This window comes from Aethina tumida, chromosome 1 (genome assembly GCF_024364675.1).
Source record: "Aethina tumida isolate Nest 87 chromosome 1, icAetTumi1.1, whole genome shotgun sequence".
NCBI classification, from domain to species: Eukaryota; Metazoa; Arthropoda; class Insecta; order Coleoptera; family Nitidulidae; genus Aethina; species Aethina tumida.
The window spans coordinates 26013609-26078446 of record NC_065435.1 but is presented as its reverse complement, the minus strand read 5'-3'; the positions used below and the strand labels follow the sequence as shown (position 1 = coordinate 26078446).

General features: G+C 33.0%; 1 long non-coding RNA gene across 1 annotated transcript; it reads right to left on the bottom strand.

Annotated features, from left to right (window-relative positions):
• Positions 1 to 4325: 4325 nt before the first annotated feature.
• On the bottom strand, positions 4326 to 38773 carry LOC126264228 (uncharacterized). The gene is made up of 3 exons (XR_007546992.1): positions 38586 to 38773; positions 5438 to 5502; positions 4326 to 4353 (listed from the first exon to the last, which is right to left on the bottom strand). It is a non-coding gene; the product is annotated as an uncharacterized LOC126264228 (long non-coding RNA).
• Between the last annotated feature and the right edge of the window lie 26065 nt (positions 38774 to 64838).

Sequence of the window (64838 nt, the reverse complement as noted above, 5' to 3'; positions counted from 1 at the left end):
GGTAGAACTGTTCCGAATCAAATTCATCCTTATATTTCAACCTATACTAAATGACTATAAATGTGATTCCCAAATATTTATATATAATATAACTTTTCAAATAAAACTACTGTTAAAGCATTTGTCAACATTGGCAACGTCTAATGCGCAACCCCCTCCTTTTTACTTACTTTTAAGTTAGCTCGAGAGCAACACACAACGTTCAGATGCTCCGAGCAAAATAAACAGAAAAATCACAAACTTGGCAGTTTTATTAGTCCAGCGCATACAAAACATTGGTCCGGTCGAGCCGGATTTACGTGTACAAGATCAACAGGAAGCAAGGGCGAACGGAAAACACCTGTTCAACACACAGAAGAATACGTGGCGATAAGTTCCGTCGTACCGAAAACAGCAATTAGTGTTCAATTGGCAACGGTTCCAGTTGAAATAACCAGTGCAGGCAAGTCAAGTTTGGATTTGGCATCGATTCCAGGAGAATTCCAGCAAAGGGAAGTCTAATCAACAATCATAGCAACATCAAGGTCATTTCAAAAACATACCAGGGTTTCAAGTCAAAAGAGCCTGCATTGCACGTATCGACAACCATTGGTTTCAAGTCGAAAGGCCTGCGTAACACGTGTCTACAACCACTTGAGTCGGTAAGTTTGTTTCCCATCTACTACCTGCATGAACATTTGCCAATTTAAAAAATCCTTTACATTTGAAAAACAAAACGATCACAATGTCTACTGGAAGCATTAAGAAATTACAATGTAAACGTCGTACAATCAAAGGCAAGCTGACCAGGTTGCAAAATTACGTAAACTCTATAGACAGCGCAAACATTAATGACGAATTAATAGCACAATTAAGAATTCGTTTGGAAAAACATTCATGTACATTAGATGAATTTTCTTCCATTTGCACAGAAATAGACTACCTCGAAGATAATGAGGATAGTTCTGAATTGGCGGAGTTTGAAGATTCATTCTATGACGTTACAACAAAAATTACTAGATTAATCAACGATTATCCCATAAATAATCAAACACAATCGAATACGTCATCATCAGATACAGTCGCGAGCAATCCAATTACAGGTATAAAATTGCCTTCAATAAGTCTACCTTGTTTTAAAGGTCAATATGACGGCTGGCTAGAATTTCGCGATGCATTTAAATCACTAATACATGCAAATCAATCATTGTCCGACATTCAAAAACATTATTATTTGCGTTCGTGTCTTCAAGGGGATGCTGCTCGTATAATCAACTCTATTGAGATTACCGCAAATAATTATGATATTACTTGGCAATTGTTGGAAGATAGGTTTGAAAACAAATCCCTAATAATTCACAATCATATTAAAGCCATTTTCGGTCATCCAAATGTTACAAAAGAATCTCATATTCAATTGCGAGATCTTTACGATTCTGTGACAAAAAACTTGCGTGCTTTAAAATCTTTGGGCGAATCTACAGATACGTGGGATACGCTTATAATCTATATAATCGCAACCAAAATGGACGATATTACCCGACGCGAATGGGAGACCGTTAACAAGGCACAAGTTCCAAACATGGCGGATATGTATAAATTTCTAAGAGGGCATTGTGAGCTTTTAGAAAAACTTGATCGCGAAAGGTCTACAAAGCCAAAGAACGAACCATTCAAATCACACGCTTATATAACCACTGTGTCTGCCAAGGTCAGTTGTTATTATTGTAAAAAGGATCATGCAATTTACAACTGTACCAATTTTAAGGGGCTTTCAATAAATGACCGTATTGCAGAAACTAAAAGGCTCAAGCTGTGTCTAAACTGCTTAAGACAGGGACACAACACAAAAACATGCCATTCACGTAGTTGTCGAAAATGTGGCAAAAGGCACAATACCTTGTTACATATTGAGACACATGTTACCAGTGAAACTGTCACTAATACTGAAGTGCCAGTTACCATTTCTAATCATTCGGTGGCAAATGAACACAAACAAGTCTACTTATCCACGGTTTTAATTCATGTAACTGATGCACAAGGCAACAACCAAGTTCTACGTGCACTACTTGACAACGGGTCCCAAAGTTCATTTGTGACTGAAAGGGCTGTTAAAATGTTAGACTTAGATAAACATAAAACCAATATTAAAATTTCTGGTATTGGTCAAACTGTACCGGAGATTCAATATCAAACGATAGTCAACATTTCTTCTACTCACGGTTCATTCAAAAAACGCGTTTCATGTTTCATTATGAATCAAATCACAGAACCCGTACCTTCAACTACAATGGAAAGGTATAACTTCACAATTCCAAATCATATTACGTTGGCAGATCCTACATTCAATATATGCAATGATATCGACATCCTATTGGGTGCCGACATATTTTGGAAAGTTCTACGGCCTGAGCATATTTCACTGGGAAAACATAATCCTATGCTGCAAAACACGTCCTTTGGGTGGATCGTTATAGGAGGTTATAGTAATGAAAACCAAAGGCATTCAGTTAATTGTTTAGTCGTAAACAAAACTGATGAAATCGTGAAGCGTTTCGGGGAAATAGATGAAGTAGGAGATTCGTATCAAACAGTTCTGCGAAAATCAATCAACCAATCTGCGCGATCGCCTAAATTTGGAGGTATATGGGAAGCTGGTGTTAAAAGCTTTAAACATCACTTGAGGCGAATATTAGGCAATGATAAGTTTATGTTTGAAGAGTTTTATACGGTAATGTCACAGATTGAAGCAGTTTTAAACTCGCGTCCAATAAGTCCATTATCAACAAATCCAGATGATTTATCTCCGCTAACGCCGGGTCATTTTCTAATTGGCAAATGTTTAACTTCAATTCCCGAACCTGTCCTTTCCCACATTCCTGTCAACCGACTCAATAATTACCAGCGACTGGATCAACTGAAACACCACTTTTGGCAACGTTGGCAAAAAGAGTACGTGTCCGAACTCCAAGCCAGGTTGAAATGGAAACAAGCGGGTCAACACATCCTCAAACCATGACATCTAGTCATCATTAAGGACGATCAACTGCCCCCTCTACAGTGGCGTATGGGACGCATTCTTGAGTTACATCCTGGTGAAGATGGAGAAGTGCGTGTAGTGAGTGTAAAAAGCAGAACCGGTGTGCTAGAACGAGCAATTTCGAAAGTGTGTGCGCTACCTTGTGATTGACTTTTCTATTATGACTCCTATTCTGATCTCCAATGTATTAATTATATTATTTGTCTATTGAAAATTGTATTTTCAAGGCGGGCGGCATGTTAGAGCATTTGTCAACATTGGCAACGTCTAATGCGCAACCCCCTCCTTTTTACTTACTTTTAAGTTAGCTCGAGAGCAACACACAACGTTCAGATGCTCCGAGCAAAATAAACAGAAAAATCACAAACTTGGCAGTTTTATTAGTCCAGCACATACAAAACAACTACTTTGTTGACCTTTAAGTTATGTGGTTAATTTAATATAAGTTTGGTTGTTAATAAATGGTTTCGACCCATTGTCGATTTTTTTAACCTTCAACTATTCAGTGGAGGAACTTAAAAGTTATATGCAACATATTTTTTTAGGAAACACATTTAGTGATTACAGTACAGATTAAAATTTAAGGAAGAATTACTTCGGCACTAATCTAAAATTATAATTGCTATAAACAAGCTTCATTCTCAGATGATAGATGAGTTGAAACCTAGATCCACACTATGGAAACATTTCCATAAAATGAAAGTACCTGCTATATACAGAGATAGATATGTGAAACTTCAACGGGAACATTCCAGTCCTCAGCCTTTTTGGTAGAACTTTTGAAGACGGTTTCTTGGTAATGCTGTTTTCTTCTTTATTGTGATTTTTTCTTGTACTTTTTTCGGATTTCTTGGATTTCTATTCATATTTCATAGCCTCAGAGAAAATATTTCCCGATGTCGTCAGGTTTTGTCGTGACTCATTTCATCTTCATTTATATGACGGTAATCAGCCTTTCCATGTGAATGTAACTCCTCGTGCCCAACGAATCGTCGAAATACTTTAAAAAAGATATATAAAATTAATATTAAAGATTAATTTTATTACATATACCAATTTTATTTGTTTTTCGTTTAAATTAAATAATTTAATTGTGTGTGTTTTTACATGAAATATGTCATTAATTATAAAAATCTTGAATACAGATGAAAATTATACTTACATTTAAATCCAATTCTTGGGCCACTAGAATCTTTACACCATTTGCCTTTTGCATCGTACTTTAAGATTTCAATCTTAATTTATTCTGAAAACAAATTAATTAGGTATTAATGTGTTGTTTTAAGGAGCGTCATATACATGAAAGTACTTATTCTTTGTTTAGTTGGGAATTCCTGTAAGTAAATTAATGAATTTAGACAAAAATATTCACAAAAAATAACAGTTTGATACGATCTGTTTCATTTCTAGCATTACTATGAACAAGTATTTCTTCTGATTATCATTTCCAATGAGGCAGGGACTCATTAATAAAAGCGAGAATTTTTAACTAATAATTTTGAATTGAAGCGTAGGAGCAACTTCAGAGAGATGTGGTTCGTATGAAATAAAAGTTTGAAATGATTAAAATTTGGTGGTAAACAAGTAAAGAAAACTTTTTGGTCTACCTGATTTTATGCACAAAATTGAAATTAGTTTATGACAACGAAATTCAAATGTCTACAAATAAATAACGAATTAATAAATAAAATATTGAAATTTGTTTATGGGAACGGAATTCAAATGTCTACAAATGAATAACGAATAGTTAATGTTATAAGCTCTTTAGAGAACAACTTAGGAAACTTAGTTTTTAATTTTTTTACATGTAGATAAAGTAGGAACATATTGTATAAAATTTCATAAGACACAATCAACCAATGATAATTGATAGTTTAAAGTGTAAACCTCAGTACTCATGCAAACACTATACTTACTCATGATTGGTCCAATTCACTCGAGGCAGGTTATGTTAGAATATCTAGACATCGTGTATAACGGTTGTGATGACAACGGAGAATAAAAACAACAGAAGAGCGTAGTTATAGAAACAGAGTTAAGTTGTAAAAGCAGAGTTAGTTGTATACAGCCCACCAATGTTGTAAGATAGTCAATAAGCGTTTTACTGAGTACCTTGCATTATCATTCCACGTCGCCTTGTAAGCAGGCATGTTCTAACTATTAACTTTTGTATTTTGACCTTAATGGAAACAAATACTTCCAGTGCTTCCGTGTCCTTTCGGAGAGCACAGGGGTGCGTTGTCAGGATTTCGAGACCACCTCCATAGGAGTATCCCACTTTGTGGAAGACTTCTGCGCTTTGGAGGTGTGGGGTGGCTGGTCGGGAGGAAGGATTGGTGTTAGGGTTAGAAGTAGGAGTACTTCCAGGATTTACCGATGGTATCTGTAGTTTAGCAGACAGCTTACTGCATTACTTACTTTCATTCGTTGTAATTCACCCTCTAGTTCCGAGATTTTAATCTTAACGTCTAGTTTTCGGGTACCTCTTGGCACTACGCCGTTTTGCTTCCGATATTGTGGACGGATCGTCACCAACAAATCGTTCTGCTGATAACACTAGTGATTCACCTTCGATAGATGATATTGCCATATGCGCATCACATTCAGGTGCATAATTACCGTAACGTTGCGGTGCCTTTCCTACTCTCCCGCTCTTATCCAAATAAACGCCGTTACCAACACAAGCCAAATTAGTACTGTGGATTTCTCCAGTTTTATCAGTACGCGACTGTTCATCATCATTTGGTTGAACTGCTTTACCGTCACACGTACTCCCACTATCTGTAACCGCCTCTGAACCGATTATCCCTACTAACTTTGATCGATTTAATACCGATGATTAATTGAATGTTACATTTCGACTAAAAATCAGCTTCTGTTGTTCAATATCCCAAAGTTGATACGTACCAAACGTCGCACCATAACCAAGCATAATACATTTTGTTGCTTTTACTTGTAATTTCAACCGCTTTTCATGTGGAATATGATTGTAACATTCAGAACCAAATATTCGAAGGTTTGACAGCTCCGGTTTCTTTCCAAACAAAATTTCTGCTGGTGTTTTGTCTTTAAACTGCTTTCCAACCGCGTTCGTTGGCGATCGATTTTTGATATAATTTGCCGACATAATTGCTTCATTCCAAAACTTATTTTCCATCCCACTGGCCAAAAGCATTGTCGTAGCCTTGTTTTGCAGCGTTTCATTTAAACGTTCAGATACTGAACCAACGGTGACTAACATCTGAATACCCTTTTGTTTGCAGTATTCTTTAAATTCGTTTGACGTATATTCACCACCGCCATCATGTCTCAATTTTGACACCTTTGAGCCATGAAGTGCCTCAGCCATTGCAACAAATTCCTTGAATGTACCAAACGTTTCACTTTTCTTTCTTTTTCTCTTGATGCAATAGACCATGGATGCTCTCGAATAATCATCCATGAATGTCACAAAATAACGTGACCCATCGTATGCATTCGTTGGATACGGTCCACAAACATCACTGTGAATCAATTCCAAAACTCGCAATGAACGTGTATTTGAATTTCTTGGAAACGGTGAACGAACATGTTTTCCAAGTACGCACGATTCGCACAACTGTGTATCCTTTTTTTTTACGTTACTCATACCAATAGCCATACAATTGACTAACTTTTTCATGTCATTTCGATTGAGATGACCAAGTCTAAAATGCCATAAATTCTGTGATATTGTATTCAATTTATTCACTCCTGTAAATCCCGCAAACACATTGTTGTCAACGTACAAAGTCACTTCATACATTCTTCCATTTACGCGTCCGACAAACTTTTCGATACCATTCAGCGATACATAGGCATAATCACCCTCAAACACAATTCGATATCCCTTTTGTGTTAGTCTTCGAATTGACATCAAGTTGCATTTCAAATCATTCACGAATAGAACGTCCTCCATTGTTTTTACCGATGTGTCACCATGGTGAAATGTTTTAACGAGAATGTCACCACGTTGCTTTGCAACAATGCTTTGATTTTTCTTGGCAACCGAAATGCTTATTTCGTCAATTGGTTCCAAATTTATCGAAGAACATCTTCCGATTCACCATATGCTGAGTCGCTCCAGAATCTAAAACAAATTTTATTTCCGCGTAATTACCGCTATTCTGCTGCAATTGAGCGTTAAATGCCTTCGATTCTGCCAAATTCTCTTTGGTACCATCTTCAGCAATTGCATACATCGATGAACCGCTTGCTCTGTTTGCGCTTTCTCTATTTGACCTCTCTTTTTTGTTTTTATTGCGAAAACATTGAGCCTATTTGTGTCCAGGTTTTTTACACAAATGACATATAATTGTCTTATTCCCAGCAAACATTGCTCCAGGCTCAATTGATTTACTTGAACCATTTCCACCAGTCCGCTTATTGTACTCATCCATTAACCGAGTTTAAACAAATTCTACAGTTAACTTTGATTGATCCATCGTTTCCGATGGTGTCACTAGGTTATCATACACATCAAGCTCTTCCATTTTAGCTCCCGTTGAATTTAACTCTCGAATTCTCTTACCAAATTGCAAAAGGTACCTTATCATATCATCCGATTCATTGTATTTCATTGTCAGCAATTGTTTTCGTAATAAAACTTGCGACGCCACACTTTTCCTTTCGAAAATCGTGCATAATGTGTCGAACATGTCCTTTGCCCGAGCTTTTTCGCGAACATACTCAAGTTGGCTATCATGAACTGACTGTACTAATATCGAAACACATTTCCTTTCATTCAACTTAATCGTAGGATGTTTTGTCACATCTTTTTCCGCTGTAAGAATGACCTCTAACGATTCCTCGATGAATCTTCTCAACTCCATTTCATCAAGAAAAATTCCCACACATTATTTCCAATTGCTAAAATTCGTGCCATCGAATTGTTGAATTTTTAGAATGTTATTTACAGTAACGTTCACCATCTTTGTCTGTTGCCTTCACCACAATTGACTTTCAACCTCAATTGTATAACTTTATCCTGCACGCACTGGGCCCATAACCTCAGAGAATATGCAAGAAATTGCAGTAATTTATTCAATCAAATAATTGAAATACAAAGGATGAATCAACAAAAAAGACGGCTGAGCTCTTGAGCTGTTTCTCTCAAACTGACTCTCACTGTTTCTTGATCACCTAGGTTACCTCGGTCGCCTTCATTTGTCAATTGTTATTGTTTTTTAACATACTTTATTCTATTTTATTGTTTATATTAACGTTATGTCTAGTAACTCCATTTGGGGGTCTGATGTCGGTGAGGCGCTTTGCCGAATTTTGCTGTTGTTACTTACTTTAGATAGTTAACTCTTTCGGAACTTGGAACGGAGTCGTGCTCAGGGTTTACCGGGCGGTTGACCTTTCTTTCTGCCAATAGAACCTGGATTTGAACCGCCTTTTACTTTCCTTCTTTCACGGTTTTTGTCTCTTAGTAGGAACTTCTTGTGGAACGGAACTGGCGATGTGCCGTCCGGTTCCAATAGGATTCGGAACCACTCGACCTTTTGCAGGCACACTTGCTGTTTTCCCATTTCATTATCGCTAATTCGGTTATTAAACTCTTTATAGTACGAAAACAAAAATTTAATTCAGTTGTTTCTTGGATTGGTAACCAAGGTTACCAGACAAGTAAACAAATTTTTTCATTTGTCTGAATTTGGTAACTAACTAAATTCAGAAAAAAAGATGGACACTAAATAAACACAAAAATATCACTACAAACACTTTTGAAAACTGAGGTGTGAGTGTGATGAGAATAATAGTCGATGTTACAAGAACACTGATCGTTTATTATATTATTACAAAGTGTGCTAGAAACGTCAAAGACTAAAAACTAAGAACTAAAAACCCTGCGTAGCATGACGCTTGCGTTAGGGCATCTATACAGAGGGTTCCAAGTATCAATGTGCAATTTCATTCCTTAACAAACACTTTTCCGTAGTTGCTACTCAAATTTGGATAAATGACGATTGTTACCGCTGCCATTGGTAACGACAGAAAGGTCTCTTATTGTTAGCGACTTTTGTCAATTGTTCAAAGTGCAACCAGGGAATATTGTTGATAGTAACAATTTTTGTTTGAGTTGTTCGTCCTTCTTCTGTCTGAATTTAGTTATAATAGTTACCATAATCGAAAGAGAAGAGTTGTTAACGCTAATCCCAAATCTTTATCCCAACGAGCCACCCACACTCCTGCAAAGTCTTCCAGATCCAAAACTCAGGAACTCGGTCACCCCCAAGGAGGTGATGTCGAAATTGTCTAACTACGATTCACCCCACCAGTAATGATTCATTGTTCAAATTTATGTATATCGAATTGTATTAAAGTATTTTAAACCAAGTACACTAAGAATTAGAAGAGACTTCTCATAGAGAAGAAACTTTTAAATTGGTTTGGGAAAAACCAGCGCTAATGATTAGCCGTCTCAGATCTTAGTTTCGGTTAATATATTTTGACAGCTCATTGACAATATTGGCAACTGATCTTTGTGTAATTTCGTTTTGTTTGGTGTTCAATCCTATAATGCTCTTTGGCGAATTACTGAGAGAGGTTATTTCAATTTGCCAAAATATGTGGAAAGTGGGAAGGTCCTAATTATGTGATGTGAATTTATAAGTTTAACAGAATTGAAAAAAAGCAGCTAAAAAAGATGTTTAAGTGTTATTATTATCTTATCAAAGAAAATATATAAAATTTTGATATTTGTTAGGAATAGCAATGTCTAATTAACAATTCACACACTTTTGTCGATGCATATTCTTCAGACAACAAAAGTTTGTTTTACTTTTGATTAATAAACATATCGCCTTCATTGCTGTTGAAACCTGAATATGTACAAAATATCATTTGATTTCAAAACTGATCTTGAACAATTATTTGATAACTTCTTACAATTTCGTCATTGGAAAGACAAAAACAACAAAAGAAATAAGTATTTACACTTCGTTAGCTGTTCACTTTTTAGCCTTCAATGCAGACACAAATCTAATATTTTTGTTTATATTCAAAAAGTTAATTATAATTTTGTCCAGATTGATGTTTTCAATGAACTCAGAAGTCTTGATTTATCTAGTAATAGAGGTCCTTATGATATTCCTTCTACAGTATTGAATGAATTGTGGATTCTCATTAACAAAGCCTCTAACAATGAAATTTAAAATGTTTTTAAAATCTACTTTATTTCCTAACGTACGTAAAAAATCGTTTGTTATACCTACCTTAAAGGATGGAGGTAGTTTACTTGTTGTTTTCCAAAATTGTCCAAAAAAATCATTTCCAAAATAATTATGCCATAGTTCCAAAATATTATAAATGAGAGTCAACATGAATTTTGCAAATGTAAATCTTCTGCGACCAACCTTCTTATTTATAACCTCTCGACAGTTGGTGCTCTTGAAAATCATTTACAGGTTGATGCTGTTTATACAGACATTTAAAAGGCATTTGATAGAATCTGCCATGATTTATTGTTTGCTAAACTAAATGGGCTGGATTTGACAAGTAATTTTTCCACTGTAAATAATCATAACGATTGTAATGTAAAGTGATTAGTTTTTATAAAAAAATTAATCAACACCATATTCGCAAGTTATACTTTAGATAAAAGATATTAATGAAATGTGTTTGAAATTTAAAAATGAGTAATAGATTGGGCGGTAGTTTTTCTAGAAAAGTTGGTTCGGTTCAAACTACAATGGATTTGGGTAAATGTAAAAGAAAAGCTGGAGCATATCTTGGTGCTTTTGCCCACACATTAAAGTAGCTTTTTACACAAATACTGCTGTAGGATCCCAGGTTCTGCGATGTTTTGTCGTATAAAATAACCTCTTTCCATAATCGGTATCGCGATTATAAGTACAGCAATTAAGAAGAACGAAATACTCTCACATTAGCTGTCAAAATTCCCAGAGTTGTCAAAACGTGCGGACTTCATAGGAACTCGTTAGGAATATTTAAACAATTACAATAATGGCAACTTGATGCCATTATTGTGGAGATGTCGATTACTTGTCCTGAAAGTCACGGAAATCAAATTAGTTGCAGATCCATCGTCGACATACAAAAACTGTCTGTGATTCTGACAGATAATTAACATGTGAAAAGAAATTGTTTTTGTTAACTTTGTTAACTTTATATTTCCATTAGAATAGATTGCTGCTAAGAGAAGTTCCAACTATTATAATTTAGTTTGAATATGTGATACCGACGACGTGAGGGATGAAATTGAAAACAGGATAACTAGATGTATATACACATAAATAAAATTTTAATTAATTAGTAATTACAACATTTGGGAGTGGGTGTGGGATTGAGTGACATTTTGCGAACTTTCAAGTTTCAATAGCAACGAAGGAATTTTGTTTATCAAATAAAAGAAAATAACATTTATGTTGTTAAGATTACGTTTCTTTGTGACATATGCCAGACGTTAAAATATAAACGAAACATCCAATGTCCAATTGAACCTTATTCGAAATATGTAATTTAGAAAAGAGTTGTCTTCTTTCAAGTAAATTTGATTTGTTTCTTTCATAGTATTAATATTACATCAAATTGTGGTTCAGTTATATTTTTAATATATTTCTATTTGTTTTAATCGAAAGTGTCAACAAATTGACAGAGAAAAGAAATATCGAGATGATTTTTCGATTTGTTATAATAACTTTAATGACAGTGATTCATTTATTTAATGACCACGTTACAAATCACATCTGTGTGTGAAATGATATGGTCAAATGTCACGTGTTGATTACCAGGAAACTTTTGCACAAACAGTCAGGTGAGATTCAATACGATTGTTACCATCTGTGGCTGTACAAAATAATCACAAAATCAAGTAACTAGACGTAAAGACAGCATTTTTATATGGAGAACACACCTATTTATGACTTAACAAGAAGGGTTGGATCATGACGAAAACATGGTATGTAAATTGAACAAGTCACTATATGGGTTAAAACAATTCCCTCGCTGCTGGAATGCAAAATTCGACTCTACACCGAAAAGAGTTTTAGTAGTAGTTTTAGTATTTATACGGAACAAATTTTAAACAGATTTGAAATGACTAATGCTAATCCTAATACTGTTCCAGTCGACCCTCACATAAAGCCACAGTGGGAGGATACTACCTCACTTCTGCTGTTCATAATAACACAGCTTGTTCCGTCAAATTTTATTTGGCTACCATCGCAAATAATCTGACTTAGAGACAATAGATTTGTTGCCAGTTTAGGAACACATAATACTTTTGTAAAAAGCACCTTTTTGTTTTGACCTTCATCGTCATAATGGTCCAACCTCACTTGTACTGAACATTGCACAGATTATACTTTGTTGTCTGCGACTCTGATTTTATGTATGACAGGAGCCGTCATATTTTCAAGCATGTTCTTAAGTCTTGTCATGTGTGACGATGCACCGGAAGCCACTTGCCATGGGTCATTTTGGCTGGATGTTGCCTCAAACACAACAGCATATGATGAACTACTTGCTTTTTGTTGAACATTCTTGGTCCTGGATTTGCATTTGAGGACTTTTATGACCTTACTTATTACAAGTGTAGCTCCCTTACTTACTTTGTTTCTTGTGGTTGTTCTTGTTGACTGAGAATACTGTTGAGTCACTTTCAGATTGTTTAACATCTTGTGATAGTTTTGATTTCACAGAAATTGAAGTTATCTTCATGCCGGAGCTTTCAATAGCAATAATCATTGGTTGATAGGACTCTGGTAGACCGGAGAGTAGCAATGTAACTAGCCATTCATCGTCAACTGCGAAACCAATGTTTCTGAGCTTGTGAGCAGTACACATAATTTTGCTCACATATTTCTCTACGTTTTGACATAGAGTAAGTGAAGTATTATAGAGATCACGCAGCAGCCCATCACAGCGTGTCAACAAAGAGTCATCAAATACTTCTTTTGCAGTACTACTCTCTTGCATGTGCACGTAATTTATTTAGTCAACTAGTAAATTTATCTTAGTTTTTGCCTTTGTGTCTCGTTTTGTGTCCACAATGACACATGTGGTGGGGTCTATGCAGTTCCACAACTCCTCTTGCTGTAGGTATGTTTTTATAGCAAATCGCCATGTTACGTAATTATCTCGGCCGGTTAACTTTTCAATTAATGCCAATTGATTGTTTGCTGACAATTTAAGAACCCTTATTCCAGATGTTACGAGAAAACACTTTTCAATTGTCGTATTGACGTTTTAGGTTAACTTCATTACTTTTCTCAATAAGTAAGCCATTCTGGGCTTCCCTGGGCTTTTCTGGCTCCATAACCTGTTAATTTTTCTTAAAAGAATTTATTATTTCAGAAGAAAAACTTATATTTAAGAATTTAGTGTTAAAATTACAACTTAACTGTCTACAGGCGCACAATTCAAATTACAATTTTAACAGTTTATGTGTAGTTTCAGTACACTCCTACAGGTCATCACAACAGTTACAATTGGATTCCCAAGAGGAAATGAAACATTATTTGTTTTAAGATGTGTTATAATTTTTCATTCTTTATAATAGCCTAAGCTACATTGCGCTGTAAATTGAGAAGAATGCTTCAGGTAAACTACTTTTGGTTAACAAGACAGCATTAAATTAACTGAGGAATGCATATTATCGGATTTTGTAAGCTGAGTCAGCTCGTTGAGTAATATTTATGTGATCCTATTTTCCGCACATTTTGGCAGACTGAAATATCCTCTTTCTGTAATTCGCCAAAGAGCATTATAGGATCGGACACCAATCAAAACAAAATTACACAAAGATCAGTTGTCACGATTGTCAGTGAGTTGTCAAAATATAAGAGCCGAAACTGAGACTGAGACGTCTAGCCATTAGCGCTACCAAATAATTCCATTCAATTAGAAACGTTAAATAATTACTTTAATAACAAGGAGTTTATTTTCTATGAGAAGGCTCTTCTAATTCTTAGGGCACTTGGTCTAAAATACTTTAATACAATTCAATATACATAAATTTCAACACTGAACCATAAATGGTGGGGTGCATCGTAGTTACTCAATTTCGACATCACCTCCTTGGGGGTGACCGAGTTCCAAGAAGTTTTCTGAGTTTTGGAGCTGGGAGACTTTGCAGGAGTAGGGGTGGCTAGTTGGGACAAAGATTTGGGATTAGCGTTAGGAGTAGGGGTACCATCAGAGTTTACCGATAGTATCCCTAGTTTAGACGACAAAGCTGTGTAAGCACTCTTTCACTCTCTGTATCTCACCTTCTAGTTCCAAAATTTTATTCCTAAGGAAATCGGGTACCTCTGGAAACGTCAGCAGACTTTTGGGGTTTATTGAGTTTTTCACTTAGCTTTTCTTTTTTCCGGACCCTACACATAGTTTATTGGTTTAGTAACCGAGGTTACAAGCCAAATTAACAACTCTTCTCTTTCGATTATGGTAACTATTATAACAAAATTCAGACAAAAGAAGGACGAACAACTCAAAAAAAAATTGTAATTTTCAACAATATTCCCTGGTTGCTACCCACACTTTGAACAATTGACAAAAGTCGCTAACAATAAGAAACTTTTCTGTTGTTATCAATGGCAGAGGTAACGATCGTCATTTAACCAAGTTTCGGTAGCAACTACGGAAAAGTGTTGGTAGTGATATTTTCGTTTTTATTTAGTGACCCTATTAAAGTTCCTATTAAAAGACAAGAGCCGAGAAATAAGAAAAGGAAAAGGAGGCCCAAATCCAGGTTCTATTGGCAGAAAGGAAAGCGGTACCACATCCAACGACACAGCTAGTTATTGTAAAGCCTCAGTTTTGATCGGTTACCTTAGAGTACATTAGAGTACCAATTAATTCTCTGTATCGTGTGGGGTCTTTGAATGGTTTTAAATCTCTTTTAAATTTTGAGTGGCAGTCATAGTGTTTTAATTGGATTGCAATCTACCATTCTGAATTTCTCTGAAATATATTTTTTTTGTTTAAGTGTTACTCCTTTCTTACTTTGGTTAATTTCTATTCTAAAGAAAAACCTAGCAATCTTTGATCTTCAATTTCTCAGCTAATTCTCTCTTAATTTCATTACCAGTTTGATTTTCGACAGTTCTTTTGTACTCCTTAAATTTTTCAAAAACTTCTCTCTTTGACTTAAGGAAAAAACCTAGCACCACCTATTATATTCGTCTATTAATGTAAGAAGATATCTTGATCCACCGCTGAATCTGACTCGCATTGGTCCGCAGATATCTGAATGAACAATATTCAGTAACTGCTTACTTCTTCCTTCTCTATCAGTAAAGGGTTTCCTTGCGTGCTTACCTCGTTGACATTGTCACACCACATGGGTAATTTATCATTATCCAATTTATTACCGTGTACCAGTCGCTTTCTGTACAAATCCTGTACGCCTTTATAATGTAGGTACTCTAGTTGTCTATGCCACAGGACCATTTTGTTTGAAATTCTATGCATTATTCACTTGTAGACATTTGAATTTCGTTGTATATAAACATATTACAATATTTTTCATAAAATCAAGTAGCCCAAAAAGTTTTCTTTATTTGTTTACAACAAAACTCTAATCAGTTCAGATTTTTATTTCATAAGAAACACATCTTTCTGAAGTTGCTCCTACGCTTCAATTCAAAATTAATAGTTAAATATTCTCTCTTTATTAATGAGGTTCTTCCTCATTGAGAATTGTAATTAGCAGAAATACTTATGTACAGTAGTGCTAGAAATGAAACCGATCGTACCAAACTGTTATTTTTAGGGAATAGTTTTGGCTAAATTCATTATTTATATTTACAGGAGTTCCCAACTAAACACAAAATAAGGCTTCATAAAATAACACATTGATTTGTTTTCAGAATAAATTATGATTTTTTTTATATTGGAGCAAAGAGGGGGAAATCTACAAGACGTAGTGCCGGACTTTACCGACTAAAAACCCCTCTCCGGGCAATGATTCGAAGATCATGACCTAAGAGTAGTTAACCATAAAGGTTTAGGAAAATAGAAGAGAAAACTAAAGAGGTACGTAACAATCGCTACATGGTAAAGAAAAGATGTTCAAAAGAGACGCAGAGGTCTAGACAGCCAAGAGACAAGGTCTCTTGTATCTGTCGGATTCACAGGGTTGGATATCATGCAAGCATGCAATCTCCGGATTAGAGTGTTGAAAGATAGATCTCCGGAGATTGAGGGCATGCTATTTTCTCTGAGGCTATGAAATATGAAAAAATATGCAAGAAATCCGAAAAAAGGTCAAGAAAAAGTCACAATAAAAGAGAAAACAGCAATACCAAGAAACCGTCTTCAAAAGTTCTATCAGAAAGGCTGAGGACAGGAATGTTCCCGTTGGAGTTCCACATATCTGTCTGTGTATAAAGAAGGTACTTTCATTTTATGGAAAGTTTTCCATGGTATGGGCATACGTTTCAACTCATCTAACATCTGAGAATTAAGCATGTTTATAGTAATTATAATATTAGAATTGTGCCGTAGTAGTTTTTGCTTATATTTTAATCTGTAATTTATGACGGAAAATGTGATTCATAAATAATTATATTGTGTATATCTGTATATTTTTCCACTGAATAATTGGATGTTGAAAAAATCGGCAATGTGTCGAAACCATTTTATAACACCAAACTAATATTAAAATATCGACATAAGTTAAACAAAGTAGTTTTATTTGTAAAGTTATGTTATATTTAAATATTTGGGAATCTCATTTATGGTCATCCACTGTAGGTTGAAATACAAGGATGAGATTGATTCGAAACAGTTTTACCATCAAAAATATTATAACAAATTGAAAAATCATCACGATATTCCTTTGCTCTGTCAATTTGCTGAGACATTGGATTAAAACGAATTATAAGAAAAGATATACTATATAACAATTGGGTGTTATATTAATACAATGTAAGAATCAAATCAAATATGCTTGAGAGAAGACAACTTTTTTATAAATTACATACTTCTGACATATGCCATAAAGAAACGTAATATGACATGTTATTTTATTTTTTGACAAACAATTCGTTGCTATTGATACTTGTTTGCAAAATGTCACTCAATCACACACTCACTCGCTTTATTTTTTAATTACAAATTAATTAAAATTTTATTTATGTGTATATACATCAGGCTAGTTATCTTGTTTTCAATTCTATCCCTCACATATCACATATTAATTACCTGTCGAAAATAAATGTCGACGAGAGATCTGCAACTGATTTGATTTCAGTGACTTGCAGGGCTCGTAATCTAAACCTTCAGACGGTAAGTTGCTATTTTTGTAACTGTTTAAATATTTCACCTTTTTAAATCAACAGTAAATTCACGTAGTTGATTCTTTCAGCTTGAATAAGTGAGCGACATATTTCAACTATGCACTGAATTTTTCTCCTTCACCTTTAATTATCACCCTCAAACAACACTAATATACCAATCTTTCCATATTTGATAATTTTATGTCGTAAATTATTTAGATTCTTCATGTCTGGATGACAAGTTCAAATAATGTTAACACAATTTATAAACCAAATCATGAAATAGTGATTTCTATTTCACAATTTTCTGGGGAAATAAAGATTTGAAATCTTTGTTGGGTTGAAATTTATAATTAATAGATTTATCTGTTGCAGTTTTGTTAAAACTTTCATCTACTTTAGTGCATATATATTTTTAGTGTTTCCACATTTTCTTGGGAGTAGGCATATTTTGACAAAACACTGACAACATCATCGAGAACTAAAGTTGTAGTATTTTCGTTCTGCTTATTCGGTTATCATATAATCGCGATACCGATCATGGAAAGAAGTAATTATATACAATCGAACATCGCGGAGCGTTGTATCCTATTAAGCAGTATTCTTCTAAAATATCTGTAATAAGGTATATCATAATTGAAATGAAAGTTTATGCTCTTATAGACATTCAAGAAGTGAGACACAATTTACTTGCTTTACCTGTATGCTCCATACTTGCTTCAAAAATATGTTAAAATCGTGGTAGTAACTCTCCATATGCGTTGGGATGTAGATGGAGTTCTTAGATACTTTATTTAAATTTACATTCTGTAAAAAGAAATAATTTTTGAGGGTATTGCAAAAATTATCTTCAAAAATTGATTGAATAAATTATATTGTAGAAGAGAATGAAAAACACAGTGACCAAAGATTTTTTTGAAAGAAGGAAAACAACGGAGCGATTTTTAATTAGGGATGTCTCAATTTGATTATACGGCGTTGTAGTGCGTTGATTCAGTCAACCAAAGGGGCGGTATATATAACACGATATTTTACACTAAATACTCTCTGTACTCTGTAATATTGTATAACTTTGGTTAACTTTTGATATATATACAAATCGGGATTTTTTTTTACAGTTTCTAAGACATTTTGGTGTTTTGTTAATATATCTTATCTCCTAACTTTATTTAAGTGAACTTTAAATATAATTGGTAATATTTTGATACAGCAAAATAAAAGCCCACGGGACATTTTCATGTGGCTTGATTTCCGAGAATTTCATGATTAATTAACACTATTTGAAATCAGAGCTCTAAAATAGATATATTTCGTTATTAATGTAATTGTTACAATATTCCGCCTTGAATAACTGCAATAAATTCTGTATCTAAGGGAATCCAAATTTAAGAAAACAATAGAACACTTGTTGTAACCTAGCATCTGTAATTTACAACTGTTCCCAAAACTTAATTTAAAATATTAACAATTTCAACATTCAAGATGTGCTGTGAAACTTTAGAACAGTAGGTGTCTCGCCATTCAAAAAATCAACAACAACATACGCGCCATTAATTTATTTCAGATGTAATTCATAAGGAATAACACATAATGTCTAAGGAAAGTCAAATTTGATGATTAATATCAGTGGATCAATTTTAAATGGAAAATGTGTGTGGTTTAAATTAACGGTTAAGACTTGAATAATAATCTATTTGGAGTAAATAATTAAATTATTTATTAACAATTTCTTAAAACGAGAGAATAAGTTTTTGAGAACTCTGGTTCTGTACGTGTGTTTTGACAACTAACTGTCAACTGATGTTGGAGATTTTGCTTGTTGGACGATTTTATAATGGCCTTACCAAGTACACAAAGTTGTTCTTCTAAATTGTCGAGATATTCTGAACACAGGATCCTATAATAATAATCGAGGAGCTATTTTCCTGTCACAGTTAACTGTGTAGCATTCTGCTGATATAATTTAATTTACAATGCGAAAAAATATCTTATTCTTGAAAATAAAGCTTACGCTATAACAGAGTCAAGAATTGAGACGCAATTTACTTGGAAAATCATTTACTTAGAATACCGATCAGACATGTAGTAGATGTTAAGATTCTGCATATAGCATATAGATAAACCAAGTAAATTGTGTGTCACCTCTTGAATGTTTATCTTTCTTTTCAGTTATGTTATACCTTATTGCACGGTAAAGTAGTTTTTTTAGAAAAATACTACTTAAAATGATCCCAGGTTCCTATAATCGCGATTATAAGATTAGCAACTAATTAGAATGAAAATACCCCAACATGCCCAAGTAGTCTAATTTGTCAGCCAGTTATCAAAACGTGCGTAGCGGTTACGAGCTCTCAAGAAAACGTGGAGACACTTAAAATATATATGCACTAAAGTAGATGAAAATTTCATCAAAATTATAAATGAGCTATTAATTATAAATTTCAACTCAACAAAGATTGCAAATTTTTACACAGAAAATTGTGATTTGATTTTGTTTATAAATTGTGTTGTCATTATTTGAACTTGTCATCTAGACATGAGGAATCTAAATAGATTTTGACATAAAATTAGCAAAATTAGAAAGATTGGTATCTTAGTGTTGTTTGAGGGTGATAATCCAACCAAACGTGAAAGAGAGAAATTCAGTACCTAGTTGAAATTTGCCACTCACTAATTCTTGCTTAAAGAATCAACTACGTGAATTATTTTTTGATTTAAAAAGGTGACATATTTAAACAGTTACAATAATAGCAACCTACTGTCCGAAGGTTCCTATTACGAGTCACTGAAATAAAATCAGTTGTAGATGTCTCGACGACATTTATTTTCCATCAAAGGAATACTGTCTGTGAATCTGACAGATAATTAACATGTGAATAGAAATTGTTTTCATTAACTTTATACTTAAATGCAGAAATATATTTTGCTACTAAGAGAGGTGGGGGATGAAATTGAAAACAAGTAACTTGCCTGATGTATATACACATAAATAAAATTTTAATTAATTAGTACAAAATTAAACGAACATTTTGGAGTGAGTGTTGTATTGAGTGACATTTTGCAATCTTTCCTGTTTCAGTTGCAACGAAGGGAGATATGTTAGTCAAATAAGAGAAAATAACATTTATGTTGCTAATATTACGTCACCTTATGATGTATGTCAGCCTGTCCAATTATAGGCAAGAGTTATGGTTAATTCAATTAAACCTAATTCAAAATATGTGGTTTGGAAACACGTTGTCTTCTTTCAAGTAAATTTGATTTGATCTTATATTGTATTAATATTACATCAAATTGTGGTTCAGTTATATTTTTTGTTATAATTCTATTTGTTTGAATCCACAGTGTCAACAAACTGACAGAGCAAAGAAATGTCGAGATGAGTTATAATAACTTTAATGATAGAACTGTTCCAAATTAATTTCATCCTTATATTTCTACTTACACAAAATGACTATAAATGTGGTTCCCAAATATTTAAATATAATATAACTTTCCAAATAAAACTACTTTGTTTAAGTTTTGTGGTTAATTTAATTAATTTTAACCTCCAATTAGTTAGTGGAAAGAAGTACTTAAAAGATATATGCGACATAATTTTTTAGGAAACACATTTACTGATTACAGTACAGATTAAATTTTAAGGAAGAATTACTTCGGCACTATTCTAAAATTATAATTAGAATAAACAAGCTTAATTCTCAGATGTAGGATGAGTTATAACGTAGGTCCATACTATCGAAACATGGGACTCGAGATGGCGATATGTGGGACAAGAATTGAACTTCTGTCCAAAGAAAATTTCGACACGAGGCGGATTCAGGTAGAGGCGTTACTTACCAAAATCGATACCTGGGATTTCGTTAATGGTGAAGTATCAAAGCCAGTTATATGTCAGGGTGACACAAAAAGTGAATCAGCGCTTAAAACGTGGATGTAAATAAGATAAAAAGGTAAATGCGGACATGATCCTATGCATAAGCCCATCGGACCTCAAGAGTATCAAAGGATGCGAGATTTCCAAAGATGTATGGCTTAAATTGGACCAAATCCAAGCTTCAAATGGACCGGCACTATTGAAACAATTATTTTATATATTTTATATATATTATTTATTTAAGTATAAATAAAATTGGATAACGATAAATTACCCACGTGGTGTGACATATATCAACGAGGTAAACAAGCAAGGACAAACTTTACTGCCAGAGAATTAAGAATTAAGCAGTTACTGAATATTGTTCATTCAGACATCTGCGGACCAATGCGAGTTAGAACCAATGGTGGATCAAGATATCTTCTAACATTTAGGTGTATTTTCTCATGTCAAAAGGAGAATTTCTTGAAATATTTAAGGAATACAAACGAACTGTCGAAAATCAAACTGGTAATGAAATTAAGAGAGAATTAGCTGAGAAATTGGAGATCAGAGAATGCTAAGTTTTTTTTGGAATAGAAATTAACCAAAGCAAGAAAGGAGTAACGCTTATATATATATATATATATATATATATATATATATATATATATATATATATTAGAGAAGTTCAGAATGGTAGATTGCAATCCAGTTAAAACACCGTATGACTACCACACAAAAGTTAACAGAGATTTAAAAATGTTCAAAGTCCCCACATGATACAGAGAATTAATTGGTACTCTAATGCAGCCGATCAAAACTGGGGCTTTACAATAATTAGCTGTGTCTTTCTGACAATCGAACCTGGATTTGAGCCGCTTTTTCAGTTTCTTATTTCACGGTTTTTGTCTCTTAATAGGAACTTCTTCTGAAATGGAACTGGCGATGTGCCGTGTGGTCCCAATAGCACTCTGAAGCACTCGAACTTCTTGCAGGCACGCTTGCTGTTTTCGCATTTCATGACCGCTAATTCAGTTATTAAATTGTTTATAGTACGGAAACCAAAACTTAATTCGGTTGTTTCTTGAATTGGAAACCAAGGTTACCAACCAAGTAAACAATTTTTTTTATTTGTCTGAATTTAGTAACTAACTAAATTCAGACAAAAGATGGACAGATTTCGGTAGTTGCTACTCAAACTTGGATAAATGACGATTGTTACCGCTGCCATTGGTAACGACAGAAAAGTCTTTTATTGTTAGCAACTTTTGTCAATTGTTCAAAGTGTGGTTAGCAACCAGGGAATATTGTTGATAGTAACAATTTTGGTGTGAGTTGATTGTCATTCTTCTGTTTGAATTTAGTTATAATAGTTACCATATTCGAAAGAGAAGAGTTGTTAATTTGGCTGGTAACATCGGTTACTAAATCAATAAACTATGTGTAGTGTCCGGAAAAGAGACAAGCTAAGTGAAAAACTCAATAAAACCCAAAAGTCTGCCGACCTTTCCAGAGGTACCCGAATTTCTTAGTGTTCAAATTTATGTATATTGAATTGTATTAAAGCATTGCATATTCTTCAGACAACAAAAGTATGTTTTACTTTTGATTAATAAACATATCTCCTTCATTGCTGTTGGAACCTGAATATGTACAAAATGTAATTTGATTTCAAAACTGAACTTGAACAATTATTTGGTAACTTACAATTTCGTCGTTGAAAAGACGAAAACTACAAAAGAAATAAGTATTTACTTTTTACACGTGAGCCGTTTGTTTAATTTTTTAGCTTTCAATGCAAACACAAATTTAAGCAATATCGTTTTGTCATGAAAATATTTTTGTTTATATTCAAAAAATAATAATAATTTTTTCCAGATTGATGTTTTTAATGAACTCAGAAGTCAGATTTATCTAGTAATAGAGGTCCTTATGATATTCCTTCTACAGTATTGAATGAATTGTGGATTATCATTAACAAAGCCTCTAACCATGAAATTTAACTTGTTTTTAAAATGTGCTTTATTTCCTAATGCACAGAAAAATTCATTTATTATACGTACCTTAAAGAATGGAGATAGTTTACTTGTAACAAATTTATGCCTGTATGAAAAATGTTTTGTATTCCATAATTGTCCAAAAAAATTCATTTCCAAAATTATTATGCCATAGTTCCAAAATATTATAAATGAGAGTCAACACGGATTTTGCAAATGTAAATCTTCTGCGACCAACCTTCTTATTTATAACAATTCGACAGTTATTATTTACAGGTTGATGTTGTTTATACAGACTTTTAAAAGGCATTTGATAGAATCTGCCATGATTTATTGTTTGCTTAACTAACTGGGCTGGAGTTGTCAAGTAAGTTTTCCACTGTAGATAATCATAACGATTGTAATGTAAAGTGATTAGTTTTTTAAAAATAATAAATCAACATTATTTTCGAAAGTTACACTTTACATAAAAGATTTTAATGTAATATGTTTGAAATTTAGAAATGTGTAATAGATTAGGCGGTAGTTTATCTAGAAAAGTTGGTTTGGCTCAAACTAAAATGAATTTGCGTAAATGTAAAAGAAAAGCTGGTGAATATTCTGGTGCTGAAAGAGTTTAAACAGAGAGGTTCAAGAATACAGATATTATTAAAAAGCACTGATTGCAGAACAATTTTTAAATGGGATGGACAGTAATTTAGCATATAAATTCCAGCTTAAAGTATGCGTTATTGTTGAAGAAGAAATTATGAGTAGAAATATTTAATCTTTCCATTTCTCTGTTAACATCATCTATTACTGACTAGTAATTAATAAGTCAACTTAGTTGTCACGCCCTTCCAAATTCTGTCAATGTCAAAACTTTTCGGGTTATTCATCAAACTCTCTAATACCCTTAAAAATTATTTCTTTTTACAAATTGCAAATTTAAATAAAGCATCCTAAGAACTCCATTTACAATTCAACGCATATGGGAGTTACTACCACGATTTTAACACATTTTTAAAGCAAGTATGGAACATATAAGTAAAACAAGTAATCGTGTCTCACTTCTTGAATGTCTATAATAGTGTAAGCGTTCCTTTTAATTATGTTGCCCTTGTTGCACTATAAAGTAGATATTTAGAAAAATACTGGTTAATAGGATCCCAGGCTCTGCGATGCTTTGTCGTATAAAATAACCAGAACGAAAATATTCCAACATTAGTTGACTAAGTTGTCAGAGAGTTGTCAAAACGTGCGTACTCGTTAGGAACACTCAAGAAAACGTGGAGACACTAAAAATATATATGTAACAAACCAACAAAAAATGCTATTACTTATAAATTTCCACTGTAAAAAGATTGCAAATCTTTACGCAGAAAATTGTAGAATAGAAATCAATATTTCATGATTTGGTTTAAAAGTTGTGTTGACATTATTTGAACTTGTCATCCAAACATGAGGAATCTAAATAAATTTCATCATAAAATTAGCAAATATGGAAACATTGGTATCTCAGTGTTGTGGGAGAGTGATAACCCAACCAAAAGTGAAAGAGAAAAATTCAGTGCACCATTGAAAATTATCGCTCACTAATTAAAGAATCAACCACGTTAATGGCAAGTTTTTGTCTGAAAATTTCGATTACGAGTCCTGAAAAATCACGGAAATCACGAACTTTCAAGTTTCAGTAGCAACGAAGGAAATTTGTTTAACAAATAAAAGAAAATAACATTTATGTTGCTAAGATTACGTTTCCTTGTGACATGTGCCAGACGTTACAATATAAACAAAACGTCCAATGTCCAAATAAACCATATTCGAAATATGTAATTTAGAAAAAAGTTGTCTTCTTTCAAGTAAATTTGATTTCAGTAAGAAGAAATGCTAGTTGTGTCTATGTTGATGATAGCCTGTTATTCTCAATTGATGAATCAGAACTAAATTAATTTAAAAGAGAACTGAAAAACACATTTGAAATTAAAATAATGGAAACCCCAAGTAATTACTTGGGAATGGAAATAGAAAGTTTTAGTATTTATGTGGAACAAATTTTAAACAGATTTGAAAAGACTAATGCTAATCCTAATACTATTCCAGTCGACCCTCACATAACACAGCCTGTTCCGTCAAATTTTACTTGGCTACCACCGCAAATAATCTGCCTTAGAGACAATAAATCTGTTGCCAGTTTAGGAACATATAATACTTTCGTAAAAAGCACCTTTTTGTTTTGACCTTCATCGTCATGGTCTAACCTCACTTGTACTGAGCATTGCATGTTCTTACGTCTTGTCATGTGTGACGATGCACCAGAAGCCATCTCTCGGGCAGTCCCGCTCCACAAGCCAGTGGTGGCGGGAGGCCGACGGATCAACTGCAAGCCCAATCCTCACCCAGGGAGGTTCTAGGACCTTCCTCAGATTGGGCTTGTTCTTCCGGGAACCAGTTGACAGGGGGCTGGCATCTTTGTCAGTCCCGTCTTCTGGTTCACCCGTGTATGTATATACACGCCCTTTCCCCCATATGTGCTAGCACATATGGTTTCCAATTGGTTATGATCTCCGGATCGGTGCCCGGAGGGGGGTTTACACTTTCCCCTCTCTGTCCCCAAAAAAAAAAAAAAAATGCACCAGAAGCCACTTGCCATGGGTCATTTTGGCTGGATGTTGCCTCAAACACAACAGCATATGATGAACTACTTGCTTTTTGTTGAACATTCTTGGTCCTGGATTTGCATTTGAGGACTTTTATGACCTTACTTATTACAAGTGTAGCACCCTTACTTACTTTGTTTCTTGTGGTTGTTCTTGTTGACTGGGAAACCGAACAACACACACAAAAATTGAAGTTATCTTCATGAATTAGATCCTCCGGCATGAAGATAACTTCAATTTCTGTGAAATCAAAACTATCACAAGATGTTAAACAACCTGAAAGTGACTCAACAGTATTCTCAGTCAACAATACCAACCAAAAGAAACAAAGTAAGTAAGGGTGATACACTTGTAATAAGTAAGGTCATAAAAGTCCTCAAATGCAAATCCAGGACCAAGGATCATCAATAAAAGAAGAAATGGAAGAAACAAATCAAATTTACTTGAAAGAAGACAACTTTTTTCTAAATTACATATTTCGAATAAGGTTCAATTGGACATTGGATGTTTTGTTTATATTTTAACGTCTGGCATATGTCACAAGGAATCGTAATCTTAGCAACATAAATATTATTTTCTTTTATTTGATACACAAAATTCCTTCGTTGCTATTGAAACTTGAAAGTTCGTAAAATGTCACTCAGTCCAACACCCACTCCCAAATGTTCGTTTAGTTTTGTAATTACTAATTAATTAAAATTTTATTTATGTGTATATACATCTAGTTATCCTGTTTTCAATTTCATCCCTCACGTCGTCCGTATCACATATTCAAACTAAATTATAATAGTTGGAACTTCTCTTAGCAGCAATCTATTCTAATGGAAATATAAAGTTAACAAAGTTAACAAAAACAATTTCTTTTCACATGTTAATTATCTATCAGAATCACAGACAGTTTTTGTATGTCGACGATAGATCTGCAACTAATTTGATTTCCGTGACTTTCAGGACCAGTAATCGACATCTCCACAATAATGGCATCAAGTTGCCATTATTGTAATTGTTTAAATATTCCTAACGAGTTCCTAAGGAGTCCGCACGTTTTGACAACTCTGGCAATTTTGACAGCTAATGTGAGAGTATTTCGTTCTGCTTAATTGCTGTACTTATAATCGCGATACCGATTATGGAAAGAGGTTATTTTATACGACAAAACATCGCAAAACCTGGGATCCTACAGCAGTATTTGTGTAAAAAGCTACTTTAATGTGTGGGCAAACGCATCAAGATATTCTCCAGCTTTTCTTTTACATTTACCCAAATTCAGTTTCCTTGAGCCGAACCAACTTTTCCAGAAAATCTACCGCCCAATCTATTACTCATTTTTAAATTTCAAACACATTACATTAATATCTTTTATCTAAAGTATAACTTGAGAATATGGTGTTGATTAATTTTTTTATAAAATCTAATCACTTTACATTACAATCGTTATAATTATTTACAGAGGAAAAATTACTTGTCAAATCCAGCCCATTTAGTTTAGCAAACAATAAATCATGGCAGATTCGATCAAATGCCTTTTAAATGTCTGTATAAACAGCATCAACCTGTAAATGATTTTCAAGAGCACCAACTGTCGAGAGTTTATAAATAAGAAGGTTGGTCGCAGAAGATTTATATTTGCAAAATTCATGTAGACTCTCATTTATAATATTTTGGAACTATGGCATAATTATTTTGGAAATGATTTTTTTGAACAATCTTGGAAAACAACAAGTAAACTATCTCCATCCTTTAAGATAGGTATAACAAATGATTTTTTACGTACGTTAGGAAATAAAGTAGATTTTAAAAACATATTAAGTTTCATTGTTAGAGGCTTTGTTAATGAAAATCCACAATTCATTCAATACTGTAGAAAGAATATCATAAGGACCTCTATTACTAGATAAATAAAGACTTCTGAGTTCATTGAAAACATCAATCTGGACAAAATTATAATTACGTTTTGAATATAAACAAAAATATTAGATTTGTGTCTGCATTGAAGGCAAAAAAGTGAAACAAACAGCTAACGAAGTGTAAATACTTATTTCTTTTGTTGTTTTTGTCTATTCAATGACGAAATTTTAAGAAGTTACCAAATAATTGTTCAAGATCAGTTTTGAAATCAAATGATATTTTGTACATATTCAGGTTTCAACAGCAATGAAGGCGATATGTTTATTAATCAAAAGTAAAACATACTTTTGTTGTCTGAAGAATATGCATCGACAAAAGTGTGTGAATTGTTAATTAGACATTGCTATTCCTAACAAATATCAAAATTTTATATATTTTCTTTGATAAGATAATAATAACACTTAAACATCTTTTTTAGCTGCTTTTTTTCAATTTTGTTAAACTTATAAATTCACATCACATAATTAGGACCTTCCTACTTTCCGCATATTTTGGCAAATTGAAATAACCTCTCTCAGTAATTCGCCTTTAGAGCATTATATTATTGGACACCAAACGAAACGAAATTACACAAAGATCAGTTGCCAAGATTGTCAATGAGCTGTCAAAAAATATTAACCGAAACTGAGATCTGAGACGGCTAATCATTAGCGCTGTTTTTTCCCAAACCAATTTAAAATTTTCTTCTCTATGAGAAGTCTCTTCTAATTCTTAGTGTACTTGGTCTAAAATACTTTAATACAGTTCAATATACATAAATTTGAATACTGAACCATAACTGGTGCATCGTAGTTAGACAATTTCGACATCACCTCCTTGGGGGTGACCGAGTTCCTGCGTTTTGGAGCTGGAAGACTTTGCAGGAGTGGGGGTGGCTGGTTGGGATAAAGATTTGGGATTAGCGTTAACAACTTTTCTCTTTCGATTATGGTAACTATTATAACTAAATGCAGGCAGAGGAAGGACGAACAACTCAAACAAAAATTGTTACTATCAACAATATTTCCTGGTGCACTTTGAACAATTGACAAAAGTCGCTAACAATAAGAGACCTTTCTGTCGTTACCAATGGCAGCGGTAACAATCGCCATTTATCCAAATTTGAGTAGCAACTACGGAAAAGTGTTTGTTAAGGAATGAAATTGCACATTGATACTTGGAACCCCTCTGTATAGATGCCCTAACGCAAGCGTCATGCTACGAAGGGTTTTTAGTTCTTAGTTTTTAGTCTTTGACGTTTCTAGCCGAGTGCACACTTTGTAATAATATAATAAACGATTAGTTTTCTTGTAACATCGACTATTATTCTCATCACACTCACACCTCAGTTTTCAAAAGTGTTTGTAGTGATATTTTTGTGTTTATTTAGTGTCCATCTTTTGTCTGAATTTAGTTAGTTACCAAATTCAAACAAATGAAAAAAATTGTTTACCTGTCTGGTAACCTTGGTTACCAATCCAAGAAACAACTGAATTAAATTTTTGTTTTCGTACTATAAACAGTTTAATAACCGAATTAGCGATAATGAAATGCGAAAAGAGCAAGTGTGCCTGCAAAAGGTCGAGTGGTTCCGAATCCTATTGAAACCGGACGGCACATCGCCAGTTCCGTTCTACAAGAAGTTCCTACTAAGAGACAAAAACCTTGAAAGATGGAAAGGAAAAGGCGGTTCAAATCCAGGTTCTATTGGCAGAAAGAAAGGTCAACCGCCCGGTAAACCCTGAGCACGACTCCGTTCCAAGTTCCGAAAGAGTTAACTATCTAAAGTAAGTAACAACAGCAAAATTCGGCAAAGCGCCACACCGACATCAGACCCCCAAATGGAGTTAGACATAACGTTCGTACTTCTGTTTGAATTTAGTTATAAGAGTTGCCATATTCAGAAAAAAGAGAAGAGTTGTTAATTTGGCTGGTAACCTCGGTTACTAAACCAATAAACCATGTGTAGAGTCCACGAAAAAGATAAGCCAAGAGGTACCCGAAAACTACACGTTAAGATTAAAATCTCGGAACTAGAGGGTGAATTACAACGAATGAAAGTAAGTAATGCAGTAAGCTGTCTGCCTATGGAGGTGTTCTCGAAATCCTGACGACGCACCCCTGTGCTCACCGAAAGGACACGGAAACACTGGAAGTATTTGTTTCCATTAAGGTCAAAACACAAAAGTTAATAGTTAGAACATGCCTGCTTACAAGGCGACGTGGAATGATAATGCAAGGTACTCAGTAAAACGCTTATTGACTATCTTACAACATTGGTGGGCTGTATACAACTAACTCTGCTCTTACAACTTAACTTTGTTTCTATAACTACGCTCTTCTATTGTTTTTATTCTCCGTTGTCATCACAACCGTTATACACGATGTCTAGATATTCTAACATAACTTGCCTCGAGTGAATTGGACCAAAGATGAGTAAGTATAGTGTTTGCATGAGTACTGAGGTTTACACTTTAAACTATCAATTATCATTGGTTGATTGTGTCTTATGAAATTTTATACAATATGTTCCTATTTTATCTACATGTAAAAAAATTAAGAACTAAGTTTCCTAAGTTGTTCTCTAAAGAGCTTATAAAATTAACTATTCGTTATTCATTTGTAGACATTTGAATTCCGTTCCCATAAACAAATTTCAATGTTTTATTTATTAATTCGTTATTCATTTGTAGACATTTGAATTTCGTTGTCATAAACTAATTTCAATTTTGTTCATAAAATCAGGTGGACCAAAAAGATTTCTTTACTTGTTTACCTCCAAACTTTAATCAGTTCAAACATTTCATACGAACCACATTTCTCTGAAGTTGCTCCTACGCTTCAATTCAAAATTATTAGTTAAATATTCTCGCTTTTATTTATGAGTCCCTGCCTCATTGGAAATGATAATCGGAAGAAATACTTGTGTATAGTAATGCTAGAAATGAAATAGATCGTATCAAACTGTTATTTTTAGGTAATATTTTTGTTTAAATTCATTAATTTACTTACAGGAATCCCAACTAAACAAAGAATAAGAACTTTCATGTATATGACGCTCCTTAAAACAACACATTAATACCTAATTAATTTGTTTTCAGAATAAATTAAGATTGAAATCTTAAAGTACGATGCAAAAAGCAAATGGTGTAAAGATTCAAGTGGCCCAAGAATTGGATTTAAATGTAAGTATTATTTTCATCTCAAGATTTTTATAATTAATGACATATTTTATGTTAAAACACACAATTAAATTATATAATTTAAATGAAAAACAAATAAAATTGGTATATATAATAAAATTAATCTTTAATATTAATTTTATATATCTTTTTTAAAGTATTTCGACGATTCGTTGGGCACGACGAGTTACGTTCACATGGAAAGGCTGATTACCATCATATAAATGAAGATGAAATGAGCCACGACAAAACCTGACGACATCGGCAAATATTTTCTCTGAGGCTATGAAATATGAATAAAAATCCAAGAAATCCGAAGAAAGTACAAAAAAAAATCACAATAAAGAAGAAAACATCATTACCAAGAAACCGTATTCAAAAGTTGTACCAAAAAGGCTGAGGACTGGAATGTTCCCGTTTGAGTTCCACATTTCTATCTCTGTATATAGCAAGTACTTTCATTTTATGGAAATGTTTCCATAGGGTGGATCTAGGTTTCAACTCATCTATCATCTGAGAATGAAGCTTGTTTATAGCAATTATAATTTTAGATTAGTGCCGAAGTAATTTTTCCTTAAATTTTAATCTGTACTGTAATCACTAAATGTGTTTCCTAAAAAAATATGTTCCATATAACTCAGTACCTCCACTGAATAGCTGAAGGTTAAAAAAATCGACAATGGGTCGAAACCATTTATTAACAACCAAACTTATATTAAATTAACCACATAACTTAAAGGTACACAAAGTAGTTTTATTTGGAAAGTTATATTATATATAAATATTTGGGAATCACATTTATCATTTAGTGTGGGTTGAAATATAAGGATGAATTTGATTCGGAACAGTTCTACCATTTAGTACAACTCATCTCATCTCGATATTTCTTAGCTCTGTCAATTTGTTGACACTGTGGATTCAAACGAATAGAATTATACCAAAAAATATAACTGAACCACAACTTGATGTAACATTAATACAATGTAAGATCAAATCAAATTTACTTGAAAGACGACATCCCTCACCTCTCTTAGCAACAAAATATATATCGGCATTTAAGTATAAAGTTAACAATGTTAACAAAAACAATTTCTATTCACATGTTAATTATCTGCAGAATCACAGACAGTATTTCTTTGATTCAAAATAAATGTCGACGAGAGATCTGCAACTGATTTGATTTCAGTGATTCGTAATCGAAACCTTCAGACAGTAGGTTGCTATTATTGTAAATGTTTAAATATTTCACCTTTTTAAATCAAAAGATAATTCACCTAGTTGATTCTTTAAGCAAGAATTTGTGAGCGGCAAATTTCAACTAGGTACTGAAATTTTTCTATCACGTTTGGTTGGATTATTACCCTCAAATAACACTAAGATACCAATCTTTCCAAATTTGCTAATTTTATGTCAAAATTTAATTAGATTCCTCATCTCTAGATGACAAATTCAAATAATGTCAGCACATTTTATTAACAAAATCATGAAGAAGTGATTTCTACTTTACAATTTGCTGATTTGCAATCTTTGTTCAGATGAAATTTATAATTAATAGCTCTATCATTTGTAATTTTGTTGAAATTTTCATCTACGTTTGTGCATATATATTTTAAGTGTCTCCACGTTTTCTTGAGAGCTGACAAATTGGACAACTTGGCCTTAGTTGCTGATTTATAATCGCGATTCTAGGAACCTGGGATCCTATTAATTAGTATTTTTCTAAAAAATCTTTATAAACATTCAAGAGGTGAAACACAATTTACTTTACCTACATGCTCCATACTTGCTTTAAAATAAAGTTCAAATCGTGGTGGTGAATCAAAACTTGAAGATTGTGATGCACAATATAAATTGAACTTTGCGAATGTTATTTGATGGGATAAGAACCCTTTAGAAGATAAATAAAAGTTTTTTGTGCTCTTCGCAATAACTAAATGAACAAGTTTAGAAGGTAAATTTACCAAAAAATAGTTTTGTACATAATCTGGGTTCAATAGCAACGAAGGCAGTTCTTCTTCCTTTCTATTTACCTGGAAGAATATCATCATCTGACACATGTCTGATCGGTATTCCAAATAAATGCTTTTCTAAGAAAATTGTGTCTCAATTCTTGACTCTGTTATAGCGTAAGCTTTATTTTCAATAATAAGATGTTTTTTCGCATTGTATCAGAAGAATGTTTCACTGTTAACTGTCACAGAAGGATAGCTCCTCCATCATTATTATAGAATCCTGTGTTCAGAATATCTCGACAATTTAGAATATCATCTTTCTATATTTGGTATCGCCAATATAAAATCGACCAACAAGCAAAATGAAATAACTGAAATATCAGTTGTCAGTTAGTTTTCAAAACAAACGTACAGGACCAGAGTTCTCAAAAACTTATTCTCCTGTTTTAAGAAATTGTTAGTAAATAATTTCATTATTTATTCCATATGGTATTACTCAAGCCTTAACCATTATGTTAAACCCTACACATTTTCCATTTAAATTCAATCCATTGATGTTAATCATCAAATTTGACTCTTTTAAGAAATTATGTGTTATGAATTACATCTGAAATAAATTGATGGCGTGTTTGTAGTTGTTGAGTTTTTGAATGATGAGATACCTAGTGTTCTCAAGTTTCACAGCATCTCTTGAATGTTGAAATTGTTAATATTTCAAATTAAGTTGTAGGAACAATTGTAAATAACAGTTGCTAATTTACAATAAGTGTTGTATTGTTTTTTAAATTTGATTTCCCTTAGCTACATAATTTGTTGCATTTATTCAATCATATTGGAACAGTTACACTAACAACAAAATATATCTATTTTAGAGCTCTGATTTCAAATAGTGTTAATTCGTCATGATATTCTCGAAAATAAAGTCACATGAAAAATTCCCGTGGGCTTTAATTTTGCTGAATCAAAATATTACCAATCATATTAAAATTCATTTAAGTAAAGTTAGGCATATGATATATTATCAAAACACCAAGATGTCTTAAAAACTGTAAAAAAGAATTCCGATTTGTATATATATCAAAAGTTAATCAAAGTTATACAATATTACATAGTACAGAGAGTATTTAGTGTACAATATCGTGTTATATATACCGCCCCTTTGGTTAACTGAATCAGTGCACTACATCGACGTATAATCAAATTGAGTCATCCCTAATTAAAAATCGCTCCGTAATTTTCCGTCTTTCAAAAAAACCTTTGGTCACTGTGTTTTTCAAGCTCTTCTACAATATGATATATTCAATCAATTTTTGAAGATAATTTTTGCAATACCCTCAAAAATTATTTCTTTTTACAGATGGCAAATTTAAATAAAGCATCCTAAGAACTCCATGTACATCCCAACGCATATGGAGAGTTACTACCACGATTTTAACATATTTTTAAAGCAAGTATGGAGCATATAGGTAAAGCAAGTAAATTGTGTCTCACTTCTTGAATGTCTATAAAAGCATAAACTTTCATTTCAATTATATTATTATTATTATTATTATTATAGATATTTTAGAAGAATACTGCTTAATAGGATACAAGGGTCCGCGATGTTTGGTAGTATAAAATACCTTCATTCTATGATCAGTATCGCGAATAAGCAGAACGAAAATACTCCATCTTTAGTTCTCGATGTTGTCAGTGTGTTGCCAAAACACGCATACTGTCAAGAAAATATGGAGACACCAAAAATATATATGCACCAAAGTAGATGAAAATTTTAGCAGAACTGCAAATGATAAAGCCATTAATTATAAGTTTCATCCGAACAAAGATTGCAAATCAATATTTACGCAGAAAATTGTAAAATAGAAATTACTATTTTATGATTTGGTTTATAAGTTGTGTTGATATTATTTGAATTTGTCATCCAGACATGAGGAATCTAAATAATTTGCGATATAAAATTATCAAATATGGAAAGATTAGTATATCATTTGAGGGTGATAACCAAAGTTGAAAAAGAAAATTTCAGTGTTGAAATCTGTCGCTCAGTTATTCAAGCTGAGAGAATCACCTACGTGAATTTACTGTTGATTTAAAAAGGTGATATATTTAAACAGTTACAAAAATAGCAACTTACTGTCTGAAGGTTTAGATTACGTGCCCTGAAAGTCACTGAAATCAAATCAGTTGCAGATCTCTCGTCGACATTTATTTCAAGTTTCAATAGCAACCAATTGTTTGTCAAAAAATAAAATAACATTTATGTTGCTAATGTTACGTTTCCTTATGACATATGTCAGAAGTATGTAATTTAGCAAAAAAGTTGTATTCTCCCAAGCAAAACTTGATTTGATTCTTATATTGTATCATGTATTTCACCAAATTGTGGTTCAGTTATATCTTTTCTTATAATTCTATTCGTTTTAATCCACAGTGTCAGCAAATTGACAGAGCAAAGGAATATCGTGATGATTTTTCGATTTGTTATAATATTGTTGATGGTAGAACTGTTTCGAATCAATCTCATCCTTATATTTCAACCTACACTGGAAGACTATAAATGAGATTCACAAATAATTAAATATAACTTAACTTTACAAATAAAATTACTTAGTTTAACTTAAGTCGACAATTTAGTTTGGTGTTATAAAATGGTTTCGACACATTGTCGATTTTTTCAACCTCCAATTATTCAGTAGAAAGATTTACAGCTATATACAACATAATTATTTGTGATATAAACATAATTATTTAGGAAACGCATTTACCGTCATAAAGTACAGATTACAATAGGAAAAATTTCTTCGCCACAATTATAAAATTATAATTATTATAAACATGCTTAATTCTCAAAATGAAAGTACCTGCTTTATACACAGACAGATATGTGGAACTCCAAAGGGAACATTCCAGTCCTCAGCCTTTTTGGTAGAACTTTTGGTAATGCTGTTTTCTTCTTTATTGGGATTTTTTCTTGTACTTTTTTTGATTTCTTGGATTTTATTTTCATATTTCCCGATATCGTGTGGCTTTGTCATAGCTCATTTCATCTTCATTTATATGATAGTAATCAGTCTGTCAATGTGTAACTAATTCCTGATGTCCAACGAATCGTCGAAATAGTTTATTTGTTTTCTATTTAAATTAAATAATTAACTTGTGTGTGTTTTAGCATAAAATATATCATTAATTATAAAAATCTTGAATACAGATGAAAATTATACGTACAATTAAATCCAATTCTTGGACAACTAGAATCTTTCCACCATTTGCCTTTTACATAGTACTTTCAGATTTCAATCTTAATTTATTGAATTTATTCTGAAAACAAATTATGAATAAGAGAGGTATGTTTCGATATGAACTGATTAAAATTTGGTGGTAACCAAATAAAGAAATCTTTTTGTGCTACTTGATTTTAAGAAAAATATTTAAATTTGTTTATGACAACGAAATTCAAATATCTGCAAAGGAATAACGAATTGTTAATGTCATTAGCCCTTTATAGAACAACTTAAGAAACATAGTTCTTAAATATTTTTACAGGTAGATCAAGTTGGAACATATTTTATAAAATTTCATAAGATTTGTGCTCATAATCATTAACATCCATATTGCTAAAAAGTAAATCCCAATCAACTAATGATAAGTGATAGTTTAATGAGTAAACCTCAGAACTCATGAAAACACTATACTCATCATTAGTCCAATTCACTCGGGGCAGGTTTCAATCTCCAGTTACTAAAAATATATCCACTGATGCACAATGATTGGAATAAAAATCAGAACCAGATGCTGGTAAACTGTTCCAATTATTCACTTTTGGCTTTTGACCTTAATGGATATAAAGACTTCCAGTACTTTCATGTCCTTTCGGTGAGCACAGGGGTGCGTCATCATCAGACGATTTCGACATCACCTTTATAGGCGTGACCCACTTCGTGGAAAACTTGCGTTTTGGAGGTGTGGGGTGGCTAGTTGGGAGAAAGGATTGGTGTTAGAAGTAGGAGTATTTCCAGGATTTACCGAAGGTGTCTGCAGTTTAGCAGACAGCTTACTGCATTACTTACTTTCATTCGTTGTAGTTCACCCTCTAGTTCCGATATTTTAATCTCAAGGCCTCTTGAAGCGCCGGCAGACCAGTTTTGTCCTTCAGACACGGCGCCCAAGTCGTGCCGGTTCGAATATCCGTACCGATACGACGATCCCCGACTGAGACCGTCCCGATTCACATCCGGGACAATGCAGTAAGTTTTCTTTTGTTTTTTAAATTTTATATAAATGTCCTTAGATACATACTTTATTGTCACTCATGGTTAATCATAATAAAATCTATAAATAAATAAAAATTTATCTGAGTTTGAATCCGAATATAAACGCACACTGGTAAAAAGTAATATTTTTCAAGGAAATAAATAATATACATACAGGGCAAATTTTAATATTGATAAGATTTAGATGATTGAGATAGTGTTAGAAATTGTTCAGTGTTCAAATTTATGGAACTCCAACGGATAGATTCCAGTCCTCAGTCTTTTTGGTAGAACTTTTGAATACGGTTTCTTGGTAATGATGCTTTCTTCTTTATTGTGATTTTTTCTTGTACTTTTTTCGGATTTTTTGGATTTTTTTTCATATTTCATAGCCTCAGAGAAAATATTTCCCGATGTCGTCAGGTTTTGTCATGGCTCATTTCATCTTCATTTATATGATGGTAATCAGCCTTTCCATGTGACCGTAACTCCTCGTGCCCAACGAATCGTCAAAATACCTTAAAAAAGATATATAAAATTATTAAAAATTAATCATATTATATATACCAATTTTATTTGTTTTTCATTTAAATTAAATAATTTAATTGTGTGTGTTTTAACATAAAATATGTCATTAGTTATAAAAATCTTGAATGCAGATGAAAATTATACTTACATTTAAATCCAATTCTTAGGCCACTAGAATCTTTACATCATTTGCCTTTTGCATCGTACTTCTAGCATTACTATACACAAGTATTTCTTCCGATTATCATTTCCAATGAGGCAGGGACTCATTAATAAAAGCGAGAATATTTAACTAATAATTTTGAATTGAAGCGTAGAAGCAACTTCAGAGAGATGTGGTTCGTATGAAATAAAAGTTTGAACTGATTAAAGTTTGGTGGTAAACAAGTAAAGAAAACTTTTTAGTCTACCTGATTTTATGAACAAAATTGAAATTTGTTTATGGGAACGGAATTCAAATGTCTACAAATGAATAACGAATAGTTAATGTTATAAGCTCTTTAGAGAACAACTTAGGAAACTTAGTTTTTAATTTTTTTACATGTAGATAAAGTAAGAACATAATGTATAAAATTTCAGAAGACACAACCAATGATAATTGATAGTTTAAAGTGTAAACCTCAGTACTCATGCAAACACTATACTTACTCATCATTGGTCCAATTCACTCGAGGCAGGTTATGTTAGAATATCTAGACATCGTGTATAACGGTTGTGATGACAACGGAGAATAAAAACAACAGAAGAGCACAGGGGTGCGTTGTCAGGATTTCGAGACCACCTCCATAGGAGTATCCCACTTTGTGGAAGACTTCTGCGTTTTGGAGGTGTGGGGTGGCTGGTCGGGAGGACAGATTGGTGTTAGGGTTAGAAGTAGGAGTACTTCCAGGATTTACCGATGGTATCTGTAGTTTAGCAGACAGCTTACTGCATTACTTACTTTCATTCGTTTTAATTCACCCTCTAGTTCCGAGATTTTAATCTTAACATCTAGTTTTCGGGTACCTCTTGGCTTATCTTTTTCGCGGACACTACACATGGTTTATTGGTTTAGTAACCGAGGTTGCCAGCCAAATTAACAACTCTTCTCTTTTGTCTGAATATGGCAACTCTTATAACTAAATTCAAACAGAAGGACGAACGTTATGTCTAACTCCATTTGGGGGTCTGATATCGGTGTAGCTCTTTGCCGAATTTTGCTGTTGTTACTTACTTTTCAGAGAATATGCAAGAAATTGCAGTAATTTATTCAATCAATTAATTGAAATACAAAGGATGAATCAACAAAAAAGACAACTACTACTGTGCTCTTGAGCTGTTTCTCTCAAACTGACTCTCACTGTTTCTTGATCACCAAGGTTACCTCGATCGCCTTCATTTGTCAATTGTTATTGTTTTTTAACTTACTTTATTCTATTTTATTGTTTATATTAACACCGCCTCTCAATAGAATAGAATGAAGGCAATCCGAATCATAAAGACATTTCAATTATTTGTGATTGCTTTTCTTCCTCTAGGTAAGTCGCAAATAGACCTAGTATTGTTCTTTGCTAACGACTGCATCTCACAATTGATTGCTTATTCCCACTCAGACCAGTCACTACGCCGTTTTGCTTCCGATATTGTGGACGGATCGTCACCAACAAATCGTTCTGCTGATAACACTAGTGATTCACCTTCGATAGATGATAGTGCCATATGCGCATCACATTCAGGTGCATAATTACCGTAACGTAGCGGTGCCTTTCTTACTCTCCCGCTCTTTCGTTGAGTTACCTCGCTGATACCCATGTTATCCAAATAAACGCCGTTACCAACACAATCCAAATTAGTACTGTGGATTTCTCCAGTTTTATCAGTACGCGACTGTTCATCATCATTTGGTTGAACTGCTTTACCGTCACACGTACTCCCACTATCTGTAACCGCCTCTGAACCGATTATCTCTACTAACTTTGATCGATTTAATACCGATGATTCATTGAATGTTACATTTCGACTAAAAATTAGCTTCTGTTGTTCAATATCCCAAAGTCAATACGTACCAAACGTCGCACCATAACCAAGCATAATACATTTTGTTGCTTTTGCTTGTAATTTCAACCGCATTTCATGTGGAATATGATTGTAACATTCAGAACCAATTATTCGAAGGTTTGACAGCTCTGGTTTCTTTCCAAACCAAATTTCTGCTGGTGTCTTGTCTTTAAACTGCTTTCCACCCGCGTTTGTTGGCGATCGATTTTTGATATAATTTGCCGACATAATTGCTTCATTCCAAAACTTATTTTCCATCCCACTGGCCAAAAGCATTATCGTAGCCTTGTGTTGCAGCGTTTCATTTAAACGTTCAGATACTGAATTCATTTCCGGATTGTATGCAACGGTGCCTAACATCTGAATACCCTTTTGTTTGCAGTATTCTTTAAATTCGTTTGACGTATATTCACCACCGCCATCATGTCTCAATTTTGACACCTTTGAGCCATGAAGTGCCTCAGCCATTGCAACAAATTCCTTGAATTTACCAAACGTTTCACTTTTTCTCTTGATGCAATAGACCATGGATGCTCTCGAATAATCATCCATGAATGTCACAAAATAACGTGACCCATCGTATGCATTCGTTGGATACGGTCCACAAACATCACTGTGAATCAATTCCAAAACTCGCAATGAACGTGTATTTGAATTTCTTGGGAACGGTGAACGAACATGTTTTCCAAGTACACACGATTAGCACAACTGTGTATCCTTTTTTTTACGTTACTCATACCAATAGCCATACAATTGGCTAACTTTTTCATGTCATTTCGGTTGAGATGACCAAGTCTAAAATGCCATAAATTCTGTGATATTGTATTCAATTTATTCACTCCTGTAAATCCCGCAAACACATTGTTGTCAACGAACAAAGTCACTTCATACATTCTTCCATTTACGCGTCCGACAAACTTTTCGATACCATTCAGCGATACATAGGCATAATCACCCTCAAACACAATTCGATATACCTTTTGTGTTAGTCTTCGAATTGACATCAAGTTGCATTTCAAATCATTCACGAATTGAACGTCCTCCATTGTTTTTACCGATGTGTCACCATGGTGAAATGTTTTAACGAGAATGTCACCACGTTGCTTTGCAACAATGCTTTGATTTTTCTTGGCAACCGAAATGCTTATTTCGTCAATTGGTTCCAAATTTATCGAAGAACATCTTCTGATTCACCATATGCTGAGTCGCTCCAGAATCTAAAACAAATTTTATTTCCGCGTAATTACCGCTATTCTGCTGCAATTGAGCGTTAAATGCCTTCGATTCTGCCAAATTCTCTTTGGTACCATCTTCAGCAATTGCATACATCGATGAACCGCTTGCTCTGTTTGCGCTTTCTCTATTTGACCTCTCTTTTTTGTTTTTATTGCGAAAACATTGAGCCTTTTTGTGTCCAGATTTTTTACACATATGACATATAACTCATCCATTAACCGCGTTTTAACAAATTCTACAGTTAACTTTGATTGATCCATTGTTTCCAATGCTGTCACTAGGTTATCATAACCTCATGGCATAGTAATCAACAAATGTACAACCACATCAAGCTCTTCCATTGTAGCTCCCGTTGACTTTAACTCTCGAATTCTCTTATCAGATTGCAAAAGGTAACTTATCATATCATCTGACTCATTGTATTTCATTGTCAGCAATTGTTTTCGTAATAAAACTTGCGACGCCACACTTTTCCTTTCGAAAATCGTGCATAATGTGTCGAACATGTCCTTTGCCCGAGCTTTTTCGCGAACATACTCAAGTTGGCTATCCTGAACTGACTGTACTAATATCGAAACACATTTCTTTTCATTCAACTTAATCGTAGGATGTTTTGTCACATCTTTTTCCGCTGTAAGAATGACCTCCAACGATTCCTCGATGAATCTTCTCAACTCCATTTCATCAAGCAAAATTCCCACACGATATTTCCATTTGCTAAAATTCGTGCCATCGAGTTGTTGAATTTTTAGAATGTTATTTACAGTAACGTTCGCCATCTTTGTCTGTTGCCTTCACCACAATTGACTTCCAACCTCAATTGTATAACTTTATCCTGCACGCACTGGGCCCATAACCTCAGAGAATATGCAAGAAATTGCAGTAATTTATTCAATCAATTAATTGAAATACAAAGGATGAATCAACAAAACAGACAGCCACTACTGAGCTCTTGAGCTGTTTCTCTCAAACTGACTCTCACTATTTCTTGATCACCAAGGTTACCTCGGTCGCCTTCATTTGTCAATTGTTATTGTTTTTTAACATACTTTATTCTATTTTATTGTTTATATTAACGTTATGTCTAACTCCATTTGGGGGTCTGATGTCGGTGTGGCACTTTGCCGAATTTTTCTGTTGTTACTTACTTTAGATAGTTAACTCTTTCGGAACTTGGAACGGAGTCGTGCTCAGGGTTTAGCGGGCGGTTGACCTTTCTTTCTGCCAATAGAACCTGGATTTGAACCGCCTTTTTCTTTTCTTCTTTCACGGTTTTTGCTGGCGATGTGCCGTCCGGTTCCAATATAATTCGGAACAACTCGACCTTTTGCAGGCACACTTGCTGTTTTCCCATTTCATTATCGCTAATTCGGTTATTAAACTGTTTATAGTACGAAAACAAAAATTTAATTCAGTTGTTTCTTGGATTGGTAACCAAGGTTACCAGACAAGTAAACAAATTTTTTCATTTGTCTGAATTTGGTAACTAACTAAATTCAGACAAAAGATGGACACTAAATAAACACAAAAATATCACTACAAACACTTTTGAAAACTGAGGTGTGAGTGTGATGAGAATAATAGTCGATGTTACAAGAACACTGATCGTTTATTATATTATTACAAAGTGTGCTAGAAACGTCAAAGACTAAAAACTAAGAACTAAAAACCCTGCGTAGCATGACGCTTGCGTTAGGGCATCTATACAGAGTGTTCCAAGTATCAATGTGCAATTTCATTCCTTAACAAACACTTTTCCGTAGTTGCTACTCAAATTTGGATAAATGACGATTGTTACCGTTGCCATTGGTAACGACAGAAAGGTCTCTTATTGTTAGCGACTTTTGTCAATTGTTCAAAGTGCAACCAGGGAATATTGTTAATAGTATCAATTTTTCTTTGAGTTGTTCGTCCTTCTTCTGTCTGAATTTAGTCATAATAGTTACCATAATCGAAAGAGAAGAGTTGATAACGCTAATCACAAATCTTTATCTCAACCAGCCACCCCCACTCCTGCAAAGTCTTCCAGCTCCAAAACTCAGGAACTCGGACACCCCCAAGGAGGTGATGTCGAAATTGTCTAACTACGATGCACCCCACCAGTTATGATTCAGTGTTCAAATTTATGTATATCGAATTGCATTAAAGTATTTTAATCCAAGTAGACTAAGAATTAGAAGAGACTTCTCATAGAGAAGTATTTTTTGACAGCTCATTGACAATCTTGGCAACTGATCTTTGTGTAATTTCGTTTTGTTTGGTGTCCATTCCTATAATGCTCTTTGGCGAATTACTGAGAGAGGTTATTTCAATTTGCCAAAATATGCGGAAAGTGGGAAGGTCCTAATTATGTGATGTGAATTTATAAGTTTAACAGAATTGAAAAAAAGCAGCTAAAAAAGATGTTTAAGTGTTATTATTATCTTATCAAAGAAAATATATAAAATTTTGTTATTTGTTAGGAATAGCAATGTCTAATTAACAATTCACACACTTTTGTCGATGCATATTCTTCAGACAACAAAAGTATGTTTTACTTTTGATTAATAAACATATCGCCTTCATTGCTGTTGAAACCTGAATATGTACAAAATATCATTTGATTTCAAAACTGATCTTGAACAATTATTTGGTAACTTCTTACAATTTCGTCATTGAAAAGATAAAAACAACAAAAGAAATAAGTATTTACACTTCATTAGCTGTTTGTTTCACTTTTTAGCCTTCAATGCAGACACAAATCTAATATTTTTGTTTATATTCAAAAAGTTATTATAATTTTGTCCAGATTGATGTTTTCAATGAACTCAGAAGTCTTGATTTATCCAGTAATAGAGGTCCTTATGATATTCCTTCTACAGTATTGAATGAATTGTGGATTCTCATTAACAAAGCCTCTAACAATGAAATTTAAAATGTTTTTAAAATCTACTTTATTTCCTAACGTACGTAAAAAATCGTTTGTTATACCTACCTTAAAGGATAGAGGTAGTTTACTTGTTGTTTTCCAAAATTGTCCAAAAAAATCATTTCCAAAATAATTATGCCTTAGTTCCAAAACTTCCAATTATGCCTTAGTTCCAAAACCTTCTGCGACCAACCTTCTTATTTATAACCTCTCGACAGTTGGTGCTCTTGAAAATCATTTACAGGTTGATGTTGTTTATACAGACATTTAAAAGGCATTTGATAGAATCTGCCATGATTTATTGTTTGCTAAACTAAATGGGCTGGATTTGTCAAGTAATTTTTCCACTGTAAATAATCATAACGATTGCAATGTAAAGTGATTAGTTTTTATAAAAAATTAATCAACACCATATTCGCAAGTTATACTTTAGATAAAAGATTTTAATGTAATGTGTTTGAAATTTAAAAATGAGTAATAGATTGGGCGGTAGTTTTTCTAGAAAAGTTGGTTCGGCTCAAGCTAAAATGAATTTGGGTAAATGTAAAAGAAAAGCTGGATCATATCTTGGTGCTTTTGCCCACACATTAAAGTAGCTTTTTACACAAATACTGCTGTAGGATCCCAGGTTCTGTGATGTTTTGTCGTATAAAATAACCTCTTTCCATAATCGGTATCGCGGATTATATGTACAGCAATTAAGCAGATCGAAATACTCTCACATTAGCTGTCAAAATTGCCAGAGTTGTCAAAACGTGCTGACTCCTTAGGAACTCGTTAGGAATATTTAAACAATTACAATAATGGCAACTTGATGCCATTATTGTGGAGATGTCGATTACTAGTCCTGAAAGTCATGGAAATAAAATTAGTTGCAGATCTATCGTCGACATACAAAAACTGTCTGTGATTTTGACAGATAATTAACATGTGAAAAGAAATTGTTTTTGTTAGCTTTGTTAACTTTATATTTCCATTAGAATAGATTGCTGCTAAGAGAAGTTCCAACTATTATAATTTAATTTGAATATGTGATACGAGGGATGAAATTGACGTGAGGGATGAAATTGAAAACAGGATAACTAGATGTATATACACATAAATAAAATTTTAATTAATTAGTAATTACAAAACTAAACGAACATTTGGGAGTGGGTGTGGGATTGAGTGACATTTTGCGAACTTTCAAGTTTCAATAGCAACGAAGGAATTTTGTTTATCAAATAAAAGAAAATAACATTTATGTTGCTAAGATTACGTTTCCTTGTGTCATGTGCCAGACGTTACAATATAAACTAAACATGTCCAATTAAACCTTATTCGAAATATGTAATTTAGAAAAAAGTTGTCTTCTTTCAAGTAAATTTGATTTGTTTCTTTCATAGTATTAATATTACATCAAATTGTGGTTCAGTTATATTTTTAATATATTTCTATTTGTTTTATTCGAAAGTGTCAACAAATTGACAGAGAAAAGGAATATCGAGATGATTTTTCGATTTGTTATAATAACTTTAATGACAGTGATTCATTTATTTAATGACCACGTTACAAATCACATCTGTGTGTGAAATGATATGGTCAAATGTCACGTGTTGATTACCAGGAAACTTTTGCACAAACAGTCAGGTGAGATTCAATACGATTGTTACTATCTGTGGCTGTACAAAATAATCACAAAATCAAGTAACTAGACGTAAAGACAGCATTTTTATATGGAGAACTTGAACACACCTATTTATGACTTAACAAGAAGGGTTGGATCATGACGAAAACATGGTATGTAAATTGAACAAGTCACTATATGGGTTAAAACAATTCCCTCGCTGCTGGAATGCAAAATTCGACTCTACACCGAAAAGAGTTTTAGTAGTAGTTTTAGTATTTATACGGAACAAATTTTAAACAGATTTGAAATGACTAATGCTAATCCTAATACTGTTCCAGTCGACCCTCACATAAAGCCACAGTGGGAAGATACTACCTCACTTCTGCTGTTCATAATAACACAGCTTGTTCCGTCAAATTTTATTTGGCTACCATCGCAAATAATCTGACTTAGAGACAATAGATTTGTTGCCAGTTTAGGAACACATAATACTTCTGTAAAAAGCACCTTTTCGTTTTGACCTTCATCGTCATAATGGTCCAACCTCACTTGTACTGAACATTGCACAGATTATACTTTGTTGTCTGCGACTCTGATTTTATGTATGACAGGAGCCGTCATATTTTCAAGCATGTTCTTACGTCTTGTCATGTGTGACGATGCACCGGAAGCCACTTGCCATGGGTCATTTTGGCTGGATGTTGCCTCAAACACAACAGCATATGATGAACTACTTGCTTTTTGTTGAACATTCTTGGTCCTGGATTTGCATTTGAGGACTTTTATGACCTTACTTATTACAAGTGTAGCACCCTTACTTACTTTGTTTCTTGTGGTTGTTATTGTTGACTGAGAATACTGTTGAGTCACTTTCAGGTTGTTTAACATTTTGTGATATGTTGATTTCACAGAAATTGAAGTTATCTTCATGCCGGAGCTTTCAATAGCAATAATCATTGGTTGATAGGAGGACTCTGGTGGACCGGAGAGTAGCAATGTAACTAGCCATTCATCGTCAACTGCGAAACCAATGTTTCTGAGCTTGCGAGCAGTACACATAATTTTGCTCACATATTTCTCTACGTTTTGACATACAGTAAGTGAAGTATTATAGAGATCACGCAGCAGCCCATCACAGCGTGTCAACAAAGAGTCATCAAATACTTATGAAAACGTATCCCATACTTCTTTTGCAGTACTACTCTCTTGCATGTGCACGTAATTTATTTAGTCAACTAGTAAATTTATCTTAGTTTTTGCCTTTGTGTCTCGTTTTGTGTCCACAATGACACATGTCTATGCAGTTCCACAACTCCTCTTGCTGTAGGTATGTTTTTAGAGCAAATCGCCATGTTACGTAATTATCTCGGCCGGTTAACTTTTCAATTAATGCCAATTGATTGTTTGCTGACAATTTAAGAACCCTTATTCCAGATGTTACGAGAAAACACTTTTCAATTGTCGTATTGACGTTTTAGGTTAACTTCATTACTTTTCTCAGTAAGTAAGCCATTCTGGGCTTCCCTGGGCTTTTCTGGCTCCATAACCTATTAAATTTTCTTAAAAGAATTTATTATTTCAGGAGAAAAACTTATATTTAAGAATTTAGTGTTAAAATTACAACTTAACTGTCTACAGGCGCACAATACAAATTACAATTTTATTAGTTTATGTGTAGTTTTAGTACACTCCTACAGGTCATCGCATCAGTTACAATTGGATTCCCAAGAGGAGATGAAACATTATTTGTTTTAAGTTGTGTTATAATTTTTAATTCTTAATAATAGCGTAAGCTTCATTGCGCTGTAAATTAGATTTTTTTGAGAAGAATGCTTCAGGTAAACTATTTCGGGTTAACAAGACAGCATTAAATTAACTGAGGAATGCATATTATCGGATTTTGTAAGCTGGGTCAGCTCCTTGATTAATATTTATATGATCCCATTTTCCGCACATTTTGGCTGACTGAAATAACTTCTTTCTGTAATTCGCCATAGAGCATTATAGGATCGGACACCAAACAAAACAAAATTATGAGAAGGCTCTTCTAATTCTTAGTGTACTTGGTCTAAAATACTTTAATACAATTCAATATACAAAAATTTCAACACTGAACCATAAATGGTTCACAATTTCGACATCACCTCCTTGGAAGTGACCGAGTTCCAAGATGTGTTCTGAGTTTTGGAGCTGGGAGACTTTGCAGGAGTAGGGGTGGCTAGTTGGGATAAAAATTTGGGATTAGCGTTAGGAGTAGGGGTACTATCAGAGTTTACCGATGGTATCCCTAGTTTAGACGACAAAGCTGTGTAAGCACTCTTTCACTCTCTGTATTCTCACCTTCTAGTTCCAAAATTTTATTCCTAAGGAAATCGGGTACCTCTGGAAACGTCAGCAGACGTTTGGGTTTTATTGAGTTTTTCACTTAGCTTTTCTTTTTTCCGGACCCTACACATAGTTTAACAAATTAACAACTCTTCTCTTTCGATTATGGTAACTATTATAACTAAATTCAGACAAATGAGGCACGAACAACTCAAAAAAAAAATTGTAATTTTAAATTTTTTTTCTGGTTGCTACCCACACTTTGAACAATTGACATAAGTCGCTAACAATAAGAGACTTTTCTGTGGTTATCAATGGCAGAGTGTTGGTAGTGATATTTTCGTTTTTATTTAGTGACCCTATTAAAGTTCCTATTAAAAGACAAGAACCGTGAAATAAGAAAAGGAAAAGGAGGCTCAAATCCAGGTTCTATTCGCAGAAAGGAAGGCAGTACCACATCCAACGACACAGCTAATTATTGTAAAGCCCCAGTTTTGATCGGTTACATTAGAGTACATTAGAGTACCAATTAATTCTCTGTATCGTGTGGGGTCTTTGAATGGTTTTAAATCTCTGTTAAATTTTGAGTGGCAGTCATACGGTGTTTTAATTGGATTGCAATCTACCATTCTGAATTTCTCTAAAATATATTTTTTTTGTCTTACTCCTTTCTTACTTTGGTTAATTTCTATTCTAAAGAAAAACCTAGCAATATTTGATCTTCAATTTCTCAGCTAATTCTCTCTTAATTTCATTACCAGTTTGTTTTTCGACAGTTCTTTTGTACTCCTTAAATTTTTCTAAAGCTTCTCTCTTTGACTTATGGAAAAAAACCTGGCACCACCTATTATAATCGTATATTAATGTAAGAAGATATCTTGATCCACCGCTGAGTCTGACTCGCATTGGTCCGTAGATATCTGAATGAACAACATTCAGTAACTGCTTACTTCTTCCTTCTCTGTCAGTAAAGGGTTTCCTTGCTTGCTCACCTCGTTGACATTGTCACACCACATGGGTAATTTATCATTATCCAATTTATTACCGTGTACCAGTCGCTTTCTGTACAAATCCTGTACGCCTTTACAATGTAGGTACTCCAGTTGTCTATGCCACAGGACCATTTTGTTTGAATTTCTATGCATTATTCATTTGCAGATATTTGAATTCCGTTGCCATAAACAAATTTCAATGTTTTATTTATTAATTCGTTATTCATTTGTAGACATTTGTATTTCGTTTTATATAAACATATTTCAAAATTTTTCATAAAATCAAGTAGACCAAAAAGTTTTCTTTATTTGTTTACCACAAAATTCTAATCATTTCAAACTTTTATTTCATAAGAAACACATCTCTCTGAAGTTGCTCCTACGCTTCAATTCAAAATTAATGGTTAAATATTCTCTCTTTATTAATGAGGTTCTTTCTCATAAAAAATGGTAATTAGAAGAAATACTTATGTACAGTAGTGCTAGAAATGAAACCGATCGTACCCAACTGTTATTTTTAGGGAATAGTTTTATCTAAATTCATTAATTATATTTACAGGAATTCCCAACTAAACACAGAATAAGGCTCCATAAAATGACACATTAATTTGTTTTCAGAATAAATTATGATTTTTTTTATTGGAGCAAAGAAGGGGAAATCTACAAGACGTAGTGCCGGACTTTACCGACTAAAAACCCCTCCCCGGGCACCGATCCGAAGATCATGGCCTAAGAGAAGTTAACCATAAAGGTTTAGGAAAATAGAAGGGAAAATTAAAGAGGTACGTAACAATCGCTACATAGTAAAGAAAAGATGTCCCAAAGAGACACAGAAGTCTAGACAGCCAAGAGACAAGGTCTCTTGTATCTGTCGGATTCACAGGGTTGGATATCATGCAAGCATGCAATCTCCGGATTAGAGTGTTGAAAGATAGATCTCCGGAGGTTGAGGGCATGCTATTTTCTCTGAGGCTATGAAATATGAAAAAATATGCAAGAAATCCGAAAAAAGGTCAAGAAAAAGTCACAATAAAGGAGAATACAGCAATACCAAGAAACCGTCTTCAAAAGTTCTATCAAAATGGCTGAGGACTGGAATGTTCCCGTTGGAGTTTCACATATCTGTCTGTGTATAAAGAAGGTACTTTCAATTTATGGAAAGTTTTCCATAGTATGGGCAAACGTTTCAACTCAAATAACATCTGAGAATTAAGCATGTTTATAGTAATTATAATTTTAGAATTGTGCCGTAGTAGTTCTTACTTATATTTTAATCTGTAATTTATGACGGAAAATGTGATTCATAAATAATTATATTGTGTATATCTGTATATTTTTCCACTGAATAATTGGATGCTGAAAAAATCGGCAATGTGTCGAAACCATTTTATAACACCAAACTAACATTAAAATATCGACATAAGTTAAACAAAGTAGTTTTATTTGTAAAGTTATGTTATATTTAAATAATTGGGAATCTCATTTATGGTCATCCACTGTAGGTTGAAATACAAGGATGAGATTGATTCGAAACAGTTTTACCATCAAAAATATTATAACAAATTGAAAAATCATCACGATATTCCTTTGCTCTGTCAATTTGCTGAGGCAGTGGATTAAAACGAATTATAAGAAAAGATATAACTGAACCACAATTCGGTGTTATATTAATACAATGTAAGAATCAAATCAAATATGTTTGAGAGAAGACAACTTTTTTATAAATTACTACATAGTTCTGACATATGCCATAAAGAAACGTAATTTGACATGTTATTTTATTTTTTGACAAACAATTCGTTGCTATTGATACTTGTTTGCAAAATGTCACTCAATCACACACTCACTCGTTTTATTTTTTAATTACAAATTAATTAAAATTTTATTTGTTTTCAATTCTATTCCTCACCTTATAGTAGTTGAAACTTTTCTTAGCAGCAATCTATTCTAATGGAAATATAAAATTAACAAAGTTAACAAAAACAATTTCGTTTCACATATTAATTACCTGTCGAAAATAAATGTCGACGAGAGATCTGCAACTGATTTGATTTCAGTGACTTGCAGGGCTCGTAATCTAAACCTTCAGACGGTAAGTTGCCATTTTTGTAACTGTTTAAATATTTCACCTTTTTAAATCAACAGTAAATTCACGTAGTTGATTCTTTCAGCTTGAATAAGTGAGCGACAGATTTCAACTATGCACTGAATTTTTCTCCTTCACCTTTAATTATCACCCTCAAACAACACTAATATACCAATCTTTCCATATTTGATAATTTTATGTCGTAAATTATTTAGATTCTTCATGTCTGGATGACAAGTTCAAATAATGTTAACACAATTTATAAACCAAATCATGAAATAGTGATTTCTATTTCACAATTTTCTGGGGAAATAAAGATTTGAAATCTTTGTTGGGTTGAAATTTATAATTAATAGATTTATCTGTTGCAGTTTTGTTAAAACTTTCATCTACTTTAGTGCATATATATTTTTAGTGTTTCCATATTTTCTTGGGAGTAGGCATGTTTTGACAAAACACTGACAACATCATCGAGAACTAAAGTTGTGGTATTTTCGTTCTGCTTATTCGGTTATCATAAAATCGCGATACCGATCATAGAAAGAAGTAATTATATACAATCAAACATCGCGGAGCCTTGTATCCTATTAAGCAGTATTCTTCTAAAATATCTGTAATAAGGTATATCATAATTGAAATGAAAGTTTATGCTCTTATAGACATTCAAGAAGTGAGACACAATTTACTTGCTTCAAAAATATGTTAAAATCGTGGTAGTAACTCTCCATATGCGTTGGGATGTAGATGGAGTTCTTAAATACTTTATTTAAATTTGCATTCTGTAAAAAGAAATAATTTTTGAGGGTATTGCAAAAATTATCTTCAAAAATTGATTGAATAAATCATATTGTAGAAGAGAATGAAAAACACAGTGACCAAAGATTTTTTTGAAAGAAGGAAAATAACGGAGCGATTTTTAATTAGGGATGTCTCAATTTGATTATACGGCGTTGTAGTGCGTTGATTCAGTCAACCAAAGGGGCGGTATATATAACACGATATTTTACACTAAATACTCTCTGTACTCTGTAATATTGTATAACTTTGGTTAACTTTCGATATATATACAAATCGGGATTTTTTTTACAGTTTCTAAGACATTTTGGTGTTTTGTTAATATATCTTATCTCCTAACTTTATTTAAGTGAACTTTAAATATAATTGGTAATATTTTGATACAGCAAAATAAAAGCCCACGGGAAATTTTCATGTGGCTTGATTTCCGAGAATTTCATAATTAATTAACACTATTTGAAATCAGAGCTCTACAAGAGATATATTTCGTTATTAATGTAATTGTTACAATATTCCGCCTTGATTAACTGCAATAAATTCTGTATCTAAGGGAATCCAAATTTAAAAAACAATAGAACACTTTTTGTAACCTAGCATCTGTTATTTACATCTGTTCCCAAAACTTAATTTAAAATATTAACAATTTCAACATTCAAGAGATGCTGTGAAACTTTAGAACAGTAGGTGTCTCACCATTCAAAAAATCAACAACAACATACGCGCCATTAATTTATTTCAGATGTAATTCATAAAGAATAACACATAATTTCTAAGGAAAGTCAAATTTGATGATTAACATCAGTGGATCAAATTTAAATGGAAAATGTGTGTGGTTTAAATTAACGGTTAAGACTTGAATAATACTATATGGAATAAATAATGAAATTATTTATTAACAATTTCTTAAAACGAGAGAATAAGTTTTTGAGAACTCTGGTTCTGTACGTGTGTTTTGACAACTAACTGTCAACTGATGTTGGAGATTTTGCTTGTTGGACGATTTTATAATGGCCTTACCAAGTACACAAAGTTGTTCTTCTAAATTGTCGAGATATTCTGAACACAGGATCCTATAATAATAATCGAGGAGCTATTTTCCTCTCACAGTTAACTGTGTAGCATTCTGCTGATATAATTTAATTTACAATGCGAAAAAATATCTTATTCTTGAAAATAAAGCTTACGCTATAACAGAGTCAAGAATTGAGACGCAATTTACTTGGAAAATCATTTATTTAGAATACCGATCAGACATGTAGTAGATGTTAAGATTCTGCATATAGCATATAGATAAACCAAGTAAATTGTGTGTCACCTCTTGAATGTTTATCTTTCTTTTCAGTTATGTTATACCTTATTGCACGGTAAAGTAGTTTTTCTAGAAAAATACTACTTAATATGATCCCAGGTTCCTATAATCGCGATTATAAGATTAGCAACTAATTAGAATGAAAATACATGCCCAAGTAGTCTAATTTGTCAGCAAGTTGTCAAAACGTGCGTAGCGGTTACGAGCTCTCAAGAAAACGTGGAGACACTTAAAATATATATGCACTAAAGTAGATGAAAATTTCATCAAAATTACAAATGAGCTATTAATTATAAATTTCAACTCAACAAAGATTGCAAATTTTTACACAGAAAAGTGTGATTTGATTTTGTTTATAAATTGTGTTGTCATTATTTGAACTTGTCATCTAGACATGAGGAATCTAAATAAATTTTGACATAAAATTAGCAAAATTAGAAAGATTGGTATCTTAGTGTTGTTTGAGGGTAATAATCCAACCAAACGTGAAAGAGAGAAATTCAGTACCTAGTTGAAATTTGCCGCTCACTAATTCTTGCTTAAAGAATCAACTACGTGAATTATTTTTAGATTTAAAAAGGTGACATATTTAAACAGTTACAATAATAGGAACCTACTGTCCGAAGGTTCCGATTACGAGTCACTGAAATCAAATCAGTTGTAGATGTCTCGACGACATTTATTTTCTATCAAAGGAATACTGTCTGTGAATCTGACAGATAATTAACATGTGAATAGAAATTGTTTTCATTAACTTTATACTTAAATGCAGAAATATATTTTGCCACTAAGAGACGTGGGGGATGAAATTGAAAACAAGTAACTTGCCTGATGTATACACACATAAATAAAATTTTAATTAATTAGTACTTACAAAATTAAACGAACATTTTGGAGTGAGTGTTGTATTGAGTGATATTTTGCAATCTTTCATGTTTCAGTAGCAACGAAGGAAGATTGTTAGTCAAATAAGAGAAAATAACATTTATGTTGCTAAGATTACGTCACCTTATGATGTCAGCCTGTCCAATTATAGGCAAGAGTTATGGTTAATTCAATTAAACCTAATTCGAAATATGTGGTTTGGAATCACGTTGTCTTCTTTCAAGTAAATTTGATTTGATCTTATATTGTATTAATATTACATCAAATTGTGGTTCAGTTATATTTTTTGTTATAATTCTATTCGTTTGAATCCACAGTGTCAACAAATTGACAGAGCAAAGAAATGTCGAGATGAGTTATAATAACTTTAATGGTAGAACTGTTCCGAATCAATTTCATCCTTATATTTCAACTTACACTAAATGACTATAAATGTGGTTCCCAAATATTTAAATATAATATAACTTTCCAAATGAAACTACTTTGTTTAAGTTTTGTGGTTAATTTAATTAATTTTAACCTCCAATTAGTTAGTGGAAAGAAGTACTTAAAAGATATATGCGACATAATTTTTTAGGAAACACATTTACTGATTACAGTACAGATTAAATTTTAAGGAAGAATTACTTCGGCACTATTCTAAAATTATAATTAGAATAAACAAGCTTAATTCTCAGATGTAGGATGAGTTATAAGGTAGGTCCATACTATCGAAACATGGGACTCGAGATGGCGATCTGTGGTACAAGAATTGAACTTCCATCCAAAGAAAATTTCGACACGAGGTGGATTCAGGTAGAGAGGCGTTACTTACCAAAATCGATACCTGGAATTTCGTTAATGAAGTATCAAAGTCAGTTAGATGTCAGGGTGACAAAAAAAGTGAATCAGCGCTTAAAACGTGGATGTAAATAAGATAAAAAGGTAAATGCGGACATAATCCTATGCATAAGCCCATCGGACCTCAAGAGTATCAAAGGATGCGAGATTTCCAAAGATGTATGGCACTTTTGAAACAATTATTTTATATATTTTATATATTTTATATTATTTGATTAAGTATAAATAAAATTGGATAACGATAAATTACCCACGTGGTGTGGCATATATCAATGAGGTAAATATGCAAGGACACCCTTTACTGCCAGAGAATTAAGAAGTAAGCAGTTTCTGAATATTGTTCATTCAGACATCTGCGGACCAAAGCGAGTTAGAACCAGAGGTGGATCAAGATATCTTCGAACATTTATAGACGATAATAGTGGATGGTGCAAGGTGTATTTTCTCATGTCAAAAGGAGAATTTCTTGAAAAATTTAAGAAGTACAAAAGAACTGCTGAAAAACGAACTGGTAATGAAAGTAAGAGAGAATTAGCTGAGAAATTGAAGATCAAAGAATGCTAGTTTTTTTTTGGAATAGAAATTAACCAAAGTAAGAAAAGAGTAACACTTAAACAAAAAAAATATATTTTAGAAAGTTAACAGAGATTTAAAAATGTTCAAAGACTCCACACGATACAGAGAATTAATTGGTACTCTAATATACTCTAATCCAGCCGATCAAAACTGGGGCTTTACAATAATTAGCTGTGTCTTTCTGACAATCGAACCTGGATTTGAGCCGCCTTTTCATTTTCTTATTTCACGGTTTTTGTCTCTTAATAGGAACTTCTTCTGAAATGAAACTGGCGATGTGCCGTGTGGCCCCAATAGGACTCTGAAGCACTCAAACTTCTTGCAGGCACGCTTGCTGTTTACTCATTTCATGACCGCTAATTCAGTTATTAAACTGTTTATAGTACGAAAACCTAAACTTAATTCAGTTGTTTCTTGGATTGGTAACCAAGGTTACCAACCAGGTAAACAAATTTTTTTATTTGTCTGAATTTAGTAACTAACTAAATTCAGACCAATTCAGTTACCATATTCGAAAGAGGAGAGTTGTTAATTTGGCTGGTAACTTCGGTTACTAAATCAATAAACTATGTGTGTGAACTATGTGTAGTGTCCGGAAAAGAGACAAGCTAAGTGAAAATCTCAATAAAAACCAAATGTCTGCCTACGTTTCCAGAGGTACCCGATTTCCTTAGTGTTCAAATTTATGTATATTGAATTGTATTAAAGCATTGCATATTCTTCAGACAACAGAAGTATGTTTTACTTTTGATTAATAAACATATCGCCTTCATTGCTGTTGGAACCTGAATATGTACAAAATGTAATTTGATTTCAAAACTGAATTTGAACAATTATTTGGTAACTTACAATTTCGTCGTTGAAAAGACGAAAACTACAAAAGAAATAAGTATTTAGTCTTTACACGTGAGCTGTTTGTTTCGTTTTTTAGCTTTCAATGCAAACACAAATTTAAGCAATATCGTTTTGTCATGAAAATATTTTGGTTTATATTCAAAAAATAATAATAATTTTTTCCAGATTGATGTTTTTAATGAACTCAGAAGTCAGATTTATCTAGTAATAGAGGTCCTTATGATATTCCTTCTACAGCATTGAATGAATTGTGGATTATCATTAACAAAGCCTCTAAAAATGGAATTTAACTTGTTTTTAAAATGTGCTTTATTTCCTAATGTACAGAAAAAATCATTTATTACACCTACCTTAAAGAATGGAGATAGTTTACTTGTAACAAATTTAGGCCTGTATGAAAAATGTTTTGTATTCCATAATTGTCCAAAAAAATTCATTTTCAAAATAGTTCCAAAATATTATAAATGAGAGTCAACATGGATTTTGCAAATGTAAATCTTCTGCGACCAACCTTCTTATTTATAACAATTCGACAGTTGTTGCTCTTGAAAATCATTTACAGGTTGATGTTGTTTATACAGACTTTTAAAAGGCATCTGATAGATTCTGCCATGATTTATTGTTTGCTGAACTAACTGGGCTGGAGTTGTCAAGTAAGTTTTCCACTGTAGATAATCATAACGATTGTAATGTAAAGTGATTAGTTTTTTAAAAAAAATAAATCAACATTATTTTCGAAAGTTACACTTTACATAAAAGGTTTTAATGTAATATGTTTGAAATTTAGAAATGTGTAACAGATTAGGCGGTAGTTTATCTAGAAAAGTTGGTTTGGCTCAAACTAAAATAAATTTGCGTAAATGTAAAAGAAAAACTGGTGAATATTCTAGTGCACTGATTGCAGAACAATTTTTAGATGGGATGGACAGTAATTTAGCATATAAATTCCAGCTTAAAGTATGCGTTATTGTTGAAGAAGAAATAATGTGTAGAAATAGTTAATCTTTCCATTTCTCTGTTAACATCAACTATTATTGACTAGTAATTAATAAGTCAACTTAGTTGTCACGCCCTTCCATATTCTGTCATTGTCAAAACTTTTCGGGTTATTCATCAAACTCTCTAATACCCTCAAAAATTATTTCTTATTACAAATTGCAAATTTAAATAAAGCATCCTAAGAACTCCATTTACAACTCAACGCATATGGAGAGTTACTACCACGATTTTAATATATTTTTAAAGCAAGTATGGAACATATAAGTAAAACAAGTAATCGTGTCTCACTTCTTGAATGTCTATAATTTCGTAAGCGTTCCTTTTAATTATGTTGCCCTTGTTGCACTATAAAGTAGATTTTTAGAAAAATAATGGTTAATAGGATTCCAGGTTCTGCGATGCTTTGTCGTATAAAATAACCTCTTTTTATAATCGGTATCGCGATTATAAGATCAGCAATTAACCAGAACGGAAATACTTCAACATTAGTTGACTAAGTTGTCAGAAAGTTGTCAAAACGTGCGTACTCGATAGCAACTCTCAAGAAAACGTGGAGACACTAAAAATATATATGTAATAAATCAACAAAAGAATGCTATTACTTATAAATTTCTACTGTAAAAAGATTGCAAATCTTTACGCAGAAAATTGTAGAATAGAAATCAATATTTCATGATTTGGTTTAAAAGTTGTGTTGACATTATTTGAACTTGTCATCCAGACATGAGGAATCTAAATAATTTTCGTCATAAAATTAGCAAATATGGAAACATTGGTATCTTAGTGTTGTGGGAGAGTGATAACCCAACCAAAAGTGAAAGAGAAAAATTCAGTGCATAGTTGAAAATTGTCGCTCACTAATTCAAGCTGAAAGAATCAACCACGTTAATTTACTGTTGATTTAAAAAAGTGAAATATTTAAACAATTACAATAATGGCAACTTTTTGTTTGAGGATTTCGATTACGAGTGCTGAAAAATCACGGAAATCACGAACTTTCAAGTTTCAGTAGCAACGAAGGAATTTTGTTTATCAAATAAAAGAAAATAACATTTATGTTGCTAAGATTACGTTTCCTTGTGACATGTGCCATACGTTACAATATAAACAAAACGTCCAATGACCAATTAAACCATATTCGAAATATGTAATTTAGAAAAAAGTTGTCATCTTTCAAGTAATTTTGATTTGTTTCTTTCATTGTATTAAAATTACATCAAATTGTGGTTATATTTTTATTATATTTCTATTTGTTTTAATTGACAGTGTCATCAAATTGACAGAGAAAATAAATATCGAGATGATTTTTCGATTTGTTATAATAACTTTAATGACAGTGATTCATTTATTTAATGACCACGTTACAAATCACATCTGTGTGTGAAATGATATGGACAAATTGCACGTGTTGATTACCAGGAAACTTTTGCACAAACAATCAGTTCAATACGATCGTTACTATCTTTGGCTGTACAAAATAATCACAAAATCAAGTAACTAGACGTAAAGACAACATTTTTATATGGAGAACTTGAAGACACCTATTTATGACTTAACAACAAGTCACCATATGTGTTAAAACAATTCCCTTGCTGCTGGCATGCCAAATTCGTCTCTACACCGAAAAGAGTTTTAGTATTTATATGGAACAAATTTTAAACAGAATTGAAATGACTAATGCTGATCCTAATACTGTTCCAGTCGACCCTAACATAAAGCTACAGTAGGAAGATACTACCTCACTTCTGCTCTTCATAATAACACAGCTCGTTCCGTCAAATTTTATTTGGCTACCATCGCAAATAATCTGACTTAGAGACAATAGATTTGTTGCCAATTTAGGAACACATAATACTTTTGTAAAAAGCACCTTTTTGTTTTGACCTTCATCGTCATAATGGTCAGTAGTTAGGGCAAAGCGGTTTCTGGCCCACTGACCAATCACAGCGCTCGCCCCTCCCCTTTTGTGTGGATGCCACACCCCCTGCTCTGTTGGAGGTGTGGTCTATTGTTGTAGACTAATGAGATGTAAGGGGGTGTTACTTGTTGTGGATGGAGACCAATAGGGAATTAGTTTTATTTGCATTCCTGGCCAATGAGAACTCTTGAAATTTTGCAAAGTTAAGTTGTCGAGCAATGGGAATGCGTGAATAATTTGACATGTGACTTATCCCCCCAAAAAAGTTGATGTCACTGAACATGTGTGACTTATATAGAAAGCCCCGCCCACTCAACGACGAATGAGAAGAAAAAAGCATAATAAAACACACACAATTATTTAAATACATTTATTTCAATTATTATTATTATTAATTACACACACATACACAACCTTCAATGCTTCCTTTGACATAAAAAATCTGTATATTAATTCTTTAAAATTAACTAATTCAACGTTACTAATGTAATGTACAACACACACACACACATACACATAATTATAATAATAATACTATTACACTACCATCTTTAACGGTACCGCCTCCGGCACCACCACCACCACCAACACCACCACCACCACCACCACCACCACCACTTCACTTTAAACAATAGTTATTTTTTCTTTATTATTATTATTATTATTATTATTCTGCTGCTGCTGCTGCTTCTGTTGTTGTCGCTGTGCATATTTGACTGCGAATGCGAAATTAATACGTACCGGAGTACCTTGAAGCACGTATACCTGTTTATTAAGAGCAATGATCGAGACACGATATATATAGAACAAGTTGTTTTTTTTTTGTTTTTACCTTAACTTGATTCTTTTATGTAGTTATATTCCCGTTTAGCGGCGAGTATCGCATAATGCGATCGTGTAGAATTAAACAGTACGCAGATGTTAAATCCGGTACATCTTTGTTTGTTTCAAACTCGAGACGAATGTCCACCATACCGGTATTTAGAATTTCATTTTGCCTTGAACAATCGATAACGACTATGGGACAAATTGTTCTATATTGATGATGATTGTATAGAGGTTCGTTTGATCGTTCATAATAGGATTGTTGAAAGGTTGAATACATTTCATATAACATGGAATATTGATTTTTATCGAAATTTATTTGTAAATTATCATATGGGAAAATTTCTGAATTTAAATACAATTTAATGTTAGTTAAATTAGTGTGATCAAAAATACTGGAATTAATAAGGGAATTGTTTTTACGATTTGTTTGAAATCCAACTATTATAAATCGAGGTTTTTCGAGCTGCGTTGCCGACTTTACGCTCCACGTGTGACTTTGAGTCTTTGGTAGAAGAGGATACTCAAATAGTTCCCAATTACGAAAACCAATTTCCAATTCTCTACCACTATCGATGGTCGATAGTAATTTTAAACGTTCAACGTCCGACACCGCGATATGCGGAACTTTCCAAATAATCTTATTAATTTTTACTTTGTTTTTCTCTTTCGGGTCAGTATTATAGATGGCATTTAAATCGGAATTACTACGAATTAGTACTAAATCCTGTCGTAAATTAACAATTATTTTTCTAAAGTCTTCAGCGAAACCGAAGAGTGTACGCAAAAGGATGCTTAAATTAAAAGAGCCCGTGTTTGAATCGTCAACACTTACAATGCTCTCTTCTTCAGCCCATCCGGCACACGACAGACGCGTCGCTTCGTTTCTAATGAAACATAACCTTTTAGAGTGGTAGTAATTCCTGGATTTTTAACGCGATCAATGACCTTACCTCCCACTTCATATCTCAATTCTTCAAATAGATAAGGAAAAAAGTTGTTTACAAATGTAGCTGTTTTGGCGGGATTACCTTGATCGTCCAAAAGTTTACCTTCAATATAAATGTAACTGTCCCAAGGCAAGGTGTACAAGTCGGTTTGTTGAATCGGAATTCTTATTTCGTCGTTGTTGTTAAAAGCATTGGAAATGTATGGTAGATGTGAATGTTTTTCTGCATTAATGATGGAATTGTCGAAAAATGCCGTTTCATTTATTGTTAAAATATCCATGGTATTTATTCTGATGCTGAAGCTGCTGCTGCTGCTGCTGCTGCTGCTGCTGCTTCTTAACTTTGAATCCCAGCGATATTAAAAAAGCGATATTATTAGTTGTTAACCCTTCAGATGACTGTGTCTGAATAATTCTAGATTGAGATCTATTATATTTTATAACCATTTTCTTTGTTTTCTCTTACTTTTCAATCGATCGACAGCTCTCAGATGAGTTCTTAATATTATCGTTTCTCCCCTAAAATTGAGCAGTTTACCATCTTGATCGACCAATTTAAATGTTATGTTGTTGATAATTTTCGTATTTAAAGGAAGATATATGACATTTTGTGGGGATTCTATAATTTTAAAACCAGCACCTACGCTTGGGAAAAATTCATGTAAAATATGGCTCATGACACCATTATCGTAGGAACCAGTTATAATATTACACATTACTTTGATTGCATTCACTTTCATTATATTAACTGGTTTTTTCGATTCGTTTAGTTTGTTTACATCCAAGATTTTACTCTCAAACCCCAATAAATCTCCGATGGAATCTGGTTTGGAAAAGTCCACAACATGTGTACATTTTATTTCACATTTCAATGTATTTAAATTGGGATGTATCGACAAAATCATATGTTTTTTATGTATTTTATTTAACAGATCAATTTGATTTAAAAGATTTGAATTAATGTCTTTAATATCATAGGTGCCTGTTGGAATTTCAAGCGTATGATTGTCTATATAAAATTTATTTTTACCTATATAAATGTTGGGAATTGAATTGTATACTTCTAAACTTAAAAAGCCTAAAGCAAAGTCTTCACCCCCACCACCACCACCACCATCTTCATCATCAACATCTTCGTATTCTCTAAGATCTAAGGGTGGATAAAAGTCTGCTGATAAAACAGATTCGGTGCCTGTAAAACTGAACGTTCTCATTCTACCTCCCTCTCTCTCTCTTAAAACACAAATTATATACTAAACAAAAACTATATTTTTAAGAATACTTATACAAAAATTCCAAACATAAATGACCGCAATTGTAGTAGTCATTGGATTTCTGAAAATTATTATAATTATAATCAATTGTTGTTGTTGTTGTTGTAAAATAGGATGAATTAAAATAATCAATAGTATCTTTGGGTGGTTTAAGATTACCAAAACTATCGAAATATAAGATGTACTCTTTATTTCTTTTTATATAAGAAACCCAATGGGTGCCTGGTCCTTGTTCACAATCGAGATTAACAATACCGCATTCTTTGAGTTTACGAATTTTATTTGGTAAATTGTCTCGCATAAAGACACCTCGAAAATTTTTAATTTTTAATAATTTAACATATCTAATCAAATCTAGATTTGTTAGAGCACGTTTTGGTAATCTTTCTAGGGAAAATTTTTTTCTGTTGCAGTTCCGGCATAATACGAATAGGGATTTACAAAAAGACCTAAACCTTTTTTATGTGGTTTTAAAACTAAACCCTTTCCCATAGCGATCGCTTCCATTTTTTCATTATGGCGTTGTTTCTCTTTTAGCTGGTCTTGAGCTGATTTGGCTTTATTCACGGCCGAGGCAATCGAACTCGCTCCCCCCGCTAACGCTCCCAATGCACTCAGACCGGCAAAAAGAGGAATTAACGGAAGAAAACCTCCCGTTTTTGGTATAGGAATTATTCTAGACATTTTACTTCTTTTTCCTTTCTTTATTTTACTGTCTCGAATCTCTCTAAGAGCAATTTTGATTGCAGAAGAAACATCGTTCGGTTTTTTTTTACGTAAAACTCGACGTACTTTTTTCAGTGCACTTTGAAATGAAATGCCAACATTAACATTAATTTTGTTGTTTTTTATTTTTTGTGGTTGCAGTCCTAGTAGCAACATCAACACCAGCAGCAGTACGTTTCTTCACAGCTGCGGACTTTCTACGAGTGTACTCATTTGTGCGATCACAACGCATTTTATTATTATTATTATTATATTATTTTGTACCCCAACACACACACACACACACACACACACTGATTAGTGATGAAATGAAAAAAAAGTGTATATATAACAGTGTTGATTAATAAATCTTAGTTTATTAGAATGCGTTTACTTAAGCAGCCGTATAGTTTAAAAATTGACGATTTTATCACCGCAAAACAAGACAAACATTTACCTGCACCACCTGCTCGTCACGGTGTGCTGTTTCCCAACTCAATCAGATGTATAATTACGGGACCTTCGAATTGTGGAAAAACCAACCTAATGCTAAATTTGTTGGAACACATTAACGGCTTACGTTTTGAAAATGTATATGTCTATTCAAAATCACTCTACCAACCCATCTATCAATATTTGAAAAAACTACTCGCACCCATCAAAGATATTAAGTACTTTGAATTTAACGATAACGAAAATATTATGAGTCCTTCTGAAGCGAGGAAAAATTCAATTTTCATATTTGACGATGTGGCATGTGAAAAACAGAGTGTAATGAGAGATTTTTTCGCAATGGGTCGACATAACTTGATCGATTCCTTTTATTTAACGCAAACCTATGCTCACATTCCCAAACATCTTGTACGTGACAATGCGAACATGTTGGTGTTATTCAAACAAGACAATATGAATTTAAAACATATTTATAATGATCACGTCAATACGGATATGTCATTCGAAATATTCTACGATATGTGTTCAGAGTGTTGGACAACAACAAAACATGGATTTTTGGTAATCTGTAAAGATTTTGATTTGAACTGCGGTCGCTATAGGAAGGGATTTGATATTTTTATTGCATTATAGTATTTTTTATTATAAATAATATACCCATACATAAATGTCTTCATTCAGAAAAAACGTTGTTGCCATGGAGCATGATAAAGACCGTGACAAAACAACTATTACGAAAAAATTGGTGCAGGTGCGCAAGAAAATTCGACATAAATTGAATGCTTTAAAATCGGGACGAATTAATATTGAACGAGCCTTACAACCATTACGTCAAATTATTACAAAATCTGTTGAACCATCATCATTATCATCATCATCATCATCATCAACACCATCTTCAACCATCAAACAGGAATATATAAAACAAGAAGATAATAATAATGTTACACCTAAGAAAGAAATGAGAAAAAAAGAAAAAGAAAATAAGAAAACAAAACATGTTGGAACAAGTCCAATACAACAACAACAACAACAGCAACAGAAACAAACGTTTTCTCCAAGAAAAGTACAATTTATAGATGATAGTGTGACATTTACACATACACCTGAATCAGATAATGACGATTATTATGATGATTATAATAATACTATCAACAATGAGGGAAGTTACATTTACGATGATGATAATGATGAAATTGCAAATCCAAATAGTAGATCAATCATTGAATCTATACCTGAAGAATCTTTTATGGAATACTTGGAACAATATCATGAATTACCACAAATTTATATATCTCGATTTATTAGGGACACCAATCATGAATTTGATCATCACTATCTAAGTCACGATCCTCTAACAGATAAATTTAAATTTGGCGATTCAGAAATGGATTTTAAAGGTCCCAATATAACGATTAAGAATAAAATTTATGAAGGGACTCCCGGTCTATATGACTTGATATTTTTAAATAAACCGAAAAACTCTGCTACACCCCAGGATATAAAGAATTTTCAAGAAATACTTTTAGAAACAAATGCTCATAAAAGGAACTTTAAAAAAGACGAGCAAGTGGCTGGACACAGAGGTGACAAATACAAATTTGTAATTAAACCAATGTTAAACGCGTTGGCAGAGGAACAGATTGAAGCAGACAAACAGCACAAAAAGATGAAATTAAGAA